At 37.4% G+C, this 72,089-nt stretch overlaps 1 protein-coding gene and 1 long non-coding RNA gene across 15 annotated transcripts in view; both read right to left on the minus strand.

Moving 5' to 3' along the window:
* Window positions 1-1,600: 1,600 nt before the first annotated feature.
* On the minus strand, window positions 1,601-53,649 carry LOC137489140 (uncharacterized). 13 transcript variants are annotated; one of them, XR_015523789.1, is made up of 9 exons: window positions 53,523-53,649; window positions 51,673-51,862; window positions 49,080-49,181; window positions 48,292-48,430; window positions 43,089-43,131; window positions 42,312-42,539; window positions 26,217-26,311; window positions 22,417-22,501; window positions 18,809-22,332 (listed from the first exon to the last, which is right to left on the minus strand). It is a non-coding gene; the product is annotated as an uncharacterized LOC137489140 (long non-coding RNA). The 13 variants fall into 13 exon arrangements; XR_015523785.1 differs by having other exon boundaries at window positions 42,312-42,575; XR_015523797.1 differs by lacking the exon at window positions 43,089-43,131 and adding an exon at window positions 47,772-47,919 and having other exon boundaries at window positions 42,312-42,575.
* A 10,542-nt stretch (window positions 53,650-64,191) lies between these two features.
* Window positions 64,192-72,089, minus strand: part of csrnp2 (cysteine-serine-rich nuclear protein 2) — a 25,474-nt gene continuing 17,576 nt past the window's right edge. For both annotated transcript variants that reach the window (XM_087307523.1, XM_087307522.1), the window contains exons 3-5: window positions 70,958-71,220; window positions 70,571-70,867; window positions 64,192-69,122 (exon numbers count right to left, since the gene is read on the minus strand). In XM_087307523.1, the coding sequence (XP_087163649.1) occupies window positions 68,265-69,122; window positions 70,571-70,867; window positions 70,958-71,220 (1,418 nt within the window). In that variant the 3' untranslated portion in view covers window positions 64,192-68,264. The remainder of the gene's footprint in view (window positions 69,123-70,570; window positions 70,868-70,957; window positions 71,221-72,089) is intronic.

Below are 72,089 nucleotides of genomic sequence, written 5' to 3' on the forward strand. Positions count from 1 at the left end.
TGTAAATTCATTGGTGTTAATGCTATTTTAGCATTGTTTTATTATTTTTCCTTCCTTCCATCCATCCATCCATTCCTCCATCTGTTTATGAATGTGACCAGTATTTTCTCTCTCATGACTCCCTCAACCTTGAACATTTTATAAATGTTTAATTTGATACCTTATTAGAGATCTTAGTAAACAAAAAATAAAAGAACAAAGCAAATGTGGAAAAAGACAGCAAACCCACTTCCTTCAGATGTTTTGAACTTCAAAAGCAAGAACAAGAAACGGAGACCCTTTCACTTCCATTCCTGATTAGTCTTATACACGGTAGTAATTTGATTTTTAAAACACTAAAAGGCTGTTTCTTTGTTTTGCAAGAGAGTAAAGTTATGTTCAAATTGGTTCTGGCACAAAAATAATCGCTCGATCACTTATCAAGATCTAAATACACAATCAAGAGTGCTCTGTTTTTTTCTCCTCATCTTCTCTGTCACACACCCCTTCACCTCAGAAAACTGATATGCATCACTCAGGCAGGAAATGCCTCCAACGTAAAGACCTGCCTTCACTTCCTGCTTCTGCGTCTTATTGCCTGTTTCAAGTAAAGACCTGAGGAATGTCTTTCCCTCATTCCTTACTTCTTCAACGTTTAGCTTTAAGAGGATGTTTGGAAGCTGATGTTGCTGATAGCCAAAGACTACCATTTAGCAGCTGGATGTAAGTTTAAGGAACAGGATTTTGGCTTGTGGGAGAGTTTGGCTCTATCTGTAACCATGCGATTTACTGATAAGCGTGCTATTATGGCATTAAGTGTTTTCTAGTGCTCAATATATTTACATTTATTATCCTATATAACCATATATATATATATATATACTTTTTTTTATATATATATATATATATATATATAAAATATATCCATATATATATATATATATATATATATATATATATATATATATATATATATATATATATATATATATATATATATATATCCATATATATATATATATATATCCATATATATATATATATATATATATATATATATATATATATATATATATATATATATATATATATATATATATATATATATTACTAACTTGTATTAAACCAACAACTGGGTTTGCAAATTACCCAGCATTTTTTTTTAGAATTTAGGGCCTTTTTTAGAATGTAGAACTGGGCCATGAGTACAAATACCTGGAAACCAGTCAGAACACCCAATCATCTGCATGGCAAGACCCACAACAACCTACAAGTGAAGTTTGCATTGGGAAAAACCGGTTTCTCTGAAAACATGTCTAAATTCTATGAATGTAAATTCTCATCTTGTGAAAGAGAAATGGTTGAGTTTTCTTTCCTCTTTTCCTTTGCTTGTCTGTGATAAAGTTCAGCATATGTAGCAGACAGTGCTCTGATCTCTGTTTTTTGATGTTTAGTTTGTATTGCTTGGACCTCTCTGAGTAACTTGCTCCAAAGCGGCATTGCTCTTCAAAGGCTCATTAGAATTATGTCCTCCTGGAGAAACATTGCAGACTCTATAAATTCTCACACCGTGTAATTTCATCACTCTGCTCTAGAAGTTGCAGAAGGACCCCGAAAATCACAGTCATTGTTTTTATTAATTATTATTTTTGCACATGATAGGCACAAAAAAAACCTGTATTTTATGTTCCCTTTGTGCTATGAGAACATAAGTCAAACAAAGTAATCTGAGAAATCAAACAAAATGTGGAGAAATCCTGAGCTGGCATCGCAAGTCATATTTTCATTTCTAACTAAATATTTCCTCACCAAGAGTTATTACTGAATTACCTCATAATGTTTCGCTAAGTTCGGGAGGAGTACTCACCTCTGTTCTGCAACAGTTGACCCCATCTCCTCACTTATAGCACATTTATCCCAAACAATGCCAAATATGTATATGTTTTTATTTCATTACATTCATTCATTTTCTTGTCGGCTTAGTCCCTTTATTAGTCTGTGGTCCCCACAGCGGAATGAACCGCCAACTTATCCAGCACGTTTTTACACAGCGGATGCTCTTCCAGCCGCAATCCATCTCTGGGAAATATTTCGTTACATGTTAATGTGAATTCTTGACATTACATTACAGGCAAAGGCCCTGGCTCTCAAATTGACTTTGGTCTAGGATTTACTAGAATTATACTAGGATTACTAGAAAGATAGAAAGTGCAAAACAAAATTAATAGATTAAAAAAATCTAGAAGAATTTCAGTATGTAAAGAACAAGGGTGCAAACGTAAGCTGAACAACAGTGATCTCTTAGGCGGCACTGCATCAAGATTCGTCATTCATCTATAAGCGATATCACCACATGGGCTCAGAACTACTTTGGCAAACCTTTGTCAAGTACCACAATACATAGTTACATCCACAAATGCCAGTTAAAACTGTTAAAAGGAAGCCCTATGTTAACAGTGTCCAGTGGGATGGACAATCACACAGTGGAAAGGTTTACTATGGTCAGATGAATCAGTATTTCAGGTATTTTTTTGAAGAAACATGTGCTCCGGACCAAATAAGAGAAGGATCAACCAGACCATTTCCAGCAACAATTCCAGGGTCTGTCATGGTATGGGGTTGAGTCAGTGGACTTGGCAAAGGTAACTTGCACTTTTGTGATGACACAATTAATGCTGAAAAGTACACAGGGATTGTGGAGCACAATATGCTGCCTTCTTTTCCAGGGACGCCCTTGCATTTTTTAACAAGACATTGCAAAACTCCATTCTGCACATATTAGAAAGTCCTGGCTGCGGAGGCGGAGGATACCTGTACTTCTCTGGCCTCTCTGCAGTCTCCAATAGAGAATGTCTGCCGCATTTTGACTCCATACTGTTGCCTACATTAAGACTTGTTTACAGGAAGAATGGGACAAAACACCTGATACACTTCATCACTTGGTGTCCCTAAATGTCTTTTAAGTGTTCTGAAAAGGAATGGCAACATTACAAAGTGCTAAATGCTTTACTGTCCCAACTGTTTTTGAAATTTGCCATCTCCAAGTTGGAGGAAAGTCCTTACCCCAGGTGGAGGAGTTTAAGTATCTCTGGGTTTTGTTCACAAGTAAAGGAAGGATGAAACGTGAGATTGACAGGTGGATTGGTGCAGTAGCAGCAGTAATGCGGTCGATGTACCGGTTCGTTGGGGTAAACAAGGAGCTGAGCCGAACGACAAAGCTTTTGATTTACCTGTCAATCTACGTTCCTACTCTCACTTATGGTCAAGAGCTTTGCGTCAAGACCGAAAGGACAAGATACAAGCAGCCAAAATGAGTTTCCTTCACAGGGTGGTAGGGTGCACTCTTATGGATAGGGTGAGGAGCTCTGACACCCGGGAGGAGCTCGGACTAGAGCCGCTGCTCCTCCACATCGAGAAAAGTCAGCTGAGGTGGCTCATTCATCTGTTTCGGATGCCTCCTGGACACCTAGCTAGGGAGGTGTTCCAGGCATGTCCCATCAGGAGGAGGCCTTGGTGACTATATCTCTCGGCTGGCCTAGGAACACCTTGGGATCCCCCGAGAGGAGCTGGAGGAAGTGTCTGGGGAGACGGAAGCCTGGGGTTCTCTCCTAAAACTGCTGCCCCCGTGACCCGGGCCGGGAAAAGTGGCAGAAAATGAATAAATGAATGAATGAAACATGCTTATTTAAAAAAAAAAAAAAAAACAATACAAACCATGAGAAACACACTAAATAATGTCTGTTGTATTGTCTGCAATGAAATACAAGTCAATGTAAATTTAGAAATCACTATATTCTATTCACTATATATTGCGTTTTTCATACTGTCCCAACTTTTTCTGATTTGGGATTGTAAAATAAAAGTAATTAAAGTCATGCAAAATTATTCCTTTAACATTTACCAGCTTAACACTAAATTAGCATTGCATGTAGCCTTTTCTTTTATTTATTGTATAATATTGATTTCATTTTATTTATTGTTAATTTAATGTTATTAATAAAAAATGTATTGAATTGAATAGAATTTAATTACATTTTCTGCCACCCACTATCTGACAACAATATTAATGCAACGCAATAAAAAGCCACTACTGAACCATGGGTCATTGCACATTATGGTAAAATTAACTTTAATTGATCTCAGATGAATTCATTTAACTTCATTTATTCACGGTTTATTTTACATGAGACTGAGGAGAATAGTGTTCATTCAGTGAAAGTGAAGTCCCTGCGGTTTGTCCCGCAAGTTGAGCTCAAGTTCAGAAGGTGTAAATTTAGAAAACATAAAATGCACTGTTATATATGGCTGACCCCTAGTCTTTAAATAATCTCATCAGTTGTTTCTAAAATTTCACTGCGCTATTTTCCAAACACACACGTTGTAGCGGTGACACCACAGGAAACTGCTTTAGGATGACACAAAAGTGAGTATTGTTTCCAAAATGTCTTTAAAGAGCCACAACATTCACGACGTGTGCTTGTGTTTAACGCACACAATCCCACAATGAAACATGAAGCATCTGCACTGAACCCAAGCCCAGACAACTAATGAGGCACATAAACATCCCACCATGCCATTTACAGCACACATATGTTGCCTTAGTATAGGATTAGTTGTCATTTAAGCACACCCTCTTTATGTTTAATTTTGTAGAGTAGAAATTAGAGTAATAGAGCAGAGATTTAGCTGTCATTTTGGAAAAGTGTCACCAGGAAAAAGTTTAGAATTTTTATCGAATACAGATGAAGTCAGAATTATTAGCCCCCCTGAATTATTAGCACCCCTGTATATTTTGTCCCCAATTTCTGTTTAACAGAAGAATATTTTTTCTAATCATAATAGTTTTAATAACTGATTTTCTAATAATTGATTTATTTTATCAGTATATGGGACATCAGAAACATTATCTGGCCCTGAAATAAAAACAAATACAGTGAATGAAATGCATTTCATCCCCAAAATTTCTAAAATGGACTGGTGGTTGATTTCTGTAAGTTGTTCTGTAAAGGAATATGTCATTCAATTGGTTCTCAGATTTTTTTTTTCTTTATTAAAAACACTTTACAAATGTACAAACCCTGTCACTGTCCTTGTCCTCAGCCCAATTTAACTGACAGCTGTTATTTAGAAAAAAAAACTTTAGAAATAGCTAATTTAAGATGTTTTTATTCACATTAATTGATTTAAAAACATGGAATTATAATCAAATTCTACAAATACTTTCTTTACAATCGTCCCCATGTTTCTGTCAGTCCTGTCACATTGGCAATAAATTTAATATAAAATGTGTGCAATACTACCTAAAGGAGAAGCTAGGTAGAAGGTGGAGAAGCGATCAGGAAGTAATCAAGGATGCGTTCTATCATTGATTTTATGCTAGTTTATATGTTTGTTTGTTTTTTTGTTTGTTTGTTTGTTTTTTTGAGGACAACAAGTTGAAAATGTATGTTTCTGGTAGAATGTCCCACCTAACATTTTATTAGATATTTTTCAACATACTAGTATTCAGCTTAAAGTGCCATTTAAAGGCTTAATTAGGTTAATTAGACAAGTTAGGGTAATTAGGCAAATCATTGTATAATGATGGTTTGTTCTGTAGAGAATTGAAAAAAATATATATTGCTTAAGAAAGCTAATAATTTTGACCTTAAATGTTTTTTAAAAAATAAAAATAGCTTTTATTCTAGCAGAAATAAAACAAATAAGACTTTTTCCAGAAGAAAAAAAATATTATCAGACATACTGTGAACAATTCATCATTTGGGATATATTTGAAAAAGAAGAAAAAAAAAATCACAAGAACAATAATAATTTAACTATATTAATGTTAAAAACCATATTTAATGTATGTATTCATTTGATTTGTCAATTGTATATTTATTAATAGAATGTTTTTGCCATGAAAGTAGCCATTGTTGCTGACATGGCGTTAAATTAAAAAAAAACATATATGATATGCTGTTATTTTGATTGGGTCTACTACGTTTGCATGCAAAAGTTTGGAAATCCCATAAAATGTTTGACATCATTGCACAGAAGATGTATGTGAGGTTGGTCAAAGTCCGCAGCGGAGCGCCGCATGTTGACAGAAAGATCTATATGAAGGGCTTCGGGGTCAACCAAAATCCACAAGACAGCAGAGGTGAGAGGGTGAGCATGTTTAGAGCAAACACTGGAGTTAATGTCCGTTTAACATCAACTAACGTGTCTGAGCTCCCAAAACCAATGAGCTGCTAATATATTGTAAAAACATATATATATATATATATATATATATATATATATATATATATATATATATATATATATATATATATATATATATATATATATATATATATATATTATTTAATTCACTTTTTCTTTCATTTATTTAAGGTTGTGAATTGCATTTTGGGACTTGATCTCTGCTCTGTCACCTTTTGGCGTTGAAAATTCAGCAGTTTAACAAAGTGACTTTTATTGACATTTTAGTAGTTTTACACAAATGTGTTGCGTAAAAAATAAAATATAGTTTGCTGCTAGGTTTGTACCATAATTTACAACACTAATACTGGCAATTTATGACTTTAAACTATTAAAAAGGTCAGTAAAAGTCACTTTTTCAAATTTTCAACATCAAAAGTTTAAGATCAAGGCACCATAATGCAATGCAAATAAATAAATAAATAAATAAATAAATACACACATAAATAATAATAAACTAACATGAAATTACAAAAGTTTTTTACATTGTAGACAGTATCATGGACGACATCCTTATGTAAAGCTTGAACAATACATTTTGAGACTGCCTTCATTATGAACTGAAAGTTCAGAAAGGTTCACGGTTGCCCAGTTACAATGAGAAGAAATAGAAACATTTGAATTATTTTACTGTTATTCCTATTTAATACTATTAGACAATGACTATAGTAATGATTTTAAAAATATGTGTACTTCAGTTCCTTTCAGAGGAGACCCAAAATGATGAGAGGGGTGTCAAAAATATATTTTAGATATTGAAGAATAATTATGCTGACACAAAAGAATGTATGCTATTATGCATCTTGTGAAAGAAAGACAATCCAAGAATGCATTGTTGAACAGTGAACACAATGCACACTTATACACAAAAACTTACACAATCGTAAACAATCAAAATACATTTTTTAATTCATAAATATGCAATACTGCGGGGGTATTATTTTCTTTTATACACTGTCACCTATTTTTTTGAGTTTATATATTGTGTTCTTTCTCTATTCCTTTAGTAATTGAAAACTAAGGATTTGTTTGTCAACTCAGATCATGGTTTACATATAGAAACTTAGATTCTGTGTATCGAGTGAGTAGACCAAGAAAGTAGGTAGCACGATCACCTCACAGCAAGAAGGTTGCTGGTTCAAGCTCGAGCTGGGCCACTTGGCATTTCTGTGTGGAGTTTTGCATGTTCTCCTCATGTTGGCGTAGGTTTCCTCCGGGTGCTCCGGTTTCCCCCACAGTCCAAAGACATGCAGTACAGGTGAATTAAATAAGCTAAATTGGCCGTATAGTCAAGGTGTGTGAATGCAAGAGTGTGTGGGTGTTTCCCAGTTATGGGTTGTGGATGGAAGGGTATCCGCTGAGTTAAACATATGCCGGATAAGTTGATGTTCATTCACCCGTGGCAACCCTTGATTAATAAAGGGACTAAGCCGAAAAGAAAATTAATGAATCATTTGAAATGTACTCACTTGTATTTACAAATTAAAGGAAATAGGAAATATTGTTTTAATTTTATATGCATAAGTAAAATGTGGAGGATCTTTATATACCTGTAAACAATCTGTAATTGTGTATATTCTCTCAATAATTTTTTTAATAGAAATATGCACTACTGAATATCAATACGGTAGATAGTTAAAAAATGACAGTAAAGCTTACAAAACAATTCTATTTGAAATAAAAACTCAGTTACGTAGAAGAAATATGATTATTCCACAGAAATATGAACAATTCTTATCATAAGAAGTTTTGCTTAAGCACCAAATTAGCAGACTTCTTTCTTCAAGTATGAAAAGACTGGAGTATTGACAGCAGTCAATTCAGCTTTGCCATTAAGAATCGCAATCTTTTCTTTGAAATTTGAAGATTATCTTCTGTAAAGTTTCAGTTTCTCTTATAACGATCTCTGTTCATTTGCTAATGAGCTTCTTTAAACTAGTGCAATTTATTCCAAACTTTATAGACATAGTTGGCATATTAAAAATTCTCATTTTAAACAGGTTTAAAAGTTATAATACAAACATATTAAACTGTATTCATACAGACCTTTGTTTTGTGATACAAAATAGTATCTCCGGCAATGACAGAAACATCAACTCATGGGCTCCACTGGTGGGTTCAACCATTACCACCAAGCACGTAATATACAGCTGAAGACAAAATTATTAGCCCTTCTGTGAATTTTCTTTCCTTTTTTCAAATAATTCCCAAATGATGTTTATTTCTGGAGGAAGTCTTAAGAGCCAATCACACCGAACGTGCTGATCTGTTCTAAAAACGCAAGGCGCACCACATTGCCTTCTTTGTTGATTAGAAAAAAAGCAGCACGGTGCGCCTTTTATGTCACTAGTAGGCAACGACTGAATCCGCTGCGTATTATGCTTAAGTGTTGCTGTTGATATTGGTATCATTTTAATATTTAATAATATTGTAAAATTCTGGATTTGTGAAGTCATTCAACACCTGATAACTCAAAACAGCAGCCACAGGACTTTCCTCCATCTTCAAAAGTCTCTGTAGTTGTCTTGATAACACAAACACTGCAATCCCCTCAATGGAAACCCCGTCTCTGCTTTCATTCATTCATTTTCTTTTTAGCTTAGAGCCTTTATTAATCAGGGGTCGCCACAGCAGAATGAACCGCCAACTTGAACCGCCACAGCGGATGCCCTTCCAGCTGCAACCCATCACTGGGAAACACCCATACACTCTGATTCTCTCACACACACACACACACACTATGGCCACTATGTCCCCAAATGCACAAACAAACGCCCATAATATTGGATATTTTAATTAACTGATTTATTTAAATCAAAATTATCTTAAAACTTGACATTTTCCTTTAAATTATTATTTTAACTGTCATTCAAGAGTTCGCCCTTAGCTGATGATTGATTATAAAGCTTGTTTGGCATGCTGTCCCGGGAGAGGGCCCTGAACTCGTGAGATCCTTGAGCCCGGGGCTCCCCCCGTTGCAGGGCGAGAGGGAAGTCCGAGTTCAGTATAGGTCTCGAGTACTCCCCTGCTTGATAATGTTGGAAGTAGAATAAAATGCTATGAAGTGTCTATGCTGTCAATTTAGATTTGTCAATTTACTTATGTTACATATTTTTGTTCTGTGGGAGGAAACCGGAGAGCCCGGTGAAAACCCATGTAAACACGAGGAGAACATGCAAACTCCGCACAGAAACGCCGACCTGGCCAGGTAGAGTCCGAGCCGGTGGCATTCTTGCTGTGCGACAGTGGTGCTAACCACTAGGCCTCCGTGCTGCCCTGACAAGGAAATGAGAGGAGTAGGGGTGGAAGGTAGGATTCTTCAAGACGAAGATGGTTGAGGTGAGATACTCTGGTTATTTATAGTGGTTAAGGAGTCGTCTGATTGGTGAATCAGCATTAGCTTATGTGGACCAGGTGCTATCAATCATAAGCGCGTGCTCCTCTCGAAATTAGTTAATAAATAAACTTCACTAATTTTTAACCCTACACCAATCAAAATTACATTGAAACACTGCGCCCCTCTCACCCACACATTGCATTTGTTGTGCAGATTACACTACCTATTGGAGTATGTTTCACATTCGAAATGGGGTATAAATTCGTCCTATTTAGTCTTTTAAATTCTTTTGAACATAATTAGGTGCTGCTTTTCATGCAAAACACACGCTGCTAAATCGTTCAAAAAAAGTCACCTCTCTAGACAAAAAGCGTGTTCGATGTGATCGGCCCCTTGTTTGTTTTATTTCAGCTAGAATGAAAGCAGGTTTTTTTTTTTTTAAGGTCAATGTTATTAGACCCCTTAAGCATTATTTTTTTCGATAGTCTACAGAACAAACCATTGATGTATAATGACTTGCCTAATTACCCTAACCTGCCTAATTTACCTAGTTAAGCCTTTAAATGTCACTTTAAGCTGAATACTAGCATGTTGAAAAATATATTCATTCATTCATCCATCCATTCATTTATTCATTCATTCATTTATTTTCGGCTTAGTCCCTTTTATTAATCCGGGGTCGCCACAGTGGAATGAACCGCCAACTTATCCAGCACGTTTTACTCAGCGGATGGCCTTCCAGCTGCAACCGATCTCTGGGAAACATCCCAAAATACTAGCATTCACACTTATACACTACGGATAATTTAGCCAACCCAACACATCTACTGTGCCACTGCGTCGCCTGAAAAATATCTTGTAAAATATTATTTATTTTCATCATGGCCAAGATAAAATAAATCAGTTATTAGAAATGAGTTATTAACACTATTATGTTTATAAATGTGTTAAAAAAATCTTCTCTCCGTTAAACAAAAACTGGGGAAAAGTATAGAGGGGGGCTTATAGTTCAGGAGGGCTAATAATACTGACTTCAACTGTACAGTAGTATGTTCTCTGTCCATCGGTTTCTTAGAGTAAACGGTGGCCCTCTGACCCCCTCCTGTGATTTCTTATTGGATAAACCAAGTCGAAGGGCAGGCATGAGGCCCAACGGGGGTAAAATATAGAGTATGGGTAAGTGTGTTTGTGTGGGTGTGTATGTGTGTGTGTCCAGGGGTCCTGAGCATAGTACGGGCAGGCAGTAAATCAGGCTTTTAGGGGGACGCCACAGGGGAACTCAGCTCCCTCTGTCTCGAACCCCCAGCACACATACTCATGCACATATAAATAAACACAGATCACCGCTGCAGTCACTCCACATCCATATAGGCTTCTAAAGATAAAGCATTATGCTCAGAAGAATGACTCTCTGCAGTCCATAAATCCTTCCAAAATCAATTTCCATTCAGGCCCTGTCCAAACAGCCATGGATTTAGATCAATCCACAAAAGTTGAATATTGTTTCTGCCTTTCGTTCACACAACAGCAGCGTTGTCTGTACACTGAAACAATTTTTTTAATGGGTTACAAAGTGGACAGTGTTGCCAGATATAGCAGACTTTTTCCAGCCCAAAAACTGTCCAAAACCTGCCCAAACGCACAAACAAACGCCCATAATATTAGATATTTTAATTAACTGATTTATTTAAATCAAAATTATCCTTAAACTTTGCATTTTCCTTTGAATTATTATTTTAACTCGTAATTTTTAACCCTACAGCATTCGAAATCACATTGAAACACTGCCCCCACACACTGCCTTTGTTGTGCAGATTACACTACCTATTAGAGTATGTTTTACTTTCGAAATGGGGTATAAATTTGTCCTATTTAGCCTTTTAAATTTGTTTAAACATAATTAGGTTCTGCTTTTCAATCAGATAATGCTTCTATGTTTGTTTTTGCTGTCAATTGCAGGAAAAAAGATGGATAAAAATGTCATGCTAAAACACTTTTAATTTAACTGCAGGCACTGCATGTTGCACATGCACGTGAAGGGGAATCAGATTTGTCCAGGGAGTCCAATTTTGATACAACTTTCCTTCTCCTCTTGCAAGTGGACCCATTTTTTACCCACTCAATCAAATTTAAAACTGCCCAATCTGGCAACACTGAGAGTGGAAATATCTCAAAACACCACCTCTTGCGTAGCCATGTGGATAGGCAAAATGTTACATTTTGTAAACGACCCAGCAGGCACACAACATCATAAGGCATTAATGTTAGGTTAGATTTAGGTTGTGACGTCAAGTGACCAAAATTCAATGTCTAGCCACAGTCTAAGGACAACGTTATTTTGACGTCCAATAATGATGCCAAATGAGGTTGATATTTGGTTGATTTTAGGTTTTTTTTGGAAACTGATCAAAACCCAATGTCGAGCCAACATCATAAACCAATGTCATATTAACGTCAAATATTGACATTTATTCATCAGGTATGGCAACCAAAAACTATTGTCTGATTTGACGTCATCGTGGTAACGTCCACACAACGTCAAGCTGTAACATCAAGCATTGAGATTTGGTTGATTGTAGGTTGGTTGTTGGACACTGACATCGTCCTGATGTTGGGTTCTGATGTTAACCCATTTAAGCCCACTGGCAACTCTAGTTGCTGAAGTACATAGTTGCCATTTTCCTTTTCTAATTAATTTTCTACATGTTATCCATGTTAAATTTCTCAATGACACGAGAGCAAACAACCAAATAAAAGATTTTAAAAAAAAAAAAAAAAAAAAAAGGAATTGATTTACTCTGTCACATGAGGTCTTCAAATTCCTACCCTAATTCCAGGATGCAAAATGGAGGCGAACCCTCCCATATAAAGACAATTTTTATGTTACTGTTTCATGGCATTCACAGTCATCTTCGTGTGTTTTTGTCAAGATGTTTATGCACATGTTTACATGTCAGCCCTCTGAAGAAAGAGTTTATGCGCATGCTAACTGCATTCTACTGTGATTTTAGTGTCCTGTAGCTCTGTCTGTTTGTTTACCCAGCCACATATAAGAGTGGATACGATACGTTTATGGACAATAAAGTTTTAGGATCTGTAAAAGAAAAAATAAATAAATAAATAATAATTTGCTGCGATGTGGATATAGCCCTGAAGTCCTAAAATAAAAACACCACCTGTAGTGGGGTCTTGACCTTCTGAGGTAGAATAAATCGATTTTTAACACATTAATGATACTCAAAAACTGAAAAGATCGTAACAAGTCATTTCAATAACATCTTGCATTTTTTAATGTGTTTAATAGCGTTGTGTTTTGGAAAAGACTATGCTGAAAATTAAATTTTAAGGCTTTTAAGGCTAGGGAACAATCTCAACTAGCAAAGTATATTTCTACTCAAAGTATATTTCAGCCATCCACATCACGCCAGTCTGCATGGGTACTTCTTGTCTGGACACTTTTGATGCTGAAAAATGCATCACAAGAACAGTGTCCAGACACCACAACAGACCATTTGCATGTATGTAAGTGCACATGAAGTGTGTCATTTAGGATTGGGGCAATGTATCATTTTATGTTTACTAAATGCAGAGTATTAAAGAAACAATTCGCACAAAAACAAAAATTCTATTATCATTTACTCTTCCTCCACTTGTTCCATTCGCTTATGAGTTTCTTTTTTCTGTTAAACATGATGGAATTTGTTTTAAAAAATGTCAGAAACCAGTAACCACTGACTTTAGTATTATCTATCCAATGTAGCATAAAAATAGGATAATAATGAAGTAATAAAAATGAACTTAATGGCTATCAGTTTCTGACATTTTTCTAAAATACTATATAACTATCCCTTTTTCCCCATGCTTTTTGCATAATTTACTAAACTATGGCTTGAGTGGATTTGATGCAAAATATGTGTTTCATTAACAAGTGAAACTTGCTTTTTACTTTCATCACTCTTTATGTCCTAAATGCCAACTAAAGCAATGGTCTCAAACTCAATTCCTGGAGGGCCGCAGCTCTGCATAGTTTGGATCCCATCACCTCCAACTCCACCTGCTTAATAGTCTCTAGTGGCCTGTTTCCACTGAGTGATGCGGTACAGTACAATTTGGTACGCTTTTATGGTTGTTTACACTGTCAAAACATACCTTTTTTAGGTATCCAAGCTCAAACAAACCTCGTCATTGTCTTGATAAAAAGCCACAAAGCCAAGAAGAACAAAATCTGCCGTGTCCTGTTGTTGTTGTTTTACGAGGCCGTCTAAAATTGCGAGCAGTTTCACTTTCTCGAGCGAGCTCGCGTGGGCGTCTATATTTGACATAACAAACTTCTTGAACTCCTAATAACGTGCACATGATTATTGAATTGCTTCTGACATCCGATCCTTTCCGAAACGAACAAACGCAGGATTGACGTGCGAAAAAACAAAGGAGAAGCTGGAAAAAGGAGCAAATGATTCTTTCAGCAAACTTAAACATGAACAAAGTGCCATGTTTCACTATTATCATCGACTTTTGGACTATAATGAACTCGGGAATGATGAAATTACTTATTAACAGAGGTTATATGTGCTGGAGAAGATTAAAGATGCAGATGATAGGTTTGCACTGTTTGGTTATATGTTGCATGTTGTTTTTGAACCCAAATAAGGACTAAATGTAGGCCGTGTGTAGTTTTTCTGTAATTGCTAACATATCGGAGACTGTAAGAGTCTGTTTATATATGTTGCATTTATTCATATATTTTATATAATTGCAGACTTTAAAGTAGGCTATTTTCGCACTTTCGTCATTGATCTGTTGTTATAATCAAATCCTGTTCATATAAAGGTTAGTAATTAAAATTTATACACAAGTGTTTATATGTATAAAGCATCTGAATAGTATGAAGTGGTTCTCATATGATATGTAAATAACCCATACAGCTTTATTTTGAGTGAGATTTCCTCGAGCAAGAATGACATTGACTGATATTTTCTGTCATTGGTACTCTTTTGGCAGTAGAAACGCAAGCCTGATAAAGGTGACCCCAATGGACCCGCATCGTACTGTACCACTTAGTGCAAACAGGTCATAGTAGTCTTGAACACCTTAATAAGTTGGATCAGCAGTGTTTGATTTGGATTGGAGCAAAACTGTGCAGAGCTGCAGCCCTCCAGGAATCGGGTTTGAGACCTGGGAACTAAAGCAAACAAATACTGATGAAAAACTTTATGTATATAAACATTTATTGATCTGGTGGATGGTTAATTTGAGAAAAAAAAAATCTAACCATTTTTTGTACACAATAAACAATAAGGTTTATAATTTTCCCCATTCTGTTTTTCATTATTGTTCTAGATATACTACTTGTTTTGTAAGTAATCTTCAAAGTTGAACACTGAATTTCCGGGTGAGGAATAAAGGCTAAAACAATAAAAGCCAGTGATATTTCAGTCTTAAACTGAATACTATACAAACTGAAGCCTGCTGATAGTTCACAGCCTCTGTGTGTTGTGCTTGGCTCTGAGGCATTTTCTAATGCTCTGTATCTTATCCTGTGCTGTACTATTGTTCGTTGGATCGTGAGCAGTCATGAATCTGCCATTTTTGGTGCGCAAGGCTGTTGGCATGCATATAAAAAGGTCACCATAGCCTAAGAGCATCATAACCGTCCATCTGCAATGTGTTCTCTGGAGTGACTCACCGCATTTTCTAATAGTCCCGTAACACTCTCTGACACAGAATATGACAGCGCCTTCCTTATAAGACTAAGCTTACAATGATATTTCTCAAGGAAAACAGGGTGACAAACAGCAGATCACCTTATATAGATTGAAGACAAGGTTGTGACTACACTATTTGCGTATCTGTGTGGTACAGAGTGTTTATTTTGTTAGACAGTTAAACTGAATCACTTGCAGGCCAACATCCCAGTTGTTGGAATATGACACCACGTAGGGTGCATCTCAAAGACACAGTGGAGTGTCTCTTTTACAACACTTAGGGAAGGGTTGATGGAGCAGAGTTTACACTACTTTTGCAGGGTCAGGTTTCTGTGAAAATAAACCACAGTTGTCTTTACAAACAAACTAGGGCCAGGGGCGAGTTGCTTCTTTTAATGGAGGCGCCCAAGCAATGCTGACCGCTGGAGTTGAGCTTGTAACTTGAGATAGTGAGCGTTAATAATGCCTGTTCAATTTTCTATTTGTGAAGGCATCTTCACCTGTTGAGAGGACCCAGGCTCCCTGTACTCGTACAGTTTAGAGGATAATTGATGGTGGAGATATATTAAATGGATACAAAAATACATGGATAATTAGTACATGGACTATATATATGAGCAATATCACATATTCTCATATGGCTATATGTCATATGGCTATATGGCTGTATATTAGCACTGGTGGGAGGCGTAGGTTGGCTTGAGGCAGCAAGTCGAGTGGCTTAGTGCCCCACAAGTGACAATATACAGCCATATTGCACTGCTAAAAGTGTGATATTGTGTTTAAACAACAATTTCAAGAGTTCACACTTAGCTGATGATTTATAAAAGCTTGTTTGGCATGCTGTCCTGGGGGAGAGCCCTGAGCTTAAGAGATCCTCGAGCCCGGGGCTTCCTCCTATTGGCAGAGCGAGAGGCGAGCCTGGAGCTCGGTGGATCTCAGAACTCCCCGGCTGCGATAGCTAAAGGAACAAAAGTGTTTAGACAAATGCTTGATTGTTATGCCTGTTGAATGTCTTTGGATGGTGGGAGGAAACCGGAGAACCCAGGGAAAACCACGGGGACACAGGGAGAACATACAAACTCCTCGCATTAACGCTCACCGGCCTGGTGGGACCAGGGCCAGCAGTGTTCTTGCTGTGGGGCTCACAGTGCTAACCACTGGGCCGCCGGGCCGCCCGATCAGAGGTAAAGGAGGAGAATAGGGGAGGAAGAGGGGGTTCTTCCAAACGAAGATAAAATGGACTGAAAACTGTGGTTATTTATAGTAGCTTAGGGCTCATACGATTGGAAGATAGTGATTAGCAAATACGAGACCGGCCGTGATAAATCATAAGCACGTGATCCTCTCGAAATTAGTTTATGAATAAACTTCACTTGACAGCATAATCGTGTATATAAAAAGAAACTCAAATTCTTTAGTACAGGGAACTACTTCTTCCGAAGAACATTTTGAAAACATAAATATTTAAAATAGGCCCTATCCTTATAAATAAACTGCATAGTTGCAATCTAAACAACTACACTGTCGCCTAAAAAAGCCACAAAAGTACATTATGTTGTCCAACAGTTGCAATATTTGTTAAACTGTAGTGAGTTTATTAATCTGATTGTCACTCTATGTGGGCAGAGTTCTGTTATTGCAGAATATAGCACAGCTATCAGGTAAATCCGATTCAAGAACCGGACAGAACTGTATGTACATAAGTTTGATATAAGTTTTTGAACCATTTCAAATGTTGACTATAAGGTTACTTAATTCTCTAGGACAATTATTCTGCTGTAATTTTAAGTGACAATTTAAAAGTTTGAAACAATACTGTATATAGTCTGGGTTGCTCAAATAAATTACAGTACAAAAACCTGCTAATACTACTGATATTATACATGTTTATGTTTTTTTATAAGTGTTTTTACCAGTATTGCTTTTTTTCTGAATCAGGTCTCTGATTTTAAGGTTTAACTTGCATACATGTAAGTTTTTGACTTCTAAAGGCTGATTTATACTGTGTAAAGTGCATGCGTATGCTTCGGCGCAGCCTTTGTGCGGTCGCACAGCCCTCGCCAACGTGGCTAAAGCAGACACTGATGCGCACCTCTCAAAAAAATGTAACTACACGTCGCAACAAGGCATAACGCAAGCTCTGTGATTGGTCAGCTTGGTAACTGTGACCAGTGTGGGCAGGACCGGGAGCCACACAAACCCATTGGAGTGAGTGTTTACAAGTGTGGAGTCCCATGAAGTAGCTCTATCTGTTGTTTTGTGTTTACCTTATGATTAATGTTGTTGCACGCCCACCGGTTCCAGCCTCTGTCTGAATGAGTGAGTTTTAGATATTGTACATTAAGGTGGCGTTCAGAAAAACAAAACACCCGTGAAGAAACATAATAAAGAGGAACATAAAAGCCTACTGCCAGCTAGCCTTTCGGAAGTGTTATTGCAGAAGAACACAAACAGCACCCAGGAGTATAAATGCATGACTATGCGCATGGCAGGCACAATGGGTCACGCCGATCACTCATCGCAAAAGTATAAATCAGCCTTCAGGCATGAAAGTAATTCATTATTCTTTGAAAAAGTGTGTTCTGTGTTGTAATGACGGTCTTTGTTTTGGACAGCGTAAACCTGCCCACTGCCAGTTTAACCAATTATATTTCAGCACCCCTGGTTTCCTTTAACTAAAACAAAATGAAATAGCATTTCAGTCATCAAGTGTGCTTTAACTTTTGTAGGCACGGCCAAAAATGCGACCTAAGAAGGACAGAAGCAGCCTCCAAAATGAAACGAGTTATAAAAATTCACATGAGGTGACTTTTAGATGTAAAAATAATACAAAAACTTTACAAGTGAAAACATTAACTGAAAAAAGCCCCGTGCAATAATTAAAATTTGTCTTACAAGATAAATTGTCAATCCTTTATACTGCCCCTTTAACATTTACTGGAATATATTTTGATTAGTGTTTATTATCCTTTTTATCATTACAGCAGTAATAGAGCAACTTTAACCAAAGATAAAATACTAATTTATATTATTACAACAATCCTTTTGTAGCCCTAAAGGCCTACTAGACATAAATAAGTCAATTAAGCAAATCCAATAGTACATTAACACTACTTACTGTTATCTTTACCAGTTAGACTTTTGAAAAATTTGCTTTGAAATGCCCTGTTTATGCTGGTCCATCCCAGTTAACTCTAGTTAGTTGATTCATTGCTGATCTAGCTTGTAGAACCAATTATTTTTATCTGGCAAACCTTCTTTACCAAGTAAGTCTAGCTGATGAAGTCTCCCGATTGGCACACTTTGTGTCTGCACTATTTATGGTTTTCGATCCCGACTATATGTGCTGTTACAGGAACAATCCATCATTTCCCGCTATTGTATGAAGGAATGTTGCTGTGCTTTTGGTTTTTGTGGAGAGTCTGATGCATCTCCAGCTCTTACAATAAAAGGCACATTTTATATTGTGTATTGTTGAAAAGTGTGGTACATGATGGTCAGTTTGATCTCTCCATAAACTGATGTGCCTCAGCGCTCGTTTAAAAGTTACTCTTTTATTATAATGCTTCATTAAAAAAAAAGAACATTAGAGATATTTAGGACTTTCCATTGCACAATTTACTGACCATTTCTCATGACATACGACTTAGCGAATTGCCACAGGGACTTTGACACCACCCGGGACTCATAGGATGCATGCAAACATCTGCTATGTTTCCCAGGAGGAGGACTGCGATTCAGATTGGATTGTTTGTGGCAGATCAGACAGAGGAAATGCATGGTATGTCACGTAAAAAACAAACAAACATTCTGATAAATGTGTTTAGCTACTGACAGACAGCTGGGGAATAATGAGACAGTTGCCTTTCCTGCTGAGACACAGACTATGGGGACCCAATTTGTGCTGTTTCTTCATGCTGGGGCATCTTTTAGTGCTTTTGCTACATTGGAACACCCAAGCAGACTCAAGGCAACAAACCGATCTGCACAGGTAACATTTATAGTTTTATATATTTATATAAAGCTAGGGTAAGTAATTTTTTCCAGAAGCCTTTTTGTTTTGTGGAAGGTTCAGGATCATAAAATGTTAGTTTAATGATTGCATCGGACCATCAGACCTGCCACGTGCCTTCCTGCAGTTCAATTAGTAGAAACATGGTGCTAACAATGTCAAGGTTGTGAGTTTGTTTCTTATGGAAAAGTGTTTTGGAGTGCTATGTGTAACAGAGGCCAGCTTGCAAAGTGCTTTGAAGGTAAATCTTATTTCTTTGACCTCTGAAGGTGCTCTAGCAAAAGATGCTAGAGGCCATGGTCTTTAGACTCTTTGTTAGAGCATCCGACTCCCATGCAAAGAATCGCTGGTTTGATCCCAGCTCAGATCGGGTTGGGTGCAGTAGGACTGGTGGGTCCCATGTAGAGGCTCGTCTGGAATGGGAGTGAGGTTTAGGCGGGTGAGTGTAACGGAGGCCAGCTAGCAAAGTGCTATGCAGGTAAACCTCACTTCTCAGACCTCTATAGGTGCTCCAGCAAGAGATGCTAGAGGTCATGGTATTTAGCCTCCTTGTTAGAACAACTGACTGCCATACAAAGAATTGCCGGTTCAATCCCAGCTCAGACAGGGTTCAGTACAGTGGGACCGGTGGGTTACATATGCAATTTGAAGGCAGGGACACAACAAACCAATGCAAAAAAATTAACAATGAAGAGAAAAGCCAACTGTAGCTTACCTCACATCACCTGCATCAAGCACAAAAGGTTGCACTTGAACGCATCAGAGAGATTATAGCCGAAGTACAGAACTGCAAAAATACAGCTGATGGCATCAGTGCGAAACGCACAGGAAAACCTAATCCAACTGACGCCCAAAAACCACTAACATTGCTTAATGGTAGAACTTTAAAATGCTGTGTCCCTGGGTTAAATAAATTTAAATAACTGCATAAATGTAAATATTAACATATTTTTTCAAGCAGACAATAGCTGCATTTCCACTGTCACGCCTAAAGCAAGAAAGCAGGGGTCAGTCGCGTTTCCGGCCAGCCTTTTTTGGCTTACCGAATACCTTGGGCCAAAGTGAGCCAGCTGAGGCTTCAGGGTGGAGTGAATGCAAAAGTAAAGTTTGCCAGTCTGGTAAAGATGGTGTGCCGCCATTAATCGTTAAATATAAGGGGATAACAAAACATAGCTACTGGTCAGTTAAAGATACTAAGATACTACTTTTTTTCTTAAAACTGCCCTTATGTTTCCCTTTTAAATTTAAAGATGTGCATAAACACACATGTCCTCAGCATGTTAGTGCTATGGAGACCAAGTGTGAATGGAACATGAACAGCAGCTACCTCACGCTCCTTCTGAAAAAGTTTGGATCAAAGAAAGCTGAAAGCAAAATAAACTGCGGGATGTTTTTGGTTGGTTATATGTGAGTTTTCACCAATGCAATCTCACAGCAGTTATAACTTTTTGATTTAGTGGCTCATTCATACTGTATTATCGATTCATACAATTTAGTGCAATTTGTTCATCCCCCAATGAAAGATAGGCTCAGGGGTGGGGTTTGGGGGCACACCTTTTAAAAATAATTTATTTTCATACAAATTAAATCATATGGATTTCTATGAATTAGGCAAGGCAAGTTTATTTATTAGCCACTTTTCTGACAATATGTAAATAAATTAAGTTTTCTTGTGAGATTGCGCTGGTTTTCACTGAGCACTGGGTCACCTTGAATGATCCCAATAAGTTTGTTTACTTTGATGGAGTTGAAATAAATAACACCAGCTGGTAGCCAGTGAAGCTCCATCACAGGTAGAGTTATAATACCTCATTAGAAGACAAATAAAACTGAAGGCATTTACCAATACACAAAACAACAAAGAGATGGGAACACAAGGAGCAGAGGAGATGATGCCTTATATCTATGTATGGAGAATTCTAACAATACAAGCCATGGACAAAGATCCTAACCAAGGCCTGTATGTGAAACAAGATTCCAAAGCAAGTGCTAAAGCTGTAGCACAAAATATCTAAAGATGATTTGCTTAAGTGAGTATGTTGTTTTGGTATTAGGCCTTGCATTCCTCTCTTACATGCAAACTTCTAGAGACTATAAAAGAAGTTCTTATGGTGTGTGACTGTTTACATGCACAATTCTATGAGTGTTTGTTTTTAAATTATAGCAAACTCCCTGCGCTGTGTGTATAATCCATCTGAGGGATCACTATATTACTGTTTCATTGCTAAACATAACCTTTATGTGAAAAGTATCATGTAAACAGATAGGATCTTCATTCGTGAGTACAGGATGTGAGGAATCTATTCTTACGAGTGAATCAGCCCATTGTCTTTCATCAGAGAAACACACTAACATCTCACTGTTTATGCTGAAGAGACCAAGCCACCACCTTGTATGGCCATCTATGCTCTCAAAAAAAAAAACTCAGCTGAATTTTAGCCCGAGGCCTGGTGCTATTAGACTGCTGACTCAAGCACACTTAATGATGACCGTAATGAGTGTGAGGTTCAAAACAGAACAGACATGCTTCTTTGCTTATCTATATCATTCCTGACCGCTAGTATCAAGTGATCCCGTGGTAACGTCATACCACCCCACTCCAACAAAAAGGTCCCAGAGGAGATGATGTGGGGTCTGTTCTGACATGATCTCAATAGTGGAAAGGGAAAGCAATACCAGATCTGCTGATAAGAGGTCAGGGTAAGTGGAGCCATTCCGGCAGGATCACATGAAATTGTTCATAAGCTGAATGCTGTGCTTTATATCTCTTATGACAGCTGACTACAAAACAGTCCGTGGAGAGAGGGAGAGAGAGGGGTACTATCCCCTGAAATGTCTTGCCAAATATGAGTCACAAACAAATGATTATGAATCATATGATTTACCGCTTGAAATATTCACACACTCACTGCTTGTCTTTCTGTTCCTTGACCTTAGAACATGACTCGAATGGGCAAGTCTTGCAATACACACTTCCCGTTTTTTCAACTTCTATCCAGTCACCTCTGCTTGTTGGAAGATAAGATTTAAATAGCCCTCAAACTGGGAATCTGGAAAGTACAGCAAAGCATCATGTAGCATCACACTTCATGAGAGAGTGGACTTGGCTGCCATCCTATCGGTCAACATCTCACCACTTCATGTTTGCCTTCCAAGAGGTCAACTTTCCAGATGTCCTGGGCACGACAAAGTAGGTAAGTCTGGAGACTATGACGTTGTCTGGAGGAGGTAAAGAAATAAACTTTAGGGTAGAGATCTCACGCCATATGACCTTTTGGATCACGTTATTTCCACATAGCCATGGCAAAAAGCAAGCAAGAGGAACCCCACATTACTATTCCCCTTTCCTCCATGTATATCCATCATTTCTGTTCCTTTGCTGTGAAAAGTCCTGCTCCCCCATTTGCCAGAGGTCTGGCTTACATTAGCGATTTGGCATAGCGCCCCTTGGGGCGGTTCACACAGCCATGAGAGCCGTCATTGCTCAGACGCCCGCCTGTCTCTGTTAAAATCTACCAATCAGATCCTCCCAGCCCCCTACAGTCACACACACCACCCTCCCTTTTTCCCAACAGAATATTTAGACTCTTGGCCGGAGCTCGGAACGTGTGAGTGAGCTGGAAGTTTGGTGTGTAAGCAAGCTGGTTGCTAAGCTGGAATCTGTGAGGAGTGCGAACACACTCATGGCTAACCCATCTTGTCATGTTCTGGCTGCAGAACTTGAGCTGAGGCTGGGGATTTTAGGAAGGCCGAGAATACTCAATTCTGACGTGAGCAGTACTGAAGACTATAAAGGTTGCAGCCAACTAAAAGAAGAATTTTAGTGAGAGAGTATGCATGCATGATGTAAAGTTCATTGCAACAACAACTCAGGGACTTGGGGAGATCTGAATGAGAGAGTTTATACATTTTTTTGGAAAGCCTGACGTCACTTCAGATATCCACCAGAGCTACGTGCACCTTTGTCTTGATCAGCTCATAGTAGAATTAATCCTCCAGTAACATCTACATCAAGACAAATTTAAGTATTTGGGTTCTTCCATCATCTGTAATATCATCTGGCATTTATGGTTCCCCACCCAAAGAGCAGATTACACCGCAGTAAAGCCATCTATCCTCTCATCCATGCTCAAGTTCACATCACCTCCCATCTCACATGTGTCACAGTCTCAAACGGTTGATCAATGGTTTGGCAGGCATGAGACGAGGTTGCTTTGATCCCACCGTTTGAGCGCTGTCTTTTAAAATGTTCCCGTGCTTTCCTACAGCCTTAATTGCTTCCATCTCTCTCAGTTGTGGTGCAGTCAATGCTGACTGCTACAGAATTAACATAAGGGAGGACTAGGGGAACAGGACGGGTGGGAAGGATTAGGTCACCTAGTAGAGATTTCTTTTTATTTGCATTGGATTGTACACCTTTGAATGTTATTGCCACGTAAAAAGTTAAGAAAGCAGGCCTCGTTCACATTTAAGAAGAACAAAAGGTGAGACGATTCCCATAATATTCAAAACTGGCTCAAGGCAAACCTTGAGATTTGAGACAAGCAAATATAAGACAAAATAAACAAAAAACTCAAATCAGACACATTCCTCTTTTTTTGCTTCAGCAACTTGCTGAATAGGAGAATGTGAAATAGGAGCTTTTGATTGAAAACACACTGCACATGAGTTTGCGAAACCACGCTCTTGAATATCGAGATGTCCTTACTCTTTGATAAGAAGCTTTCAGCACTCTTAGTTGATTCTTGTTGATCTTCTCTTATAGAGTCGTTCATTTTCATGTAGTTTGGTTCATCACTATGGAGAAGGCTTTCATAACAACAACACCTTTAACCCAGAGGATTTCCACCCACACAACCAGCAACAGTTCTGTCTTATAAACAAGTCTATATAGAAACCAGATTGAGTTTGCAAATGTTGCTTCTTTGTATCAAGGAATACTAAAGAAAAGGGAATTTGACAATGTCTGCTCCCAAGTCTCTCTCAGCAGGTAAAGATGCTGAATTCCACAGGTGTGCTTTATCTAAGCCCTCCTGTTCTCCAGGTGTGTCCAGAACACGTTTCTTTGAAATGAATTGAGAGGTGACATAAGGATAGGCGAGGAGGGGGAAAGGGCTGCATGGATGAAATAGTCAGATTGCTACATTATCCTTAAATTACCCCCATTAGAGGTCCCTGCATGCCATTAAGTTGTTAAAGTTCTGTCCCTCTGCTAAACCTTACACAAAGAATGCTGTAAGCAGGACCACTGTTTCACTACTCTTTAGGGAGGGAGTGTAACCCCAACCTCTCTCTGGTCAGGGGTGGAAATAGAGTTTTTCCATTGTGTAAATCTAAGCCAAGTCATTTTCTTTCCTGAGTCTCCAGCTGAGCTAATGAGACCCTTACCTGGGGAGTCGGCACGAGACCTGGTTTGGCTTGGCCTTCAATGGCAGACTTAACTATAGGAAAAAAAAAGTTCCCACAGACTTTGCGGTGGGTGACGCCACAACCCTACTGCCCAAGCCATCACCACCTCCCCTGCTGGAGCCAAACAGACTCCTATTGATGAGGGAAACTGGTTAGTTGCTCACACACATGCTCAGAATAATGCAGCGTCCACATGTTCTTGCAGGTGATGGGTTTCCTACAGCAATGACTGTGAGACATTACTCCTGGGAATGAGCGCAGAGAAAAACCAAGACAAAGTGTGTATGTGTCTGACAGAGATAGGATCTGCTTGCTGTCTGTCTGAGTATGCCTCCTCAGGTCACATGATAATGAGGAAGCGCTGACCAAATCAATCTAAACAATGTCTGTGTGAATGAAACGACAATGTTTTCTTACGTGAGAACATGTGAATGCCTGAGTCTGTCTCACAACTGCAGAGAGGGTGTGAGTGTCAGTTTAAATGTTCACATCCCTTGGAAGATGTCCAGATCTAATATAATGAGGCCTAGCTTGCATTTCTATGCAGTGAGACCATTCCTGGGAGATTCCCTTCAGTCATGGCAGTGCCTTAAAAAAACTGCTGGAGAGCTAAAAATTGTTTTTATGACAAAGTTTATGCCTGTAAAATGAAGCAATGACTTAAGCAATAACCTCTCCAGTTATCCCTTCCACAAAGATAACTAAATTCCATCTGAAGTGAAAAAAAGCAGACCACCCGTTAAAAGCACACACAACTTGAGTTTTTCCAACATAGTGTATATATATATATTCAACATATAACAAAGACTAGAAATACATTATACTTCTACTATTTGTTTTCACTATGCAAAATATTAAAAGGGCACCTATGATGAAAATAACCTTTTGTATGCTGTTTGGACAGAACTGTGTGTAGATATAGTGTGTCCACACTCATATTGTGGACAACAAGTCTCTTTTTAAAAATTTTGACGTTAAAAATTGGATTCAAATCCTTCACATTTCAAGGCCCAACGCAACGTGACATAGGACTACGGTTTCCCCACCCACCAAATTGATTGACAGCCGCCTATTAACATGTCTCCATAGTTACTCGTATAATCATATCCACAAGACAGAACGTGCTCAAAGCAACCAGGATTAAACGATCTCTTCAGCTCTCTGTGACCAGCAGCACTTTAAATGTTTCTAAAACAGTGCATGTTTCTAATAAAGACAGCTAAATCGCTTCGTATTCTTCACCACAGCCGCATGTCAGTACAATTATAAAAGAAGATGCTTCAATATCAATTTATAAACTTAAATCAGGTTTATTTTGTACATTAGCATAACAGATGTCTATACAACAGTTTGTATTAGCATGTATCCTGTCACATTTGCGTACAAAAACAGTGCAAAGGAAAACGTGTCTGTGTATGTGAGCATGTATAACACTTTATAACAACATTGTGTGTGACTCATTGTTGCAGAAAGCCTTGAATTCAACAACAACATATATATCAAATAACCTCAAGGAAATTCTTACTGTAGTAAGGGAGATCTGCTTCGTTCTTGTCGTTTACTGTGCTGCTTATGCGTGAAACGCAGCAGGAAAAGCTTCATCCATCATAGCAAAGCAATCTAGTGGACAAGGAAAACCTGCTCATTTGCATTAAAGGCACAGGCAACAAAAACAGCTACACAGTCAAAACAGCTCAAATTTCCAATATACATAAATGTATATTAAATACTCTGATGGGTATTTTGAGCTGAAACTTAAACAGATTTTGAAGACACAAAAGACTTATCTTAAACCTTGAAAAAAGGGGTAAAATAGGTCGTCTTTTAAGTCCTTGTCAAATCAAAATTTACATTGTAGTGCACATTGTTATCTGTGGAAGGTAATCCAATTTTTAATGTTTTGGTAATCTTCAATAAAACCACGTTTGGAGTGGCAGTCTTTCCGTTGACATCGGGTTTGACGGTTACAGACAAACCATTTTTAACCACGCCCTCTTACCATTAGTCATATGCACTTTAAGGGCAGCAATAACATGACCCATATTCATTCACAAAGCTCAGCATTGTTTTCTTTTTATAATTTTGACTAATTTGCATATGCTTTCAGCTATGAAAAAGACTGTTAACTTGTTTACAGGTTTTAAATGGCCCTGGTAATAACTACATAGAATAAAGCAAATAAAGACTACAGCTAATGTTTATTTTAATTGTCAGTTTTGTAGGGTGCAGAGCGACCTAACTTGTTTCAGTGTAATGGAAACTAAAACTGATCTCTTCCAAAATATCTTTGCAGGTCACAGTGCACCACAACTTGTTTGTTGACTACTGTCAGTGCAAGGCCTAAGCATTAGAATATGCATCAGACATTTTCTTCATCTGGGCACTGGTAAGGTCAAATGATTGAACATGTCACAAATGTATGAAACTGTGTTCTCACGCGAAAACAAACTGACATACTCTAGACTTGGTTGAAAAAAAGCAGAAAAGCAAAGAGGAAATTCATCTCTTGGCTTTCCCAATATCCCCCTCCTGCTTTTCTTTCTGTTTTCCATCTAATGCCTGCTCTCATATTGGAATGTTTTGGGAAAAACTATTGAATAAACATAAGTACTGCATGGTACAGAATTACAACATTAATCTATAATAATCTATCCACATCCTTATTGCTTTTGCAAATTAACATCCCATTATACAGTCTAAACATTAGACATTTTATATCAATCAGAGCACCATTGGAAACACAGACGAGCTATAATTATTGCTCATCGCTGGTCAGTTATTGCAAAAAGCTATAATTATTGCACATACACCCAAAATATTTGATATGAAACCTCAGTATGGCCAATTACACTTTTGGTATTGGTCTGAAAAAAAGTGTTGTCATCCATTCCTACATGAAATGTGACCTTTGAGCATCACTTTTTAACATGCCGTTGTGTAATGTGTCATTAAATTAGCACATTAAAAACGAGAAGGATGTCCTGTGGTAAAGCGTGACATGTTGACCCCTAGTGAGGAGTTCATTTGCCTGATGACCTCAAGAGGACCATATCACAGTTGGACAGAACCTGAAAGAATGTGATCATGATTAAGTGAAGTGGACACGTAGTCAACGTAGCTGACACTCGCCAAGGATAAAACTGCAGAACACAAGCTTTTTGGGGCTTATCTTATCCTCAAGGGCCATTCAACACGATTTGGGTGACTAGGGTTACACAATGAAGGCTTCGCAGATGATCGGAGCTAAGAGGGGAAGTTATGCTTCCACTTCAATAAAAACAATCATTAAGATGTTTGTTCCTTATTTTTTTTTTTGGTTGTTGGATGTAGACTAGTTAGGGAACAACAATCTGGAAGTACTTTTCTAAGATGTTCTTTGGGGTTTTTTCTAATAACTAATAGAGTCAAGACCTTATGTTTCCCATAAGGTTTCATTTTGATTCAGTATTCTGTTATTTTGGCATACTGTTAATCTATTGAACAGTGTTAATTCCTCATTGAGAAAAACACAAATGCACAGAACAATACAAAAGAGGCTTTTTAAAGTTTATATTGTTCATATTTTAAATAAAACTTGAAACTCCCCTTCACTTTAATCAAGAGAATTTCAATTAAGTCTACTTCTATCTTTCCTGGGCTGTGTAAATGATTTCAATATTGTGAACATTTCAATCAGCATTACTGGAATGTCACTGTGCGCTTTAAAGTCTTGTGGCTGTTTAGAATTAATATTTAATGACTTATCATTTTTGAAATGCCTCAGATTCTCTGTGTACTTCTCTGTTCTTGTTATTACTTCTCCAACACCAAAGATTTCTACACATCTAGTCTAAGTCATTGAGTATCCAAACTAGGTTAGTACAGTGAACCAATCATTATCTCAGCTTGGAGTTACCGGTGCCTTTAAAGTCAGTGCCCTCAGGAAGGTATGTCACCTGCTATGAGTGACAATAATGGCTCTTTTTTTGTCACTCCTTCTGTGTTTGCAAATGGAATAAAAAGCCATCCTTAAAACTAACAGAAGCGTGATTAGCCTAAATTATTATTTGAAACCAGTCGCACATACTTAGGGATGTCTTTTCCCTCAATATTCAATTAAATTTTATATTAAATTTATTTATTTTGCCAAAGCAGGTGATACGTTGGCTCAGTGGTTAGCGTTCTTCCCTCACAGCAAGAAGGACGCTGGCTCGAGTCCCGACTGGGTCACTGGGTCTAAACACATGCACTATAGCTGAATTGAATAAATTAAATTGGCCGTAGTGTATGTGTGTGAATGAGTGTGTATCGATGTTTATGGATGTGTATGAATAAGCTGGCGGGTCATTCCGCTGTGGCGACCCCTGATGAATAAACGGAAAGTGAAGGAAAATGAATGATTTTTGCCAAAGCTAAAATTGACAAAGCAGATCTTTGTGTTATACTACACAGAAGAGTTTGTCTATACAATAAAGTAGGGCTTATGACCTCTCTCTCCCCTGGAAACCTCTTGAGGTGGCGACAGACACACTGGATGTAACCCTAAGGGAATGATTAATTAAATGACCCATACATTTAAGCTGTGCACGATGGAATTAGTGGTCATATTTTTTGGTGAGTGTGTGTGTGTGCTTGCATTCCTTACTTTGGGAATCCCTAAATGTCCAAGTATACCAATAGAAGTAAATCTTGACCTTGTGGGGACATCTTTGTTTGGTTCTCATGAAGAAAACAGCTCATAAATCACATAGATGACAAAATTTGGAAATGTAAAAATGCTAAACATTTCCTGTGAGTGTTTGGTTTAGGAATAGGGTTGAAACAAGGGTATAGAATGTGCACTCTGTACAGTATAAAAAGCATTACGTCTATTCAGTCATATTAAAGATAGCTGTTACTTGTTTATGTACTTGTGTGACCTAGGTGTACGCTTTTATTCTGGATTAAGAGGACAAGCCTTGTGTCCCTGTACTTCAAAGCACTTAAAAATCATGCTTATAGGAGCCATTTGACATTCAACTTTTAGAGGTAGGGTAAGGGTAATAAGTAGTCTTTAAAGTATAAAATACTATGGAGAACCCTCATAAATATATGTGTGCTCATCTTACACAGAATTACTGTGCATATCCTGTAGCATTTCATCTTCAGTATCCATAACCAATTATGCTGACCGTGACAAATATGAGATGGGATCCTACTTGAAGACTAACCATTGCCAAGCTCTTTCTTTACAACTTGCCCGCTCATTTCAGTCTTCTCAGGCAGCTAACGAATTTATAGCAAAAATGAATTTGACATAGTTCAGTGACATCAGTTTCCACCTGCTAACACTGGCTGTGTGAGAACACCACTTCCCATATTAAATACTTGCAAATGTAGGATCCATAGATTAAGCGTGGACTATTCAGGCTTTGTGCCACTTCAGCTGTTGATGGAGACAGGAGGGAAGGAAACAAGAAAGCCCATCCACTTCCCAGCCATAACACACTACAATTCTATTAACACTCCAAGATCATGAAGGGCAGGTGGTAACCGGATTTACTATGTAATAACTGTTTTGATTAATTCTTGATGTTATTTTGTGTCAATTACTTGAAAATGATATTGTGTAGTAATAGTAAATTTGATTTATATTCTGTGCTGAGCAGTGCAATAAAATGTTTTACTTTTTGGAGCTAATTAATTTTATATGCATGTTATCTTTCCTGTTTAACACCATGATTGCCAAGTTTCACAGCTTTATAGGCATTTCTCTGAAAATCTCAATGGACTATCCCTGAGAAGTATGCCAAGATCTCACCCTGCTCCTTAGGAGTCAAGTTTCCTTCATTTTGCATAAACATAAAAAGCATGTGCTTGGGATGGGCTGGAAACATACTATTAGCATAACTTTGTCTAGTCTTTTTGAAAGAGAACCGATCATAGTTGCGTATCCAGACACGGTTGCTGCACGAAAGGAAGTCGCGTGCATCTCATCAGTTGTTAGCGTGAGTGATCATCCTCTCATTTGGTATTCGCCTGCTTTCTTCTGCTCGCGTGAACACAATTGATTTTTGTCGTGCTGCTTCTCGATTCTAATATCACATTTGCACGCATATTGGGTCATCCTTATTGTCGAACCCTGCTTTTAAGAAAACTACAATTTAAAAATTATTTTCAACCAGCCGAAGTGGCTAAAGGGAGTGTCTGTCTAAAAAAAGCTGAAATCTATCCGCATTTGGCGGGTGTTAATGTCAAGCCCTGCATAGCTGGATTACTGCCAATGTCTTGAGGTAGTTCAGTATGATGCAATTTAGTTATGTGCGATTTGATTGGACATGAATCACTGGGCTGATTGTTCTGCTTCAGCCAATCCCATAGACAAGAAAAAATAGTAACTGCAGGTTGAAGGAAAATAATAGAGTAAAAGTACCAATAAAGCACTAAAAACCTAGTTGAGAGAAAGTAAAAGTACACATTTTTGAAACTACTTAGTAAATTACAATTCCTGAGAAAAACTACTCAATTACAGTAGTTTGAGTATTTGTAGTTTGTTACTTTACACCACTGACTGTACTTTACCCGTGAAAGGCCACAAACTAATCAAGAACAAACCCTAACATCTAAATCCAGCTCAAATTACCGCCTGAGAATTTATGGTATAGCCAAAACTCGTTCCTGTCCCTCCCTCTGAGCTGGATCCTGTGTAGGCGAGATTGGGTTGCCATTGAAATTGTTTTATCAGTTCCTCTGGAAGCGGGTCAGTATGGGAGTCAATAGCGTAAATCTGCAGCCTTTCCTCTGAAGTCCTCAGGAATTCGTTTGTCAGGGCTGGTTTGGGAGAGCCAGATAAATGATTGCCCTGGGCAGCCTTGCACCAAGAAATCCCACTGTTGAGAGGAAGCGCAGGGAGAGAGATACATATCTTGGAAAGGCATGGGGGTCAACGTTTAACCATCTAGCCAGGCGGGCACAGGTGACGAGCGATGCAACCCAATGCAGAGAAATGAGTCTGGGCGGCTGGTGGTGCTTGATCCTAAATCTCCCCTTCCTACATGGCAGTAAATCACGGTCACGGTGAGCGCCGGTGCATTGACCTTAAATTCCAGTCGTGCCTGTCGGAATCCCCCACTCTTTACAGTTTATGACTGCACCAGGACAGCATTACAAGACAAATAACAGACGAAATAAAGAACCGATCCTGATGAGGTCTCACTCATGCAGAACATTCGGTGGCATGGGTATTTTTTGTGTCCGCTGATTTACACGCAGCGCTGAAAAGAGGGTTATCTGTGATCATAAAAACAGCAGATTCTTTGATAAATACCAGAGCATTTTAATTTGAGGATTTAAGGAATGTTATTTACTGTAGATTAAAGGATGGATAGTGGGCGACACGGTGGCACAGTGGTTAGCACTGTCGCCTCACAGCAAGAAGGTTGCTGATTTGAGTCCCAGCTGGGCCAGTTGGCATTTCTGTGTGGAGTTTGCATGTGTTTGCATGGGTTCCCTCTGGGTTCTCCGGTTTTCCACCCACAGTCCAAAGACATGTGCTTTAGGTGAATTGAATAAACTAATTTGGTCAGTGTATGTGTGTGAACAACGAAAGGGCTTCCATCGTTTAAAACACATGCTGGATAAGTTGGCGGTTCATTCTGCTGTAGCGACCCTTGATGAATAAAGGGACTAAGCTGAAGGAAAATGAATGAATGAAGGATGGATGGCCTTATTGATTTATAAACATTAGTCAAAGACACTGGTGTGATTTTGCGCAAACATGTGGCCAAAAAAAGCAGTTTGCACAACTTTATGCTATTTTGTGAAAAACAAGGTAAACATGGATTCCTGTGAGGTAGTTTTTCACAGTGCACTCAAAAACAAACAAGACACTGAATACGAAAATTAAACGTACTTATAAAAGCAGAAAAAAATGGACCAAACAAAATGAATACAGATAAAAGCAAAGAAATCCAAAATGTAGGGATCCATGTTTATGTTGTTTTTCACAAAATTCCTGCTAAAGCTGCTAATTCGTTGTTAGTTCATTTTCCAGCCTGATCTCACGGGTAAACATAACTATTTTACTTTTTGTCAGTTTAGGGGCTAATTCGTATGAATTCATGATTTTTTAGAGCCCCTAATATGGGTTTTTGAAAGTCACCTTCCATGTGGTGTGACACAGCACTAAGTGAATGAAAACATCGAGCTGAGGTTTAAATCTGAAAGTGTGCAGTGTTTAAAACTATTGATTCTTTTATGAAATAATCGACTAAGAGTTAAATAAATGAGTCGTGTTGGGTTCAGATCTTCTGCCTGAATGCATCGATGTCAACACAGTACATCAACAAATATGTTGCACCGGTTCTGGTAAAATGTGAACGTGCCTTTTCCTTCAGACACTAGCTGACAGGACTGATCATGACGCAAAGATGACAATCACTTACAGATGGAGATTCAGCTGCAGGGAATAAGCGCTTACAGTTAATTTTCCCAACAACACCACAGTAGAGCCAACCTAATGCCAACCTAATGCTGTGTTTGTTCCTGTCATTTTTCAGATTTTTGATACAATAACCTACATTGCAGTGCGGGATTTGCTAGCCGTTTGCTATTGAAGGAGCAGCAGAGACTATTATGTATAGGACTTTGTCAGACTTTGTCAGTAACTGTTACGGTTCATAACAGATAAGTATAATTAATTATACTTGTTTGGGTTGGGGGTTAATTATACTTGGTTGGGTTGGGGCGATGTGGGAGTGAAAGTTCTTTCTGTCATTAATTACTAACACTTCCGTCATTCCTACAACTTCCAGAACATAAATTTTGATATTTTACCAAATGAAAATCCAATAAAATTATGAAAATTGTGAAATTAAAGCAATAGTGCAGAGATCTGGTCCCCGCGTCAGGTCAGTGTACGCCTGTAGCCTTTAAAGCACGCACGCGGAGGCGCATTAAACTCACACGGGAAAGAACTGGGAATTAATTTCATGTTTTAGTTAAATACTTCTTTAAATACAGCTCTCTTGATTTCTTAAAGGGAAAAAAAAGCTAAAGAAATTTGTTGTTAAATTAATTTTAGCAGAGACGCAACTGCCTGTCATTTTCACATTTGTTTTCAGTTAAGGATTAGGTCTATTAGAGTAACCTAATAAAAATGTTTTGTTGAACACTGCACACTAGTCTACACTATAATCAATATTATAATTTATTATATTATTATATATTTGCTTTTATTTTGACACCACTAACAGTTGTAATAAAAAGCAATAATAATCACAGCAGAATAGCCTCATGCAAAAGAGGGGTTTAGGAACAAATGAATCACTGAATGAATGATATGGAAGTCATTGGGATAATTAGGTTAAAAAAAAATCAATGCATATTATAAGACAATGAAAGTGTTTTTTTGACCTTGCATGCAAATCAGCCTGTTGTTGAAGACCCTAAAATCAAAATATGACCTTTTATAATGCAAAATAGGGGCTCTTTAAAGGAGGCATGGCAAGCAACCCCACCCCTAAACCCAATCGTCATTGTCGAATAAACAAATCGAACTAAATTCTATGAATGAGATTGTACAATTTCATGTGAATTTGCCACTAAATCAAAAAGTTACGAGATGAGATTTCCATGAGATTGTGTTGCAATTTCAGATACTAAACCTGGAGGAATGCCTTAAGAGTGTGTGACAGTTACTTCTTAACATTTTCAGGCCATTCTTACAAAAGATATGATAAAAATAATCGTGATAATGATAATGATAACAGACGAAATAAAGAGCTGATCCTGATGAGGTCTTACTCGTGCAGAACATTCGCTGACATGGGGATTTTTTGTGTCCGCTGATTTATGCGCAGCGATGAAAGGAAGGTTATCCACGATCATAAAACGGAGCGGATTCTTCGATAATTACCAGAGGATTTGAGGAATGTTATTTACAGTAGATTGAAGGATGGATGGCCTCATTGGTTTATAAACATTAGCCAAGGACACTGGTGTGATTTTGCGCAAACATACGGCCCATATGCTCAGAATAAAGTCCATTTCCATTCCCATGACTACAAGCATTCATCATAGTAGTGGTAAAATTATGCTTCACGGCGCACTCTCAAAGCATACAGCCCAGATGTCCTTTATTCTCATTGAGCATAACATGATATCCCTCTGCGAGCCCCCTGTTCCGGGGAGACCCTATAAATAACATTCTGAGCTCATCGCAAATGCTAATTAATTGCAGGCAGGGAATCCCTAAAAGAGGAGCCCTTGGGTATTATGACACCCCGTTTTCTCTAAGGAGCCACAGTCACCTGTTGGGGCCAAGCTAGGCTTGTTTTATCAGTAACCTGGTTAGTGTCTCCTGCAGGGATGTAATGACCACTGTGAAGCTGGAGAGGTGCTGGACAAATCAACACATTAGAGACCGGAAACAGTGGCTGTCCTGATAGTGTCTGTCTTTTTTTTCTACCTCTCTGGCTTTTGTGGAGACTTGAGCAGTAAATCTGTTCACATCTGAATGTGTTTAACACGACACTTCCTCTACTCTGAGTTCAATTAAAGATACATAAACTATGAAACTTGCTGGCCTCATGGTCTTTGCACCTATTCCTGTTCAGAGATTTAGAGCATTATACTATATTGTGTGATAAAGTGATCTACAATGAGAAACTCTAGTTATATTTTTTACATTTATACGGGTAAATTTAAGAAATCACTTGAATGTTTTTCTCAATTTACAATTTATAGTCGTGTTTTGGGTAAAAAGTAATTTTGTTTTAAATTACTGATGATTTTTTTTTTATTAAAAAAAAAACTTAGACCAATGTCAAAAATGTTTATGAATTTTAGATAGCAATCTATAAACCAATTGCTTAGCTTCAGAAGTGTTTAGAAATCAATATTTGATTAAATAACACTGATCTCAATAAATAAAAGCATATATTTAAAAAAAAAACTTTACCCAAAAAATAAAACTAAATAAAAATCCTAAATAAAAAGACTTTATACTTTGTTTAATAAAGAAATATTAACTTTTACTCAAACACATACCAAATAACTCCAGTCAATCCAAAGAAACTGAGCATTTTCTAAACATATAAAAAATAAATTGTGCATATATTTATAAAAAAAAAAAAAATTAAGAACTATTAATTTATTTGTTTTCCTTCGGCTCAGTCCCTTATGCAGTGATCACAACAGTGGAATGAACCTCCAGCTATTCCAACATATGTTTTACGCAGCGGATGCCCATCCAGCGGCAACCCAGTACTGGGAAACACCCATACACACTCACATTCGCACTAACACTCATACACTACAGCCAATTTTGTTTACCCAATTCACCTATGTGTTTGGAATGTGGGCGACACCGAAGCACCCAGAGGAAACCTATGCCAACACAGAGAGACGACTAACCACTGAGCCACCATAAAGAACTATACATGACATTTTCATTGATTCATTCATTTTCTTTTTGACTTAGTACCTTTATTAATAGTCACAGCGGAATGAACTGCCAATTTATCCAGCATATGTTTTATACGCAGCATATGCCCTTCCAGCTGCAACCCTTCACTAGGAAACACCCATACGTTCATTTACACACATACACTACGGACAATTTAGCATTCCCAATTCACCTGTACAGCACTGGAGCACCCGGAGAAAACCCACGCGATCACTGGGAGAACATGAACTCCACAAAGAAATGCCAACTGACCCAGCAGAGGCTTGAACCAGCACCTTTCTTACTGTGAGGCGAGAGTGCTACCCACTGCGCCACTGAACATTATTTTACATTAACTCACTTACATGCACTTTTTATGTCATTCTAGCCAAGCTTTGAGTTCAAGCCTCCTTCAAGGACAGCAAGCAAAGTTGTTTTTACCATTGTCAAAACCAACCAAATAAATAAGGTTTTATAGTACTAGTAGCATGCACGCAATTCACAAACTATAACCATCTCAAATCACCTACACAGAAAAGCTATGCATATTTTCCAGCAATAATACTCCAGTCACAAACCTCCGGTCATAAATCCTCTAACTCCTATACATTCACACCAAAACAAGAACATCCCAGCAGAATCGACAGCCCTGGACAGCCCAACCAAACCAAACACAACAGGTGTCCTTGTGAGAAAACCAATGAAGGCCTATTGTCAGCAGCAAATTTACGAGCTGCCCTTTGAAGAGTGTGAAAAAAAGTGTGTACTTAAGAAAACAATAGCACTGAAGCAACATCAAAATACAAAAGTAAAAAGCATCTAACAATCAAATGCAAGTTTGATGGTTTTAATGCACTTCACATATAATTGTTATAAGCAAGGAAAACAGATGTTTACAACACTCAAAAAACCACTATTGCCGGTTGCTCATACTACTATAAAATGTGCTGAATCAATACAATTCTTTATGGGGGGTTTTCTGAGACAACTTAATTGTTTTGTGTTTAATGCACTCAAATTTGCAAAAACAATTAAGTAAAACAATCGAATTGTGTTGGGACAACATGAAGGATTTACGTGGAACCCAGTTTTTTTCTACAGTGAAATGAATCCATTTTTTTCTCTCTCCATGAAATGGTTGGCATGAAGAAAAACACTGCAGAGAGGAAATGTGCATCCTCTCCATCTCCAATCCTCTAGAAACCACTTCCTTAATATCCACCAAATAACCAAGTGTTTTCCCTCTCTTGAGCCTGCAGTTTCTCTTGACCTCGAGGGCTTGATTTCTCTCTCTGAGGCACACAGGAAACAAAATCACCCTGAATCACCCCTCTATATGTCCCATCCCTCAGCAGGATATTTCTCTGTGCTTCCAATAATTTCTGTGACTTGTGTGAATGGGCCTCTTGTGGGCTGATTTAGCAGTAAATTATTCTCAGTGTCTCTCTCAATCTGTTGGTGTTGTGCTGTTATTCTCAAACTCTGCATCCTGTTTTGTGGTTATTTTTACCCTGGTATTAGTATCCATCATGGGTAATTTGATCACTATTGGTCAGACTGCTGTTTACACCATGGTATGAACAGATGTCTAAGATGTATCTCCTGCATGTGACCACACATGAACGGGGTGACAGTCACTAAAAATATGATCACTAAAAAAGCACATTTCAAGTTTGATATCTTTTGTAGTAGCCTATTTTACTCATTATTATTTTGGTATTACTTAAACATTGAATGTGTATGCTTCACATACTGTATATCGGCACTGGTGGGGGCACTAAGGCATGAGGCCTATACAGCCATATCGCACTGCTACTTGTGTGATAGTGATGGGTCGTTCATGAATGATTCGTTCATTTTGAACGAATCTTCAATATGACTCGGGAACTACGAGTCCTCTCAGGGAGTGATTCGTTCATCCGCGCGAGCGCACATTTGTGCAAGTAGTATTGTTAATTTCAAGGCCTGATCACATTGGCAGAAGCCAATCATATGCGTTTAGAGCTGGAAAAAGAATTGATCCGCTCACCTCTCGAGTCCTCTATCGGGTCTGAGTCACTCGTTCCTCACGGGCCAATCATACACGTTTAGAGCCGGAAAAAGAATTGAACCGCTCACCTCTCGAGTCCTCGGGTTTGAGTCATTCGGTCACGTAAACAACGAATGATCATGGCTCCTATCGGCTCAGACTGTGCATTGATTAAGATTATATGTGACTGTCAGTGTAACGTGAATGAACCCCTAACATTTAAAGACATGAAGAGGTGAGCTGAGCAAAGAGACAACATGCCTTCATAGACAAAAGAGCAGGTAAACATTGAATTATTATTTTCTCCTTCTTATAGTATTCTAGTTATGACATATTTGTCGTGCAGTCAACCTTTTGGGTTAGTTGTAGATGTGTTTGGAAGCAATTCGTAACATTTTAATAATATTTTGGCAAATTGAACCAAATGAACGAAATGACTCGAAAAAAGATTCGTTCATCTTGATGAACGAGACTCAAAGATCCGAGTCAGTAAAATGATCCGAACTTTTAATCACTATTGTGTGATATTGCTCATATATATATATATATATATATATATATATATATATATATATATATATATATATATATATATATATTGCTGTACATTTGTGATCAGCTCATCCAAGATAGATGTTTCTGGAAGAAACAACTCTCATCTTAAAAAGCTGTTTTTCTTCCGATCTGTTATCTAGTTTCAAATAAGATTTAGCTTATTGCAAGCACTGGGTATGTTATCATTTACCCAAATATATAATCTCTCATCAATGATCAGGTCCTGTGTGACTCAGCCGTGACCTCCTGACCTGTCATATCTTCATCTGTCCATCTTTACCTCCCTTTTTGTTGATTCGAAACCATTAACATCTTAAATCACTCAATAACGTCGTCTAGCAACCCTTGAGAGACTGAAATCCCCCTCTTCTAATCTCAACCATATCACATGTCAGATAAACCAGCAGAAAAAGACAAGCCACAGTCATCTACCCTTTACACCCAAACTGACCACGCTCACCCTGATGGTGCGAAGGCCTTTGGCAACCCTGAGAAACTCCAATCTAGCCATATATTTCTCACGATAATGTCTTCTCACGGGCACAATCTTCCTCCCACAAACTCTCACTCCTAATTCAACTTCTACTCCCTTGCGAAATGATCAAGGCATGACAGACCAACATCAGCACGATGATAGACGTTTAGAGACTAGATCAACGGACCAACAGGCACCGCTGTCTTTTTCCCAGCCTTCCTTCGCCCATATCTTCATCAAGCGGGAATTGTGTGAAGTCAAAAATAAAGAAACCCTACTGGATTAAATGATGAGATGGGTCTTGCATGTTTCTTGTGAAGGGAAATAGCTGGAACTGGTTTGACAATTATACCTCATTGATTAAGTCCAGCTGTTTAAAATCTGTAAATGTGCTTCATTTTCCTACGCCCTTTTGCTTGAATTATGGGAGCAATTTTCATTACACTGTAAGCAATGAATGAAGTGGAGGGGTTTTTAACTGGCTAATATGAGATGCCATTATTCTCCTCACAATTTATCCTTTAGATATTAATGGTCGGCTTATTAGAATTAACAAATTGCTTTCAGCAGACTACTCCATTGCGATATTACAGATGTGTTAATCATTACAGTACATGGAATAATAAAAGAAAATAATGTGGAGGAGCAAACCAGTGAACTCAAAAGAGCTTTGACCACAGATATGCTAGTGATACTAATGATAAAATACCAAACGTAACGTTATTCTCATAAGGGATAAAAATGTGGAGCACAAAGCCAAACATATCTATAGTGACCTTGTTTCCGTTCCTGGCTGGCACGATTTAATCATATTTTCACAAATTGTTTCTGATTTACAGAAGACACCCATTAAAATGTAATTTAGTGTAGCAATGTGTTATTCATATACTGTGGTCAGCAGGATAGGCTTAACAATTCATATATTTATTCATTTTCCTTCGGCTTAGTCCCTTATTTATCAGCCACCACGGAATGAACCGCCAACTTATGTTGGTTTTATGCAACAGATGCCCTTCCAGACACAGCCTAGTACTTGGAAACACCCATACATTCACACACATTCATACACTATGGTCAATTCAGTTTACCCAATTCATTTCTTTGGACTGAGGGGGAAACCGGAGCAACCGGCAGGAAACCCACATTAACACAAGGAGAACATGCCAACTGGCTTAGCCGGGACTCGAACCAGCGACCTTCTTGCTGTGAGGCGACAGTGATAAGCACTGAGCCACAGTGCAGCCCCGGCTTAATTAAACTACTCAAAATTTTGTATTTTTACACTTATTATCTCTGGATTTTTATTTCCTTGGGATTTAATGGAATTAATTGAGTAGTTTTTGTCTGAAATTGTAATTATTTACCAAGTAGTTTTAAAAATGCGTACAGCACATTTACTTTCTCCCAAGTACATTTTTAGTGCAGTATCAGTACTTTTACTCTATTATTTACCTTCAACATGCAGTCACTACTTTATTTTTTCTTGTCTATGGGATTGGCTGAAGTAGAACAATCAGGGCTGTGATTCCTGTCCAATCAAATTGCACATAGAAATTAAATTGCATCATACTGAACTACCTCAAGACAAGGGTTATATATAAATGCAGCTAACCATTTGGATGCATTCAAAGTGTCCAAGATGATGTCCAAAATGGTCACACGCAATGACCCAGAGACTTTTTAAACTGGATGACGGATGTATGATGTCTGTAATGGCCTTAAACAATCACTAAATGCACTACAGAATGTTACGTTTTCACTCACGTACACACACAAATAGCATGTCAACGCATTAGACTTTCACAGTATAATACTCAATACTCTTGAGTACTTTTAAAAGCAATACTTTTTACTCATACTTTGAGTAATATTTAAAATAGATACTTTTACTCTACTTGCACTACAATATAAGTAATGGTACTTTTACTTGAGTAAGATTTTCCAATACTCTTCCCACCACTCAATATCCTTGATAAAAAAAGATTAAGATGTAGTCAACTAAACAACATTTACAATTGTTTATATAAACTGCTGGACTGCATTGCACTGTTCGGTATTAGATGAGCAGATCTGAGTGTGTGCGTTGATTGTTTTCAGTCATGTTACTGACATAGACCAGTCAAGTTTGACGATGTTTAAAAGTCATAGGCAACAATCATTCCTCATCATGATTATCATTAACAAAATGTTCTCCCCACGTTTGCGTGGTTTTCCTCAGGGTGCTCCAGTCTAAAAGCATGACATTTGCGTTGGGTAAAGTAAACTGGTGGTAGTGTGTGAGTGTGTCTGTACGCTACCTGACGTCTGCATCCAGATACTATTAAAAAAAAAAACAGTAATCATCTGTGAAAAAAGATTTATCAAAGCACAGAAGACAGCTTGGCCTAAAATGTCTTTAGCATTTTTTTTTAAGACAGCTTCCACTTTCATCCCTTTTTGCACATAAAAAGTCCATATCTTTCATCCTAATGAACAATCTCTCAGCATTTGCTTTCTATGTGACTTCACGATGCAAAACTTGTCATGCACTGAAATGATTTCATGGCCAGAGCATTAATGAGATGATGTCACCTCACCCCCCCCCCAAAAAACATGTTCAGCAACACCACGGTTTTCCGCTGACATCACCGTGCACAATTCATCTCAGCCGTGGCCCCTGAACACCCGATGCACTCAGGCGCTGTAAATAGATGAGTGCTGAGCTAATTTGAAGTGTACACTGAAGAGGCAACAGCTGTACAGCTCATGACAGTTTCTGCCTAAAAGCAAGGTCACCCCTGCTGCAAGACGTGTCTGATAGCAGAGGAACGCAACGCAGAAAAAGAGTTCAGAAAGTTTCTGAAAGCCTGCTGCCAACATATTAAAAGTTAATGGTGATTCTTTGCTTTCAGCTAATGAGTTGTAACCCCAAATGTTTGGAAAGACAACATGAAAAGGCATTCAAAACTGATTTTACTTCGGTTTGCAAGACAGCACTGTAGTGTACTTCTTGACGGTTCATTGAATTTTGAACAAGGGGTGGTACATTATGTACAGAGCTTCTAACTAATATTTCTGGTCTAAATATATATTTAATATAAGCTTTATATTAAGCAACTAAAATGATATTGTTTAAAATAGTAAATGTTTTTCAAATTTATAATTAATATACACTCACCGGCCACATTGTTAGGTACATGTACTAGTACCGGGTTGGACCCCTTTTTGACTTCACAACTGCCTTAATCCTTCATGGCACAGATTCGACAAGATACTGGAAATATTCCTCAGAGATTTTGGTCCATGTTGACATGATAGCTTCATGCAGTTGCTGCAGATTAGTCGGCTGCACATCCATGATGCGAATCTTTCATTCCACCACATTCCAAAGGTGCTCTACTGGTGACTGTGGAGGCCATTCGAGTACGTTCAAGAAACCAGTCTGAGATGATTTGTACGTATATATATATATATATATATATATATATATATATATATATATATATATATATATATATATATATTATATATATATAGAGAGAGAGAGAGAGAGAGATAGATAGATAGATAGTTATAAAAAAAAAAGTTTAAACTAATTTTTTTTAATCAACTATCACTAAATGTATTGAGTTTTCACTAAATGTAATGATTTTTTTCTCTTTTTTCAAATAATCATTTATCCAGCATTTAATGAATATATATTTCAGAGCATTGACCACAAATTGTGCTTAATACCAGGAACTTCAGTCAAAGCAGATAAATGTAGAATTCAGAAAACCTTGTTATTAGCGACACCAGTGGCCAGGAAATAAACTGCAGCCAACAAGTTTTTGCTTGTACATGCAGTCATGCATCTATAACATTCAACAAACTGAACATGATTCAATGCCATGATATGCTGACAACAAAGTTTTTTCTTGTCATGTGATTAGAATTTAAGAGAAATTGAAAATACCTTTGCGTTGATATACTGATAACAAATTCTGCTGTACTCTCACCTATCAAAAGGGGGAAAATTATAGTGGTTAGAAAACCGTAGTTTATAAATCATCATAGCAACATGACAGTGTTAGAACAAGCTCTTCAATTCACAGACATCATCTCAACAAATCAACTAACTAAAATAACAAGACAAACGCATATTTGAAACTACAGACTATAGATCCAGCTATTTGAGGCTAAAGTTTGATTGAATAACTTTTCATTGTATGAAACATTGGCATTAATTTAATAAGTAACACGCTTTTGAATTAAATTCATGTTAAATGTATTATTGTATTGCCTTAAATTGTTATGGTTAATTGTAAATTTGTCTTTTAATATGATTGTGTGTTGGTGTCTTGTTATGGTTTAGTAAATGAGTCTTTGTATTTGGCTTTTCGTATTGGTTTTGTTATAATTTAAATGAGAATTATTTGTTGGAACCCAGGAAGAATAACCACTACATTGGAGATCAAAATAAACAATAAACAAGCGTCTGATTTTTTCACATAAAATTCAGTCAACATCCTTTCATAAACAGCATATAAGTATGTAAGGTCTCGTCTTTTGTTTCATTAAAACTACAGTCGAATCGCCACCTACAGGAGAGATAGCCGTGTCTGTGACTCACTCTGGGATCAGCATTAAGGAAGTACTTTGATTTGTTTTGAATATATAATGTATTCAACACACAATCCCAGCAGGCACAGGATGTCAAAATGGTGTCAGATTGGCGTTGTACCCTAATATGGTGGAAAAAAAATTCGGTTGACATCAGAACCCAACGTCAGTGACACTTTGAACCACTTTCCAATCTAAAACCAACAAAATATCACAGTCTAATGATGTTACAGCTTGATTTTGTGTGGACGTTACCACTTTGAAGTCTATCAGTTGTTGGATTTTGGTTGCCATACCTGACAAATAAATGTCAGTATTTGACATCAATATGAAGTTTTGGTCACTTTCCAACACAACCTAAAAATCAACTTATTATGAACTTGTTATCGGACATCAAAATAATGTTGTCCTTGGATGCTGGCTAGTCAGTGAATTTTGGTCACCCGAAATCACAACCTAAATCTAACCTAATATTAACATTTTATGATGCTGTGTGCCAGCTGGGATATCTTGGCCACTGTTGGGGTAACGCATTACAAATAACATGAGTTTTGTAATATTACTTTTCTAAGTAACAAGTAAAATAACGCATAAATTAAAAAAAATAAGTAATAATATTTAAGTTACTTTTTTACAAATGGAACTTGAATTACTTTTTAGATGAATTAATACACTTTTAAAAAATAATTTACTGGATCAAAATTTGTGTTTTCACGTTGATTCACACTTAGTGAGAGAATGAGCTCCCCATGGGAACAGACAGAAACCAAGATGGCAGAGTCTTACTGTACATTTCTGTGATAGAAGTACTCTCGTTATTTTGGGGTATCCTCATTATTCCCATTATATTTGAATGGCCAGTGATTTTACTGAACTAATAAGACAAAAATACAAAAGTAGCAAACACTTTGCTTTTAGCTTTCATTAATCTGTATATACGGCATGTATAGCATTAGGAAGTTCTCAGAAGTTAACATTATTCTAATCTTTTTTTTTTAAAGATAATGAAGGTGTAGGTTATACAGTGTGTTGTTAAATGCAGAGCTCCTCTATTTAAAAAAAAACAGAGAGAAAAATACCCTGCATATTCGAAAAGAGATCAAGCCTTAGGCAGGTATAAAAAAGTAACTCAAAAGTCACGCAACGCATTACTGTCCACAGTGTAAAATCCAACTTTATCAAATGAAATGAGTGAAGCTAACTCAAAATGTACTGAAAGTTAATTCTACTCATCTGAAAAGAGTTTTGAAAAGAGTTTAATTAAATACCATATTACTTCAACTTAAATAGAGTAAGTTCACAGTACTCGTATAAATTAGTTTCTTAACTCAAATGTTTTGTAGCAGTCGGTTTCCTCAAATGGTTTGAGTTGCCTTAACTTGTTGAGTTTTACAGTACTCAATTTGTTTAAGTTCTCTTCATTTATTGTGCTCGAATTGCTTGTTTACTCAAATGGATTACGTTTACAGTACTCATTAGAATTAGTTTTTGAACTTAAATGATTTGTTGCAATCGGTTTCCTCAAATGGTTTGAGTTACCTTAGCTTTTTGGGTTTTACAGTGCATGAACACTAAGTAATGTACCTAGTTACTTTTTGGAGGAGTATCTCAATATTGTAATGCATTCCTTTCTTTTGAACTTTCCAGTTTGTAACTTTCCATCTTAGAAATACGGTCATCAGAATGTTGGCCCACTGCTCGCCCGTTCCTTAACAAACAGATCACCAAGTACAATAAATAAAACGAAAGTGATCACCCGTTAAAGTGAATAGCAAATAAGTAATACAAATGAGTTAAGGCTCCTACAGCAACACAAAAAAATAAATAAAATCATGTTTGCTGATTGTTCAAATTATTAATTTAAAATGAGCTGAATCAACAAAACTCCTAAGGTTTTTTGCAGGGAAAACTTAATTGTTTAAGCTCAATCCACTTAAATTTCTAAAAACAATTAAGTTAACTTAATCGACTTGCGATGGGACAACATTAAGGACTGGCAATACAAACTGTAAGAATATAAGGTAAAGTTTGACTTTTTTTTTTCTCTCAGTCAGGGAGGGTCTGACAGTGTTGCCGTTGGTCATGTCTCCTGAGGTCTCCCTCAGACTCACCATAAAAGGCAGATAAACGCAGATAAAACTGCCGATAATTACATAGCTCTCTCATCACTCATCTGCATGATCTCAGCACATGTGTCTGCAGATCTACAGCAGAGTGAGTCCACCATCATATGTCTCCTGAGAGCCACTTTAAAAGAGGATTACGCATAAAATAATTAGCTTTTTCATGAAAAATGTGCCTGGGCGCGTTCGATTTTACTGGAACGTGTAATTTACTGTACAACCTTCTTTGTTTTCCTTTCTGAGGTGAAGATTTGTCATTTGTTCTGTAATGTAAAAAGTATTTGGACGAGATTGCAGCCGTATTGTTTTCAGAAGGCACTACAGCGCCACGAGTGTTTATACATCAGTGTTGTCAGAACAATGGGAGGCACTGAGACTCGTGAAAAACTACAAAGGAAGAGATGGCAGGGAATAAGGATGAAAATTGATACTTTTTTTTCCTACCAGTGAGAAATGGTTAGAAAGGAGGCCTCTTCTCAGCAAGGTACAATTTACATTGAAATTTACACATTTGGAGCATAACAGGCAAATCCTTGTGTAAGAAAAGATGGACTGTAGTTTGAAGGAATGATTTTAAGGAAAGGTTACCATCGATGTGTTATAGGCACTTCACTTTTAGTTGGGACAACATGAATTTATTTTGAATTTTTCAAATGGAGGGCAACACGGTGGCTCAGTGGTCAGCACTGTCGCCTCACAGTAAGAAGGTCGCTGGTTCCAGTCCCAGCTGGGCCAGACATTTCTGCATGGAGTTTGCATGTTCTCCCCTTGTTCATGTAGGTTTCCTCCAGTTTCCCCCACTATCCAAAGACATGCACTATGGGTGAATTGAATAAACTAAAATGGCCGTAGTGTATGAGTATGTGTGAGAGTGTATGGGTGTTTCCCAGTACTGGGTTGCCGCTAGAAGGGCATCCACTGCGTAAAACATATGCCGAATTAGATGGCAGTTCATTCCGTGGCGACCTCTGAAATAGACACTAAGCCGAAAGGAAAATGAATGAATTTTTACAATTGAGCAAGATTTATTATTATTGCACAACAGCAAAAATTATATTTGAAATCAGTTTTTTATTTAACATAATAAAAAATTATATATATATTTTTTTTATGTTATTGTGAAGGGTTACATTTTATTGTATCTTAGAATTAATTATTAATTTATCATTTGTACTATTAGTTATTATTTGAATGTTTTTTTTTTTGCATTACAATCATTTGGATTTTGAATAATTAAACCCTGATTCATTTGACAAGATGTACATGATAATTACAGTAAAAACACTGTATTATTATTATTATTATTAAATCAATATAAACTAGTAATATTACACTCAAAAATGATTTTGGCCTTTTCTTCAAACTACTAATTTTAAAATGAGCTGAATCAACATAATTATTGGAGGGGGGTGGAGTTACATAAATCGATTTGTTTTGGGACAACATGAAGGAACTGTGTGGAACCCTGTGTTTTTTGCAAACCAGGCTCTTTCTGAAAATATACCTCTATATACATATTTGGAGAGCGCCAAATATGTCCCAGAAGGTTTTTTTTTTGTAGTTTTTGCAAATCCACCAGAGGCCGCTGTGTATGTTTTTTGAGATCTCAGATTTCTCTTGCGCATGCCATGCTGCTCTTCTCACATAAATCCAACAGAGGCCACTGTCGATTGACTGACTGACCGACCGACCAATCTCCTCACCTACCTTCCCTTTACCCAACCGAAAGTGTTTTAAAAAGCACCAATTAACCAGCCCCCACCCACTTCCCTAAACGCAACCAACAGTGTTTTGAAAACCAATACAGAAATAGAAAATCTCCATGATTTTTACCACGTTTTCAGATTTTACCACATTCTCATCCTGTTATTTACTTGTTTATTTAATTTTTTTGGCTTTTGTTTTTGCCTTACCTGCTTTCTGGAACCGCTCTTTGATGGACTTGAACCCTGTTGTAGCAGTCAGCTCTTTTTTGCATCTCAAGTACGTCGACGTACACTGCAAGCCACTGGTCAAAATGGTCACAGCAAGAAAGCCGTCCATATGAAGGTAAGCACTTAACTGCCATAGCGCGAAAAGAAACAGCATCATACTGGCCTGTTTTAAAGACAAAACGCAACCAAACGTACTTCTGGCTACATAATTCGCGATCTCCAGAAACTTATATAGGGCTACGGTTTCAGAATGAGCCCATGTTGGTTTTTTTCAATATAACATATAACAAATATTTTTTAAAAATAGCTTTTTCGGTTTATATTAGGCCTACTGTAATTTTATATTACATTAAAATATAGATTTGGGAGAAAGTGCACTTAACATTTATCACTATTAACAATATTAACAATATTATTGTTATTATTATTAATAATAATAATAATGCAACAGCACTTCTTACGAAGGCTTTCTACAGGCAAAGATTTTCTACAGACATACTGTATTTCTCTCTTCAGTAAAGCTTTCTTCATCTGACATGCAGCTGTTTTCTCAGTCCTCTTGGAACAGCTTGGCCATGTTGTCATGTTCTGTCTTTGTTAAAGTTCCTTTCTCATTTTCCTGCATGATGGCCGTGCGCCTGCAAATATATGACATAATTGATTTCGTATGCCTTTAACAATGTAGAACCTCTGCTGCAACATCTCTCAGGGCAGAAAAAAAAAAGAAAAGATTTTAAATTGTATATCGTAGCACAATAAATTGCATTCTGGGATTCGCCGTGCTTATTTTATGTAAATAATATGAGAGGAACTCCTTTTGTGTGATGACATCTGAGGGTTTCAATGCCCCAGGTCACCCGTAATTTACATCATATGGGTGGGATTATCATTGTATGAATCATAATCTCCCCCTGCCTGCAAAATGAGGAAGTACAGCATGACAATATTCGCTATTACAGACAATTCTGCTCAGAAATCTGCAGTTACAGAAAGTTTCACTTCTGCCTTATGTTGCTAAGAGGATATTTCAGTACACATACACTTACTGAGAATTTCTTTGAAGCTAGGCGTGATTTAAATATGTTATCTCTAAGAATACGAGAGGAAATTATATCATTCAGCAGTTTTGAATAATCTGTAGTGAGCTACGCAGCAGTTAATATGTTGCCATAACCAACCACAAGTAACAACAAAGCAAACAAAGCAGCAAGTGGTTGTTAGCGGCTAAACTGTTTACAAAGTGAGTCACAAGCGCAGCTCACGTACAACAGAAATATCTCCACTCACCGCTGTTTTTCCAGCTGTCATGGCAGCCTTTGTGTTTTTTTTCCCCTCTGTTGTTCCTTAAGTTACTTCACTGGAGCAAGAACATCAAGTCGTTTCCGTTACCTGTGAAGGAAACTTTCATAGTTCACACAAGAACACAATGAATGCAGAAAGGAATGTACCTTATTAAGATACTCAGCCACTGTTTATCTAATCAGTGACTGAACAACAGCATAACAGTGAGACACAGGGCTGGACGATATGGCAAAAATCTCTTATCTCTTTATTATGAAATATAAATTTAATAATCTGTCAATTCAATTCCTTTTAAAGTTCACATGTATGGACCATGGAAGCACCTCTTTTTATTTATTTTATATTTAAAGCATATACTCTAAAATGTACTCATTCATATGTGATTATTTTTTCACTTTATTTATATACAGTAGTATATAAATAAAATAGTTTGATTATAAATTCAGAAATCTTAAATAAATATTAATAAAAATAGAAAACACTTGATGACAACCCTGCTCAAACAGCCAGCTTAAACCAGCCTAGGCTGGTTGACTGGTTTTAGCTGGTCAACCAGCCTGGTTTTAGAGGGGTTTGGGCATATTTCCAGGCTGGTTTCCGTCATTTCAAGCCTGGTCAGATTGGGAGATGAGCAGCCAAAACCAGCTGTGTCCAGCTTAAACCAGCCTGGAAATGGCCAAAGGGTTACATTTTAACCAGGCTGGTCAACCAGTTAAAACCAGCCAACCAGCCTAGGCTGGTTTAAGCTGTTTTTTTTTTCAGCAGGAAAATATTACATGAAATATTACTAAATAAAAGGTAATACTTTACAATGAGGTTGTATTAGTTAATGGAAGTTAAATTATTTCTTAACATGAACTAACAATGAACAGTACATTTATTACAGTATTTATACATGTTAGTTAATGGAAATAACGCTGTCCATTGTTACCTCAGTACTAGGGCTGGAAAAAAACAGACATTGAGATATTTTGTTTTTCTGCGATATTGCAATATGAATATAATTTCACAAGGTCACTATTTTTAAAAAGAACTGATCGTTTTACATTGATTGGGATGATTTCATGGGAGTGCATCTGTATAAAATGTACAAAATTATAAAAACAAAAAACAAATAAATGACAGAAACAATAATAAAACATCAAACATTCAGTACTTTATGGTTCTCGGAGGAGGCAAACTTTGTAATTTCTGGTGTCTAAATGGTTTAAATTTTCTTGAAATTGCTTGACTTCCTGCGATGTGTCTACTGCAGATGCACACATTGCGATATCAATGCTGAAACGATAAATTGTGCAGCCCTACATGGTACTAATACATAAATAAATGCTGAACTATGATTAATAAAATATTGTTCATCATGAGTTAAATACATTACCTAACATTAACTACTGAAACCTGATTGGAAAATGTGACCAAGAACAAAGCAAACTATAACCTTTGTACTTTCAAACTCACAACTACTGAATCTTGCCATGTTGTTATTTGTGTTTCTGTCAGCATTACCATGGTTGCATTTAAGATGGCAAATAATAATAAAAATACTCAAAAAGCATTACTCCAAGCATGAATTTTTGACATTCATTCATTTTCTTTTCAGATTAGTCCCTTTATTAATTAGGGGTCGCCACAGCAAAAAGAACCAGCAACTTATCCAGCATATGTTTTTTTTTTACACAGCGGATGCCCTTCCAGCTGCAACCCAACACTGGGAAACACCCATACACTCTTGCATTCACAAACACATACTCTACAGCCAATTTAGTTTATTTAATTTACCCATAGCACATGTCTTTGGACTGTGGGGGAAACCGGAGCACCCGAACATGGGGAGAACATGCAAACAGAAATGCCAACTAGCCCAGCCAAAATATTATGGTATCTAAATATGATTTGTTTAACTTTTCTCAGCCAGTTTTATTGTCCTTTAGGTAAACTTAATTTACATTTTAATATTATAAAGGCAGTGTAAAAGAATAAAGGTGACATAATTTGACACGGTAACTCAGTGGTTAGCACAGTCGACTCACAGCAAGGAGGTTGCTAGTTTGAGTGCTGGCTGGGCCAGCTCTGTGTGTAGTTTCCTCCTGGTGCTCCAGTTTCCCCCACAATCCAAAGACATGCAGTATAAGTGAGTTAAATAAAGTAAATTGGCTGTAGTGTATGAATGAATGTGACAGTGTATGGGTGTTTCCCAGTACTGGGTTGCAGCTGTAAAGGCATCCACTGCATAAAACATATGCTGGAATAGTTGGCGGGTCATTCCGCTGTAGCAACCTCTGATAAATAAGACTAAGCCGAAGGAAAATTAATGATAATTTGACTATCCAGTGATGTCACTGTTAACTAATATTAAAATAGTTTTTGGTCATTGGAATAAAAATATGTATATCATATCTAAAGTGTCACCTTCAATGTCAGCTTCTTGAATTAAACAAAAAATCATTAGTATTGACATTGGGTCCACCATAAAAAAGATTCTGCAATAAACTATTTTCCATTTGTCAACTAGCTTCTTTTTGCCAAGTTCATAACTTGCTCTTTCATTTTACAAGTGCATAAAACGGCAAAAACGTACCTTTCCATCATTCTCCAGTCACATTTTTACAGCTTTACTTCTCTCCTCACATGTTAGGTTTTCCTCCATTCGGTGTGCACCAGAGGGAGGTGTTAAATCTATTCTGAGTGTGGATGTTGGAGAGCACTGATGGCGACGGGAGACTGTTGTATCATTCTTTTTGTAAGCAGTACTGAATTCCCTCAGGCTCCTGTTATGAAGGAAAGCATTGTGGCACATCAGACTTTGTAAAGCTCTGATGGCGGAGAGTTGGCTCTGATCAGCAGACAGAGCGCATTGTTTTCAATTATTGCCTGGTCATTTATAAGAATACATACTGATTAAATGCTTTGAGTCACAATAATGCTTTGGTAACCAACGAACTTGTGATCAGTCTAATTTTAGCCAAGATATACAGTATCTGTGACTACAGCAGCTGTAAATCTCTTTTTGAAAACAAATCCAAATGGTAAAAGTAAAGGGTTTTAAAGCTTTATAAGATAATCTATTTAACTTTCACGTTTTATTTGAGAAGTTATGAGTCTTTGCGATAGTCTGCTGAAATGATATTCACTATTGTGGGGCCCAAAGTTAATGGGATCGTTCACACTTTACACTTAATATTTTACTGCCCCTCAAGTGATTCCAAACCTGTATGAGTGTATTATATTGAACACTAAAGAAGATATTTATGCAGTAAGCTGAAAAATCTGTAATAATTTACTTTCATATTAGGAAAAACAAATAGTATGGGAGTCAGTGGTTACAGGTTTACAGCTTTCTTTAAAATAGCTGTTATGTTCGACAGAATCTAATAGGTTTGGAATTAGTAAACGGTGAGTAAATTATGACAAAATTTTCAGTTTTAGGTGAACTATCATTTTAAATATTTAGAGGCAAAGCCTTTTATTCAGTAGATTTACCTGCATGTGCACAGACTTATTGTTCATCACAAGAATCTGCATAAATAGTGTCAATTTTGACTTTGATTTTAATGTACATTAATAATTTAGTAAAGGTTAAATATTCTACCAATGTCCTGTAAAATATATTTTCCCTTTTTACTTCTGTTTTTAAAAGGTAAAAACACATAGCCTTCAATCAAAATCGCAGAAATGACTTTGATATATACTAAAATAATAAATAAAATTTTAAGTAACATATGTTACACACATAACAGATATACAGTGGTAACACATTTGTAAGTTTGATGAAGAAATAATTAAGCTTTTGGAGTTATTTGTGGTCTAAAAGATTAAGCGAAAAGCCTTTTAAAGGCGAAAGGTTTTTCACTTTTGCTTAAAATGTTCAATATAATATATAATAATATAACAATGTTCGATCATCCTAGAAATGCTTATTTCGATCCTTTAGCATACTGTTTACAGCTAAACAGAAACTAAACTTTATTTCCACAAATTATTAGAGGGTGGGGGTGAGTATTGAAGGTGGAATTTCAATCAACAAGATGTCATGTTTTGACCATTTCGCTGAAAAATTTTACTATTGCCCACTAATTAGCGCTACAAATGCATGGATGAGGCCTGTTTACCGCAATATCAAAGCAGTATTTTGGTGCCCATTATATCATCATTCACACATCCTAAGCAGCTTGGCTACATCTCTATCGCGTCCATTTTGCCGTGTGAAATGTGCTAAACTCATCAGAAGACAATAACTTTTCACTACAAACCTATTTATCAACAATGTTTGGCAAGATATGCTTTTAAAAAGCAACATAAAACATTGGAGCGAAATATAATCGCCTATGTTTGGAGGAAAACAAACAAATTCCACGTGCTGTGAACAGCACACAAACAAACAGTCTATTCAGATGATTTAGCAATTCATAGTTTGCTTTAGTTAATTACCATTTGGATGTAAATGTAGTCCCGCTCCTCGTGTAGGATTAGTAGTCATTAGAAGCCTAATTAGTAGTCGTGATGAGTTTGTTCGTTACTTGAATGACAGGTTGTCAATCAGGCGTTGGAAAGCTCCGCCTACATTGAAATCTCTGTTCCAAAATAAAGCACCCAACTAACAATTTCTCAGTTTATTTCAGTTTGTCTTGTATGTTTTTTTTTTTTTTTTTTTTTTTTTGATAGACGAATGAACTGTTACTAATTTTTAAGATTAAAAGACATAAAAATACCATTAACATTAGTAGGCCTACAAATAACCCAAAACTTAATAAATTAATATACAGTGATTGAACACTTTTCCCAGAGATGGGTTGCTTATGGGTTCATTCTGCTGTGGCGACGATTAATAAAGGGACTAAGCCGACAAGAAAATGAATGAATGAATGATTGAACACTCAAAAACACAGTTTGTCATTTTCCTGTAAATCTCTTTTCTGAAACATTTTTCACTCATTACCCTCTTTTGCCACATCACATAAAAGGATGTTGTTGTTAATCCACTGAAAGCATTGTTTTATTCCTGGCACATTCTTCAGTTTATCAACATCCACCTGATAGACTCATGAATGTTCAAGTAACCTCATTCACGTCATTCTGTCTTGGTATTCAGCAACCACACATTTCCTTACTGTTAAATTGCATTGAACAGTCATTGGTTCTTATCTGCATTCCTTCGGCCCTTCCGGCTTTTGGAAGCACAACACAATAATGAAGTCGAGTCAGGAAGTGATGGATGACTGACACATCTCCTTTACAGCTTCTTGAATATTGCTCAGATGCAGCAAAAAAAATGTGATGAAAGATATGCACTAACAGTCTATTATTTAGCTATATTTTATTTATTTTCATAAGCTATGAAAGAGAACAGCTTTTAAAGGTAGAGGAATATACCGATAAATGTTTGAGATCAGTAAGATTTTGTTGTGTTTTTAAATTATGCCTATTCATCTCACAGAGACTGCATTTATTTGATCCAAAATGCTGTAAAAGCTGTACAATTGTGAAATATTACAGTTTAAAATATTATTTTAAAATCTGTTATTCTAATTTATTATAGTTTTAAATGTATTTTATTCCTGTTATTTAAACCTGAATTTTCAGCATAATTACACCAGTCACATCAGTGTCATATAAAATCATAATAATATTTAGATTTGCTCTTTAAAAAATTCTTGCTGACTTTTTTAGCTAAATCAAATCAACATTTCTCGTCATCTCAACTTACATCAATCAAACTGACTAAAAATATCAAGCTAAACTTTGTAAAACTATATAGTTAAAACCTGATTTTCATTCAAAGCAACTTAAAATATTAGTTGTCTTCACTTTTTGTCATTCAATTTTACAGTATATTAAGATGATATATTTCTGAGCCCAACCAATCAAATAAATGCAGCCTTAGTAGATTATGATTTTTTAAATCTTACTGATCCAAACTTTTGTCAAATTTAAAGGGCACCTATGATGAAAAGCAACTTTTGTAAGCTGTTTGGATTGAACTGTGTGTAGGTATAGTGTGTCCACTTTCATATGGAGTGATATAAACACAACAAGTCTCCTTAAGACTTGTTTAAAATTTCCTGACGTTAAAATAGGATCCAAATAACAGTGATTTTGAGGCACACCTCAACGTGACGTAGGAGTGTGGTTTCCCCGCCCACCAAATTGATTGACAGGTGTTTCTATAATAACTTGTATGCACAGGTCCACAGAACATTTTTAATTTGCAAAGAAACTGGGATTAAAATATTTGTTACAACAATCTGTGATTTTATAAGTTTAAAATGTTTTTAAAACAGTGCAAGTTTGAAATAAAAACTGTATAATTCTTAACCGCTATAATCACAACGGCCGCATGGTGTCGATAAATGCTAATATCTGTGTGTGTTTATGTAATTTATAACTGTCAATCCTCCTTTTTTTCCCGGGGTTCTCCCATATTTTACAGTTCTATCCCACTATCATCCCGTAAAGGTATTTCTCCCGTATTTTTTGTGTTTCTCTTAAGGGTGGCAAGAAAAAATATTGCCAAACCACCAGGGGCCACCCTTTGCTTTTAAATGTGAGTCTGTTCTGTGCTTTCGCTTTGTTTAGACACGAAAACATTTTGAAATAAAATATAAAAACGGTGAGATTCCCCTTCCTTTTCATTACAAGTTCCGTCACCCCATGCAATCCTCAAAACGGTCATATAATAATGGTGAATGACTCCATTAGTGAAGTCCAATGGTGAAGCACTCTATAGTGATAAATAGACACTGTTTCCCAAACGGATTCTGTACACGCGATTTAAAGCAGAGCGAAAGTCTGGGTTTTGGATGAGTGTTTAAACAGACATATACACATAATTAATAATAATATATAAAGATGTCGATCTTGGTCTTTTTTTTTTTTTCAAGCACAACTAATTTCTTCTTAAATGAGCATGAAAAGTTTGGAAAGCAATCAAATGTCTATTATTTTGCTAGATGTGTGCATTTTTAAAGTGACACCTGTTATTTAATGTAATCAAACGAAAAAATCTAAATAAACAAGAGATTCATTCAATGCTCTTTAATCAGAATGTGTAGGTTATACAGTAAAGAAACGGCTAATGAGATTTGATAGCTTGATTCTATTTCATTATAACAGCTGTTCATTTTAATAAGCTGAACTTTTTGCTAGTTTACTTGCTGCTAATGTATATATTTACTTTTCTTTTGTAAATAAAAATAATAAAGCATATTACTTTTATACTATTTTTATTAAATTGGGGATTATTTAAAGGAGAAAGGGGGGGGATCCCTTATTATGGTGGGCATATCCCTTATTTTCACATCCCAATGTTGACAGGCATGGGGTAGTGCAAACGACATTTGTGTGACTCATCATTTCAGAAAGGCTTGAATAAACTCAACCAGAAATACATAAAAATTAACTTACTTGTATTTTTGACTAATGCACTGATTTCAGGTTCATCTGTGTCTGCCTCTGTCACTGACTGCTGTTCATTGGATGTACCACAGGAGAAGCTGACATGCATGTGGGAGTGGTGGGGAAGGAAAAACAGCTCTTTTGTATTTAAAGCCACAGGCTACAAACAGCTACATTGTACTTAGACACTAAACTAGGCAGATTCTGGAGGCGATAATAAATAATCTGATGGGTATTTTGAGCTGAAACTTTACAAACACATTCTGGAAACACCAAAGTCTCTTACATCTTGTAAAAGAGTTAAAATAGGTGTCCTTTAAATTCATTCATTGTTTTAACCAAGTTGTATGAGTTTTTCAAGTGCATTTGCTTTGTAAAACCCCAACAAAAGCATCAGTTAAAAGCATACAACAGTGGCAGAGTTAATCCTTTAAGGACAACATCACATTTTAGGCAGCATGCGGCAATGTTTTCCACAGTCAAAGTGTACAGGAACAGAACACAAGCACCCTTGGGACAAAGAGGCATTTGGTCACGGTACCCACCAAGCTGCTTCCTCTCACAGAGGGGATACAGGAAAATGACCAGTCATCAAAACAGATGCATTGTTATGTTTAACATCATCAACAGACACCAGTTTGATAGGGTTCATTCACTCATTCATTAACTTTCCTTCGCTTAGTCTCTGATTTATCAGGGGTCGCCACAGCGGAATGAATCGCAAATTATTCCAGCATATGTTTTATGCAGAGGATACCTTTACAACCCCAACACAGTACTAGGAAACATCCATACACTCTCGCATTCACACACACACACATTCACACACACACACACACTCATACACTACAGCCAATTTAGCTAACCCAATTCATCTATAGCCTATGTCTTTGGACTGTGGGGGAAACCGGAGCACCCGGAGGAAACCCACACCAACATGGGGAGAACATGCAAACTCCACACAGAAATGCTAACTGACCCATGCCGGGACTCGAACCAGTGACCTTGCTGTGAGGCGTCAGTGCTAACCACTTAGCCACCATGTCACCCATTTTCCTTGGTTTTCAACAGAAAAAAGAAACTATAAAGATTTATAACCACTTTAAGGTGAGTAAATACTGAGCCAATTTTAATTTTTCAGGTGAACTATCCCTTTAACGCCACCCTTGATCTACCCTTTCCTAAATTAAATGTTAAAAGTAAAAGTGCTTATTGTTCAACAAGCCATATAGAGCCTTAAATAAGCCTTGTCTTTTCCCAAATGCAATTCTTCACCAGGATGTCAGGACGTTTCCTCAGGCCATCCCTTCCTCTGTCATTCTCAATGACTCTATGGAACATTAGAGACGTTCATGTGCTTATTGAAAGGTCTGTATGGTTTCACAGCATGTCTGTGATGCTATCATCATCGCTCACTTTTTCAAACCAAAAACAATCTTGTGCGAGCATTAAAGTGATAAATGATTGAAAGTGAGAACACTAAGCTGAAAGACAGGCTGATTCAGGCATCTGGGGTGTGAATAAACTGAAGATGACTGCATATAATGAGGTGTCGGATGGCTTGGCAGGCCAGATATTTGCCATAATTAAATGCAATATTTTGTTGTTGTCGTTGTTGTTTTAAATTAAGAGAGCCCTTGAAAATTTTGATTTCATTGGATTTATTTTGTATGGTCTGAGTAAAATGTTAATATATTTTTTGTTCTAGTTTAAAGATAAAGAAAAAGGTTAGATCTTTTTTTGTGTGTGTGTATGTATTTTTAATCAGGGATTTCCATGGAATATTGATTTCTTAACTTAAAACATTGGTATTGTATTGTCTAAAAATGTTCTAAATGACAACTTTTATTTGAAAGTTGAAAGAAAATGTAGATTTACTAAATAAAACAAATTAGTTTTGATGCAAACACATAAATAATTGCCATGAATCTGTGTTTTCAGTATATTTCCAATAGCTGTATACTATATATACAGTTGAAGTCAGAATCAATAGCTCTCCTGATTATTTCTGTTTAACAGAGACATTTTTTAACACATTTCTAAACTTAATAGTTTTAATAACTAATTTCTAATAAACAATTTCTTTTCTTTTTGCAATGATGACAATTAATAATATAAATAGATATTTTTTTCAAGATAGCCTACTTGTATTCAGCAGTAATAGGTCTGCAGTTGATCTGCAAGTACATATTCCAGATCTACTGTGGGTTGTTTTTGGTTCAGTTGCAATGAACAAGGGCAAACAGTGAACAAGACAGAAAATGTCATCTCCTCATGCAGCACAAGGTTTATGTCTGAGGAAGACGGCAGGTTTTCCCTGGATGTGAGCCTGCTAACTAAACATCTGCCAGGATCAGGAGTGCTTCTGCTTCATTCATGGCCCTCTGTCGCCCTCTGGTGGAACGGATCACTTAAATGTTGATTTTACTTGCACTGTGTGTGAGGAATTAAAGGGATAGTTAGATAGTTAGACCTCCTTTCTTCTGTGGGACACAAAAGCAGATATTTTGTTAGTAGAAGAGTGTTAGAAACCGGTAACCTAAAGGAAAACTCATACTGGACGACAAAGATTACACATCTTCAGCATTATTCAAAACATTCAATTCAATTCATCTTTATCTCTACAGCACTTTTACAATGTAGATTGTGTCAAAGCAGCTTTACATAGAAGTTCTAGTAAATTGAAACTGTCAGTCCAGTTTTCAAAGTTCAAGTCCTTGTGCGGCAAAAAATTAGGTTTGCTGATGGTGCGCAGCTTTCGTGCCTAGAGAGGGGTTTGGGTCTTTAATAACCTACGACAGTTTGCGCTCATTGAACAGTAAGAATGATTCATAAATCCAAATGAAACAGTCCCTTAAAAGTCCCGTCTTGCTTTCAGTTTCGGGCTCTGGCGCGTTTTGCACTCACACACAAGCATACCACGCCAAAGCCCAAGTGAACCATGCTCAGGCACACCTCTTCCAACCGGGCCAGGGCCGGCCAAGTGAACCATGCCTGAGCCCGATTCAGAGCACTCACACTCCTCAAACGATCCAGAAAACGGGCCTGAGCATGGTTCGGATAGCATAGTGCGAGTAGGCCCTAAGGGTAAATAAATCATGACAGAATTGACAGTTTTTGGTAAAGTACATGTATTATACTAATTGGGACTAAGTTATTACACATGTAACAGTAATGAACATTGAGTACACCACTTGTTTACTTTTCAGTAAGCCTACTGCAATCATAAAACTGGTGAACAGATAGGCAGGCCTACAATATAAGAAATATTTGTAGCACACTTATTAGCTTGTGAAATTACACTTTGATGTAAATGCTAGTTTCTGTAGTATCCCAGGTAGCAAAGAATTCTGGCCCAGATTTGGCATAAAGCTGACACAGCAGGCATTCATCTGGCACTGGCATACTGCATGTGTGCCAATCATGGCCCGGGTTTTACAGAGGTGGCACCGTCTTTAAGGCGGCACATAAGATTTGGGCCAGATGTCAAATGTAGTATTTGGCCCAGATGTTAAAAATGTATATTTGGACCATGTAAGTTTGGCCTGTCTTGACCCACATTTAAAATACATTTAAATTATTTTGAGTAAAGAAAAAAATCTTCCAGTCGGGTGTGTCCATAAAGCAAAAGTGTGGTCATAAAGCGAAATCAGTCATTGCAGTCGTGACACACCAACTATTCTGGCCCAGTTCAGGTCCAGTTATGGGTTATTAACTTGGCTGAGACTTGGCCCAGATATGGTCCATATTTGGCCCTTGTATGGAAGCCAGACCTGGTAAAATCATGTACCGTAATTCAATGTGGCATGTGGGCCAAGCAAAAGCTGTTTGTGTGGGCCAGACCTGGTATTTGATATGTCGAATGTATTGGTCTAATGTTTTTTGTGTGTGATGTTAGCTTGTGCTCTCATTATTTAACTGTTTACATTATTAATTTATATACATTTCCCACTGTTTAAGTATCCCACAATTTATATATTATTTTTTATGTTTGAAATATAGTAAGCTGTATTTAAAATGGCTAAGTATTTAAAACGGAAGCTTTTCCATTCAAGCCGACTTCATAAACTTAAACTTCTCACACACAAGCTAAATATGCACAGAACTACAATTCTATGCTAATTTTAAGGAAACACTTTCAGAAAGAGATGCAGTCAAAATTGTTTTCTTCATTTTAGATTTTATTTCACTCACATTTTCATATAAAACTTTGTATGTTTTGTCTCATCTGTAGGCAACAGTTAGCATAAGTCACTCTTACAGCGTACAATTCAACTCCATTCAGCCTCATTGATAAAGCAACTAGCTCACACACTCACATACACACACACAAACATAAGCACAAACAATCATAATGCAAGTTGATTTTCAGTTCCTGTAGTGGTCTTAATTCTGAGTACTTAAAAAAGGAGGTGTGATGAAAAAATGTAGCCTACTTAGCATTTTAGCTTCAAATACATTAGCATTAGCATCTCCTTTTCAAAGCCGTTAGGTTTTAGGACCACCACTCTAGGTCGACGGATGTACAAATGTAAAAATAAAGAAAGAACAAGACTGACTCTCTGTCTAACATGTTTAGGTCAATAGCAGGCCCTTAGAACATGTTTAGGGAAACATCGGTTTGTAGTTCAGACGCTGCTACAGACAAAACACATCTGAGTGCAGGAATGTGTGAAGGCATATTTTTTTCACATGGTCAACAGAGAAACATACATTACACACACATCATTCAAACATCATTCAGTACACAGAAATAAAGAGACATGCTAGCAAACAAAAGGCAACAACAGTATAAAACAAAACACTACAAAATACTTGCGTTTGATTGGTCGTTTGCAAAACTCTTAATTATTGCAGATTTAGGTTTGAATCACACTTTACAATGATAAGTCATGAAAAGGAGCAACTATATTAATAAATTCAGGATTAGATCACTCGCTTGTTCAAACTACTTATTTAAAACAAAGACTATGGCTGTGTCCGAAACCGCATACTTCCATACTATATAGTAGGCTAAAATCATTATGCAACCCAAGTAGTATGATTCAACAATTAAAATATAAGAAGTACCCGGATGACCTACTTCTTCTGGCGGGATTCTGAAGGTGTGCTGCGCTATCCCATGATGCCCCATGAGAGAATTCATGAATTTGAGTGAAGCGACGCAACTGATGCGGGTAGGTCACAGTAGTACATCAGAATTCCATTCATATTGCTCACATTCAAAATGTATAGAACGTACTTTTCTAACGGTTGAGTAGTATGTTTAGATTGAAATACTGTACAACTGAGTAGTAGGTGGTTTTGTACGCAGCCTATAGAATACTCAGGACATGTCACTCATATAGTTTTGAATGGGGAAAAGTGTAATGATAAATATGGGGAATAAAGCCCCGCCTTCTAGTACAGGAGCCAATCAGCAGTAGACATTTTTTTTACAATGACGTCTCTTTAGCTCCCCCTTTCAGCAACACAGTGTATTTTTAGTTCCGGTTTACCTTTGAATGAATGGGAAACTTTTCTGAAAAATTTACGACTAAAAATATTAACATTGCACATTGTGAATTAAAGGGCCATGAAACCCCCCTCTTTCGGTTTTTTTGGGTTTCAAGTCTACCTCAGAAATACATCATATGGGGCGTGGAACTCTGCGAGCAGAGGGAGGAGTGGGCGTGGCCAGCAGAGCAGGGGAGAAAGATGGGAGCAACAACAGTCAGTTGGCTCACAATATGAGACACAAACTGTGAGAAGACACATGATTTTATAGTTTACAAAGTTAAAATGCAAAGAAATAAACAGTAATTTAATGCGCTGCTACATTTGTTATTCATAATTTCATATACACATAACCACAATTCATTACATCATTATAAAGATAATCATGTTAATATAAACACTATAAATGAGGAGGATTTCTCTCCTCCTCAACCCTTGGGTCTGAATGCAGACAGTGGATAGCAATGCTGCAGGTCTCTTGCCCTGTCTTTTCCAGCCATTAGCCCTGCCGGTAATCTGGAGGATTGTAAACATAGGCTAACACAGCAGCACGAATATAGGCGATGTGTCTGAATGGTAACAAACTCAACTGATAAAAGACAAACTATGCCATTCTCCAATTCTCATACAGCTCACCCGACAAAAATGCTTGCTGCACACAAACAGCTTTGCTGTATCAGCATTGACAGCAGCGCAGAGAAAAACATGCAACAAACCCGTGGATCATGGAAACAAACACATATGACCCTTCATAACTGGCTAAATACTGTCTGCCATATGTGGAGACCGTGGACACGGTCTCATTCAGTCATTTGGTCTTACAGCTTGGCAGGTCTGCTTTGCCTTCAGAAAGCACGTGCTCTCATGAATAATTAAGAAGCAGGGTCTTCTCATAGGATAAGAAAACATAATAATGAGAAACCGATGCGTCATCACTACACTAGCAGATTCGCACTACGTTACTGATTTTGATCTCGCCCCAAAAATTATTTTAAACTCAGAATATGAAATTCGCTGACAAAAGCTCAAAATTATTCAGTTTTTTCCCACAATTAAAGCTGACAAGTGCTAACGTTGTCTTAAGTGATACTCAACACACAAATCTGTTAAAATCTCAAAAACAAAAACAAAAAAAGTACTAGAGGATTTTTTTTTTTTTTTGAACATCTAGGCCGGTTAAGGTACTGGACATGTCCAAATCTTTCTCTTTCAATACTGCTCTCTGAGTTAAAAAATTATTGTAAAGAAGATTAAGAATAAGTTATTGTTTATCAAGAAAATGATATGTTTGCAACCTTTTTACTTATTAATTCGGTTTCTTTCTATAATAATGAATTAATTTTGTCTTTGATGCTGCAATGAATATAAATTTATATTATTTGTTATGTTAATGTTCCAGCATGAGTAAAATACTTATTAATTATTATTAAATCTTCTCATATTATTTACTGATCCATAAAAAGTTTTTTCAGTTTCTCCGTTTGAACAAATTAAGACCTTTAGACAGTGTCCTGTCGCCAAACAGTGTCCTGCCACCAACTACTGGCTGGTTTTAATTTATTATCTGTATACCTTTTACCCTAATTATTAATAAGTTACAAACAATGTCATAATCTAATAATATTGCATTTTAATCTTATATATAATAAAAATGCAGTCTTCTTATTGTTCGAAAACAGCTGTAGTGCCCATCTAACTATATCCGTTTTAAATAGGTTATATGCAGAAGCATGCAAAAGGACTTTGCAGTAACCTGGGTCAAGCGCTTTCGGTCACTGTTACAAAATCGGCGTGTTTAAAGTCAGTTTTCTTTAAAAATCAATGATATCCACTGCCTGATTGAAATACGATATAAAGTGGGTCTCAGAATGTACAAGAAGCCCTGCATTAACACATTTTTCCATGCCATGTCTTTAAAGTAGTTACATTTATTGTACTCCAGTATTTCCAATGGGGTTTTTGCGCTCGCCTGCTGATCCTGACTGACGTATGCGTGTAAACAGCTTTTAATCTCGGTTTATGCTTCAACAACTAATTGAATGCTGAAGTCTATTTAACTGATTATATTTTAATCACTTTCCCAGAGATGGGTTGCGGCTGGAAGGGCATCCGCTGCGTAAAAACTTGCTGGATAAGTTGGCGGTTCATTCCGCTGTGGCGACCCCGGATTAATAAAGGGTCTAAGCCGACAAGAAAATGAATGAATGAATGAATGAATGAATATTTTAATCACATTACAACATTGATGCTGTACACTGCGTGGAGTAAAACACGTCACCACGTGACATCATGTGAAAAGGGTCTATCGACTGAGGATTCTCCGGGGGAGGGGCTCGGACCAGACAAGAGTTTCTGCAGATTTTGTTAGATTCAAACATTTATAAATGAAGCTATGGAGACAGCTGCTGTTTAATTTTGTTGGTGATTTCTAATATGAAATTTAACTGTAAGCTTGGCTTGTAGAATTTGATGTTTCCCCATTTAATGCCTGAGCATACTGCCCGAGAGGCATTTCAAAGATGGCCGCCGAGTGAAATGACTTGCCTTAAAGGGACTTTGTTAAAAATGTGCTGAGTCAACAAAATTTTTAGGGTTTTTTGAAACAACTTAAATGTTTTATGTTTGATCCACTTAAATTTGTAAAAACAATAAAATTGAATTAATTGATTTGAGTTGGGACAACATAAAGGAATTGTGTGGACCCAATATTTTTTACAGTGCATTATTAGTTTATAACAAAGCTCCTTTTTTATGACTTAAGAGTGTTTAAGCACGAATAAACCCAACATAGGCTCATTCTGAAAGCGTAGCCCTAAATACGTTTCTGGAGATTGCAAATTTATGTAGCCAGAGCTACAGATGGCTACATTTTGTCTTTTAAATGAACGCTATGAGTATGATGCTGTTCTTTTTCTCACTTGCCTCCTTATGGATGGCTTTCCCACTGTTAGCAGTTTGTCCTGTAGCTCGACACATACATCAGTGGGTTTGAGATGCAGAGCGGAGTTCGAGTCTGGCGAAGAACGATTCCAGAAAGCAAGTAAGACTTTTCTAAATTGCTTTTCGACATTGCGGTTGGGTTTAGGGAAGGGGGTGGGCAGGTAAATAGGTGCTTTTAAAAACACTATTGGTTGGGCCTAGGGAAGAGGAAGGGTGGGGGGATCGGTCGGTTGGTCAGTCACTCAACAGCGGCCTTTAGTGGATTTATATGAGAACAGCAGGCACAAATTGCACTTGTGAAAGAAATTTGAGATCTGAAAAAGCGTACAAAGCAGCCTCTGTATTCTCGAAAACAGAAACTGCAAAAAAAAGTTGCTCCTGGGACGTATTTGGCGCTCTCCAGAAATGTACATACGGGTACGTAATCAGAATGAGCCAGGGTTGAATAAACCAGAAACAGCTAAATAACTGCAACAGTTGCATGTACAACCAACAATGTGTCTGACTTTTAACAATTATTTCTCTCTCTCTCTACATATAGTGTTAATATGGTTATGTAAAAACTAAGATAAGAGCACCTTTTGAAATACAATGATCCCCAACAAGAATCTTTCTGGCATACACATTCATACACTCACACACACACATTCGCACTGCAAAATGACTGCTTTCTTGGGTTTCTTAAGTTTAAATAATTTAGCAACATCACAGTCATACTATTTGAAGACACACTTTTTCATGTAACCATTCAGATTATTACTTTGTCTTAAACAGTTAACAGAAATCAACAACAACAAAAACTGTAACAGAAAGCATTTAGGTAAAATGTTCATTAACATTATTCATATTATAAAACAAGAGGGATTGACCATTAAAAAAAAGCCAATAGGGAAGAACAACAAGGTTAAACAGGGGAGGAGGATGGACTTCATGGTTTAAATGAGGGTTTGGACATTTCAAATGAGGTGCATTGTTTACTTTGATAAACCTTGACGAAATTTAGGCCCTAAACTAAGAATTTGTGAGTAACCATTACAATATATAGTCTCCTCAAAGTCCTTCTTGCTGTCGTAAAGTACATAAAGGCCTTCAAGATATAGAAGTTCACACTGGATTTTAAGTACTGGGTTTAAAGGTTGAACACATGCAATTCAATCCAACACAATCTCACTGCAATTCCTTATTATTTTATCATGCACATTTTGAGATTGGGTTGGGTCGATCTCATGAAATCTATCAAGAACATGTTACGTGTCATATTTCAGTGCTAGAGGAAATAAGCAATATTTCAAGTTTTATTTTGACATTGTAGAACTATTAAGGTTTTTAGAATTGTTAAAGTGAACCATATTTTCACCCAAATTTCTCATTAAGGTTTAAAAAATACTGTACTGAAGTCATAGAATTCATTGAGAACAAAATAAATTATGCTAATGGGGACCTGAAGTACAAATGTGCTGGTAAAAATGTTACAATTTAAATAAAGCTGCAAGCAGCATTAACAGGGTTCAAGGTTTTTTAGGCTGTAGGCTTATTTATCAATTAGAAAGCCTGTAATTACTTTAATCTATGATGTAAAATTAGCAGTTACAGTGAACTGTCATATAAAAATCACTTTAATTACCTTTTTAATTCTTCTAGTACCACTTATGGGCGGCAAATTTTACAAGCTTTTCTGCAAACGTCCACTGGCTTGGTAAGCATAGAATAAGTGACGTTCTTGCTGTAGGGCAACAGTGCTAACCACTGGGCTGAAGGGGGAGGAGTAGGGGAGGAAAGGGGTATTCTTCAAAACTAAGATGACTGTGGTATGGAACTTAGGTTACTTATGGAGACTTAGGAATCGTATGATTGGTGAATCATGAATTGGCTAATGCGGAACCCGGCGTGATCAATTATAAGCATTTTATCCCCTCAAAATTAGTTTATAAACTTCCCTTAATGCTACACTTGAACACCTACAAAGACAAAACAAAACAAAAATAGAGGTTGGGGAGAAATATGACCTTAACATGTTTTTGTAAAATTCAACCAATGCAACCCAAAGAAAAATTACAGCTAGAATCTTTCCTGTAATCCTTAGAGGCTTGATGTGCAATAAATGTGTATCCCATTCACTCCTAAAAAAACTGACAGAAACTCACTCACATACATACAAAAATAAATGATTGTAAATGACAGTACTCAAACACACATTGTCCTCGCCCCCACAATACAAAGCGGTGGTAAATAAATAAACGTCCGCGAACTGGGACGGTAGGCTACAGCTTCAAACGGTGTCAGGTCAAGACTACGATAAATCAGTATAGAACTGCTGTGCAAAGTGCTTGCACATTCATTCATCCTCCTGATCCCCTTTTCAGCAAGTTCAAATGAATCAAGTTTTTGACGTGCATACAAAGAACAAGCAGCTTTTTCACTCATCTTCATGCTAGCTCTTAGCAAAACACTTGTACAGTACATGAAAACCAAGTATTTCCAGGATTGGTGGGTCTATTCACAGGAAGGATGCTAAAAACAACACCCTTTTCCAAAGTTAGCAACCCCTTCTCTTAACGTTAGCACTGAGTTAGCATTAGCCTTATGTATACTACTAATTTTGCATTCACGCTCTGGCTGTATTACCATCACTGAGTGTTAAAATCTATTTGTGTCTTTGGAAACTTGCGTAATTCCAAGGTCAGAATCTGTACACTTTATAAAGCTCCATTGCAAGATTATTGTAGTTCTTTTTTTAATTGACATCTTTTGTTATAGGCTCAAGGCTGTGATTGGATACATTTATGAACATTTCCAAGTATATACACAGCTTATATTTATCAAACTGCAGTAATTCCAACAAGACATGAATGTAGGATTAGCATATACCCTCCTGACAGTGCCGATTAGTTGTTGGGGTGCACTATCACAAACTCTACAAACTAGAAAGGCCATGAGAAGCCATTGGATAATCCTGAAAATGCTTGCTCCTCGACATAAAAGGCCACTTTTCCAACCAGTATCAAGTAATAAACCAATACCATACTGGAAAAAACAACACCTGTTCAGGACTTGACCAGGATCTCTGCTGTTCTTGAGTTTCTTGTTTCTTTTTCTTTCTTTTTTTTTAAATAAATTATTCTGTTTTTTTTCTTTTTAATAACTTATTTTACCACAGACAACCTACTTCAAACACAGTACATGCTTTTCTCCAGCTAAATTGGATACAAACCCATGACGGTAACTTGATTCTTTAACATTTAATGACATTACGCAGTCTTGTAACATATCACACTGTGTAAAGTAGGCTCTCTTTGAATTGAATGACTAACTTGTGCAAAACATCTGCAGAGGTGATGGGCTCTAGACTTCTGGAGGAAGTTGTACTGCCTTTTCATCCAGTGCCAGGCACGTCTCGAGGCATTCCCCATCATTTGAAGCCTGTTCTGGACTTAGTTGCTCTTCGCTCCCATCCTCGAGAAGTGGAGGTACTTCGACAGACAAGCTCTTGGCCGAATCCTGCCCGCAGGTTTCTTGTTTTTGCCGATCGCTTTCCATCTCTGGATCCCCACCTTCGCTCACCACCTCCTCTACTTGTGCAGGGAGCGTTTCAAAGGCTGCTGTCTCTACGTGACCTACCTGATAGTAGAGGACAGAAGCAGGGTCTTTGAGCAGGTTCTGCTGGGTCTGTTCATCTGCGTGGTTCTCTGTAATACAGAGCAGGGTGGCACCTTCAGGAAAAGGCCCCTCTAGAAGAACTCCTTCAACACGTTCCATGCCCTCCATTTCAGCCTGGCTGGTCAAGGCACCCTGTAAGAGGCAAAGGGTTGGATCGGTGGCCTGGGTCTCCTCGACCTGCTGCTCCTCCTGTTCCAGTCTCCTTTCCCGCTCCTCTGCACTCTGTAGATGAAGCACGGCTGTCTCGTTCTCACGCTCCAGGCTATCACACTGCTCCTCTTGCAGTTCCTGAATGCTTTGGCTTTCCACTTCCACATCTGAGTCCAACGGTGAGAGAGACAGAGATGGTGAGGAGACTAACTCTGCCTCTTCCACGCAGTCCTCTCCAGACCTAACACCCAACAGGGTTCTCTTTTCTAGGTCAAGTTTCATGATAGTGTGGAGATAGTGTGTTCGCACACGGAGAGGGTTGAACTCAATGCGGCCAGCGGAGTTACCACAACCATCGCGGGTGCAGCCACATGGGAAGGACATACGATCCACCTTTGGAACAATGTAACAAAGATATTAAATTAATGCCTTTTCTTTAAATATGCTAAATCAGTGATTTTCAGTCATGCATCTTGAAGGCCACCTTTCAATAACATTAAGCTCCAGATTCAATTAAGAACACCTAAACTACAAAATAAAAGTCCTTTCCAGGCAGGTGTTCTAATAAAAACTCTGCAAGAAGGTGGCCCTCCAAGGTGTCGTTTTGTTTTAAGACACATAAGTTGTGTGATGTCTATTGTCCACACTACTCTGGCATCTTTAACCTTTTTTTTTTTTTTTTAAGAAATGAGGGAGTTATGTTTTATTAAGGACAGAATAAAATGCACATTTTTGAAAATGGAGCCACAGCTATCTACCCTCTGACTAGACTGACTATTGTGTATCGTTTCGGATTCGGATTATCGGTTTTCGGATTTCGGGTTATCGGATTTATCTACCACCTCTTGGAGCATTTTCATTCTAAAATGCTTAATTAAAATAAAAAAATGCACTATTGTAAATGGCACCCAGGAGGAGCAGGGGACACCCTTGGGCCAAAAGCAAATTTAAATTCCTGTATCGACTGAATGCCGTAGCTTATGTAATAGGCTTTGCATTAAGCCAACCACGTTGAACATTTAAACCTCCATTTTCTTTCCGGTTCATTAATATTTTTTATGCATAGCCCTGCAATTGCACTGACAAAATTGTACTTTGGAATAGAACTACTTTATTCCACTGTGTTGAGCAGTGATCACTAACCCAGCTCCTGGAGCACTACAATCCTGCAAGTTTCCTCTCAAACCCCAATCAAACAAAACTGAGCCAGCTGATCAAGATGTTGAAGATTATTTGATGATCACAGGAAGGTATGCAAGGACAGGCTCAGAACTCAATTCTTGAGCTGTATCAAAAAATCACCCCTACAGTATACCCTATAAACAGTAATACTAATTTCTAATAGATCGCATTAACGAGTGTACAACCGAAATGGCTAGAGAACACTCATTATCCACTAAGACGGCTTATGTGCCGAATGAATTACACAGCGGAATCCTATTGGTGTGATTGTTTTATATCATGTATTATTTAAATATTGAATTAGCATCTGTATACATAGCAGAAATCTAAATACTTAGTTTCATTACTAATAGACAGCTTGCCAAGTGTTAAATAACTATCACAGGGTCTGACCCAGAGGTTTATTTTTATCAACCAGAAAAGCACAAACAAACTGCATCCTTTCCAGTGCACTCTTTTGAGTGGACTTTATTAGTGAACTAATGTAGGGAAGAGTGAATTAGGGTATAGAGAGCGATTTCGAATACAGCCTGAGAGTATGGCGTAGGGTACACGACAATGAACAGAAACTACATACACTTGACAGGAATATAAAATAGGTTTAAATTTACACAACTTATTGTTGTCTGACTTTCAAGACTACCAAGTGGGTACTCTACCTGGCACTTAATTCCAGCCTGGCTACAGCCGCAGTGCCGTGGGTCGCAATAGAATCGGCAGTCACAACCACACTCCTCCCGGGACAAACGAATGGCACGCAGCTCTGCCTTTTCTCTGGCATCTATTCGGGCGATACCTGAAGCCCTCAGTAGTGCTCGACGGCGTTTGGTTGGAAGGGGCTGCAGGAAGAAGCAGTCATCCACCTCTACACTCTCAACATCCAAATCCTCATCAGATATGTCGTCCAAGGTAAGCAACTCCGCTTCAGGACAATCTACAGTTCCGTTCCGTGTCAGCTGGGGAAAAGGCAGGTAAAATCTTACAATCAAAACAAAACCACAAAGGTAGAATCCTGTAGGGACTAGGGAAGCTGGCATAAAACGAACCTTTAGCTTGCGAGCGTTGAGCTTTTCTTGCCGTAAGTGTTGACGAAGTACATGCTTGTGGCTGCTTTCTTGTTCTCGTGCAAACTCGCCAAGGGTGTAATGTCGTATAGCGCAGTGATGCCTTGCCATGCCCAGGGAGCTTCCACCCTGACTGGGCACACTGGTGAAGCCCTGCCTTCTGGAGAAGTAGTAGACTGTCACTGCGTCAAAGCGAACCTGCTTACGTCCTAAAGACACTTTGTGCCTTCTGAGAATGGAGGGGGCTACAGAAACAAGTCAGAGATTCACTGTAAGCAACAATCTACAAAAAAGCTATCATACTCAACCTAAATGAAATGATGTGGTTTACATTTAGTCTCACATTATTACTTAAAAGTGTTATCACTTTTTACTCATCACATATTGTGGAAATACATAAATGAGATATGACCATAGACTGTAAAAGATATGGATGTAGTATCCATGATGTCACCCATAGGTTTATGAAGAACCCAAAAGAAGCTACCAGTAGGCGTGGCCAACCGTCGCCATTTTGTTTGCGTGTCATTGCACCAACCGGGGCATACCAAATAAGGGGAAAGAGGCGGAGCATGAGCGGAGCTACAGACATCTGCTGGCATTCTGCTTAGATGGGCTTTCCTATGGGAGAAACGCTTAATACTTCATTACCTGCAACTCGTTTGTGTTCTGACCACATGTGCTTGGTTGTACACTATAGCAATAAAGAGTTTAGACTTTTAAAAACACTGTTGTAACACATTGATCCACTAAGCATTGTTCTTATGACGTTTTTCTACAGGAGGAAAACGCAAATTACTTCCAAACACTTCAAATATAGTCTGTGCTAGTTAATGCAAGTCTATTGTTGTAAACTTCTAAGAGCCCAAAAAACCAGGGAGAATCTTTCGGTTGTCTTCAAAGCAGAATCCTTTTTAATAAGAAGAACTCAGCGTGGCTGTGGCGTCATCGAAAGCAAACTGTAAACTGCACAGCAAACACTATACATTTATACATTTCACAGCATGTAGGTGGGTTCAGATGCAAATGAAGGGTTGCGGTCAGCAGGGTAAACTGCTTTTTCAGACCTGGTCTCATCATGTTCTGGGGACAGAAACCGCCTAACTAGTTGACC

The sequence above is a fragment of the Danio rerio genome, chromosome 23, assembly GCF_052040795.2.
Source record: "Danio rerio strain M-AB ecotype USA chromosome 23, GRCz13ab, whole genome shotgun sequence".
NCBI classification, from domain to species: Eukaryota; Metazoa; Chordata; class Actinopteri; order Cypriniformes; family Danionidae; genus Danio; species Danio rerio.